We start from the raw sequence: 71,508 nt of genomic DNA on the forward strand, positions 1-71,508 counted from the left end.
TACTGTGACATACTGAAGCAGAGCATGATCCTCTCCCTTTGAGAGGGCCACAGGGCAGTATTCCAACATGATATCGACCCCAATCACACCTCCATGATGACCACTGCCTTGCTAAAGAAGCTGAGGGTAAAGGTGATGGACAGGTCAAGCATGTCTCCAGACCTAAATCCTATTGAGGATCTTTTTTGGCATTCTCAAATGGAAGGTGGGGGAGCGCAAGGTCTTTAACATCCACCAGCTCTGTGATGTCGTCATGGAGCAGTGGAAGAGGACTCCAGTGGCAACCTGTGAAGCTCTGGTGAACTCCATGCCCAAAAGGGTTAAGGCAGGGCTGGAAAATAATGGTGGCCACACAAAATATTGACACTTTGAGCCTAATTTGGACATTTCCACTTAGGAAATTAAGACATTAATGGCTCTGTGTTGAGTTATTTTGAGGGGACAGCAAATTTACACTGTTATACAGACTGTACACTCACTACTTTACAGTGTTATTTCTTCAGTGTTGTCACATGAAAACATATAATGAAATATTTACAAAAATGTGAGGGGTGTACTCACTTTTGTGAGATACTGTATATATATATACAGATACATATAGGAAGGAATATATATTTAAAAATACTAAGAACATTTTCTACTTTGTGCTTAAATGAAAGATTTTTCTATTGGTTGATTTGAATGATTTAAATTGGAATTCCAAAATCAGCCAACATATATGCAAGAGCACCAAGGAACCTAGCATTCAAGCTTCAGTGTGCTACGGTGACAGCATGAAGACAGAGGAAGATGGAAGAAGACATCGGATGTAAGATAAGAAGATGCATCAGATGGAAGAAAAGAACAGTCCCAGAGCAGCGCCACCATGGAACTACTGCTGCCCCCGTAAGGAGCCAGATTCAAGTTGGTGAGTACCGACTTTTGGGGTTTAGCTGTAGGTTTGTTTGTATTTTTTGTTTTTTGTTTTTTTTAGTTTTAGTATAGGTTTTTTAGATGGTTCATTAGCAAAAGAGCTATATCGCTGATGCCCTTTTTAGGTCATTTTTTTAGAATAGTTTTTCTTGTAACAGGTTTTTTTTAGTGTAGGTTTATTTTCTAAACCTTGCAAAAGAGCTATATCACTGATGCCCTTTACATGGCATTTTTTTTAGGATAGGATTTTTAGTAACAGTTTTTTTTAGTATAGGGTGTTTTTTAAAAGAATAAAATAAAAAAGCAAAAGAGCTTAATCAATGACACTTTTCAGGATAGTTTTTTTTAAATGATTTTATTTTAGGATAGGATTTTTAGATTAAGATTTTTGAAAGATAGACTTTTTTAATGTTTGAGAAAAAGTGCTGTGATTACTTCAGGGCAATGCATGACAAACGCCCTTCTTAGAGCAATTTTTAGAGTTTTTTTTTAAATAGTTTTTTTTTGGGGGGGTGGCTGGGGGATTACTTTGGTTTTAGTATAGGTTTTTTATGCAAAAGAGCTGATAATTTAACCTAGGGCATTGCCCAACAAATGCCCTTTCAAGGCAATATTTTGAGTAGGTTTTTAGTTTAAGTTTAGTGTTTTTGTAGGGGGGGCATGTTTTTAAGGAGACTTTAGTTTTAGGATTGGGTTTGTACTGGTTGGGTTTTTTATTTTTGGTAATTTTTTTGGTAATGCTAGTGTTAGAAGGTTAGGGGGTATTTTCCAATAGGGGTTGTGGTGGTAAGGGGGTTAATAGGTTAGGGGGTAGATTGTAATGAGGGTAATGGTGGTTTAAGTGTTATGTAGTGTAGGGGTAATTGTGGTGGGGTAATAGTGGTTTAATGGTTAAGTAGTGTATGGGTTATTGTAGTTTAGAAGTTAATAATGTAGCAGGATAGTTTGCAATATGGGGTGTGGTGGATTAGGGATTAATAGTGTGGTGAATTGAAATGGGAGTTATGGTGGATTGGGGTTATTATTGTAGGCTGCAGTACATTTATTTGGTTGTGTGATATATTTAAAAGGCATTATTCACTTTTCATTGTCATTGTATGTGGCGATGCTGCTTGGAATATATCACCAGCATTGCCACCCATTACTATGTATAGTAAAACGCCTCTCAGAGATGCTGTCTTTAAACACTGAAATCAGGCACTTGGAATATTTTCCTGGCTAGTCTCTTTCTGTGCCCCAATCTGTAGAGTGTGCTGTCTCCCTACCTTTGGATTCACTTAGAATATTTTGCCAGCATTTTCAATATGGCCACGGATGCCTTTTGAATATCTTGCTGCCTTCTGGAACTCGTTGGGCTAGTTGTTGGCCTAGGAAGGGCTAAAAGGTGTATCCTAAATATTAAAATATGTGTGTCCATGTGTTTGTATTTGTATGTGTATGTAATACACATATATACACAAATATACATCAGTGATGTGCTGTGAGATCAGAGGCTGGTGAGGCACTGGCTTTGATACGCCCGAGAAACACATATATGAACCCGCGCCTTATACTGAGCAGCAAGGACTATAGTTGGCACTAATATTTGTGCACCTCAGAACAGCTCAGCCTCTCACATTATAATACACACTTACTGTGTCTGTGTGTATGTACGTATGTCTGTCTATCTGTGCAAGTGTGTGTGCATGCATGTGTGAGTGTGTGTAAAAGCGTGTGTGTGTGAGTGTATGTGTGTGAGTAGTGTATGTATGTTTGTAGTGAGTGTGCGAATGTGCATGTGTGTGTGTGTGTAAGTGTATGTATCTGTTTGTGCATGTTTGTGTCTGTCTATCTGTACATTATACATGTATGTGACTTTAAATGTGTGTGCTCTGAGTCATGCAAGTTTAAATTTGACTTTAATGTTTATAATAATTTGCAAACAGATAACTATTTTATGCATTTTTATGCATTTTTTTAGCTGTTCTTTAAATGTCTTGGTATAAAATATGTAGCTTTATTGATATTTTAATTCCCTCAAAAAGTTTATACATCAAATTCTTAATGATTCAGACGGCGCATAGCCTTTTTTAAAAAAAAAAGTTTCCAATTTGCTTCACTCCTATGATATTCTTTGTTGAAGAGATACCTAGGTAGAGGCATCTGGAGCACTACATAGTAGGAAATAGTACTGCCATATAGTGCTCTTACAAATGAATAACTCTTGCAAAACTGCTGCAATATAGTGCTCCAGAAATAGTCTGGCTCCAAAGCATATGTCCCTGCTTTTCAATAAAATATACCAAGAGAACAAATGAATTAGATAATGGAAGTAAATTGGAAAGATGTTTAAAATCACATACTCTATATCATGAAATAAATGTTTGGGTTTCTTATCACTTAACTATCTTTTTTTGGACGTTTCAAATTTCTAAGAAATTAGGCTCCTCTATATACTGGATTTTACATTTAAAATAAAGTTGTTAACCGAAAAGTTAGTTGTATTGGGTAAATTTTCATCCTGGATATAAAAGTTTGACTACTTGGATAACCACTCAAGATCCATTTCTGTCCCTTTCTCCTATCAAACACTTTCTGTACACACTCATCTGTGACCATCTCTCACTCAAATTTGTTCTCATTACACACATGAAAGGTTATGTCTGTATTCCGTCACAGAAAAGCAAAGCTAATTTACCCAATAATTGGATAGTCTTTTAGCTTTTCTAGCATATGTATGTTTGAAACAGTTACCTTAACCCATCTAAATTGCATACAATTTTAATGTATATGTATTTTAAAATGAACTCTTTTTTTTCTGATACCTCCTTAAATAACTTCTATCCTTTTATTTTGTGACAGGTCATCTCATTTTAAGGGCGGTCAACGCAAAATCATTACTTGCCCTTATGCTTAATCTCTTCAAAAACCCATGTATGCTTTAGTTTAGTCAATGAAAAGAGGAGAAATACAACTTTTCAGCAACAGATTTTTGAATGCAAAAATACTCTTTAGCAACATGAATTTACATTTAGTTTCATTTCCCACAGGATAATGCAGCTTTAACAGCTGTACTTGTCACATTGCTATATATTATTACCTAGGTGCAATGTACTACATTTATAAATAGATAGGTGGGGGTGGGGGGGGTCAGCAAGCTTGCTTTCCTGAACCAAATTCTGAGTGCTGAATTCGCCGACACCAATACGCTCGCCTGACATTGTCTAACTTCGCTGCCGCAGACATGAATACGCTCTCCATATTTAACAAAAAAGCTGACAAAAAGCTGCGCACCAAGTACGGGGCGATGAGCAGCGGACTGTTGTTAACTAACAGTTATCGATCTCGCTGCTCTTCGGCTTTTTCCCAGTTTTATTTGTATACTGTCACTAAACACCCAAACTATACTAAAATGTTTAACCCCTATACCACCGCTCCCGGACCCCGCCGCAACTAAGTAAAGTTATTAACCCCTAAACCCCTGCTCCCGGAGCCCACCGCCACTCTAATAAACTTATTAACCCCTATTCCTCTGCTCCTGGAGCCCACCGCCACCTACGTACATTATACTTATTAACCCCTAATCTGCCACACCTACACCGCCGCCACCTACATAAAGTTAATAACCCCTATCTTGCCGCTCCTGGAGCCAACCACAACTAAATAAATGTATTAACTCCTAAACCGCCAGCCCCCCACATCGCCATAAACTAAATTAACCTATTAACCCCTAAACCTAAGAACCCGCTAACTTTATATTAAATATTAACTCATCCCTATCCTATAATAAATTTAAACTTACCTTTAGATTTAAATTAAACTATATTAAACTATTAATTAACCTATTCTAACTATTATAATAAAATTACATTAAACTATATTAAAAGAAAAATTAATCTAACCTAACTTTTATACTAAAATTACAATAAACTACAAATTAAATTAACTATATTATATATTTAAACACCTAATCCTACTCAAATAATTTAAATCTACTCTAAAAAATTACAAAGTTACAAAAAACTAACAACTAAGTTACAAAAAATAACAAACACTGGCCTAGATTATGAGTTTTGCGTTAGAGGCTGTGCAGTGCTAACGAGCAGTTTTCCCTCACTGCTCACTTACCTGCAGCGCTGGTATTACAGGTTTTCAGAAACCAAATTTTGCTCCTTACCGCACTCCAATACCAGCGCTGCTTAAGTCAGCGGTGGGCTGGTCGTACGTGCTCGTGCACGATTTCCCCATAGGAATCAATGGGTAGAGCCGGCAGAAAAAAAGTCTAACACCTGCAAAAAATCAGCATAAAGCTCCCTAACGCAGCCCCATTGATTCCTATGGGGAAATAACATTTATGTTTACACCTAACACCCTAACATGAACCCCGAGTCTAAACACCCCTAATATTACACTTATTAACCCCTAATCTGCCGCCCCCGACATCGCCGACACCTACATTATATTATTAACCCCTAGTCTGCCGCTCCGGACACCGCCGCCACCTACATTATAGTTATGAACCCCTAATCTGCTGCCCCCAACATCGCCGACACCTACATTATATTTATTAACCCCTAATCTGCTGCCCCCAATGTCGCTGCAACCTACCTACACTTATTAACCCCTAATCTGCCGCCCCCAACGTCGCCGCCACTATATTAAAGTTATTAATCCCTAAACCTAAGTCTAACCCTAACCCTAACACCCCCTAACTTAAATATAATTACAATAAATCTAAATAAATATTACTATCATTAACTAAATTATTACTATTGAACACTAAATACTTACCTATAAAATAAACCCTAAGCTAGCAACAATATAACTAATAGTTACATTGTAGCTAGCTTATGATTTATTTTTATTTTACAGGCAAGTTTGCATTTATTTTAACAAGGTAGAATAGTTATTAAATAGTTATTAACTATTTAATAACTACCTAGCTAAAATAAAGACAAATTTACCTGTAAAATAAAACCTAACCTAAGTTACACTAACACCTAATACTACATTATACTAAATTAAATACAATTCTACCTAGTTAAAATAAATACAAACTTGCCTGTAAAATAAAAATAAACCCTAAGCTAGCTACAATGTAACTATTAGTTATATTGCAGCTAGCTTAGGGTTTATTTTATAGGTAAGTATTTAGTTTTAAATTGGAATAATTTAGTTAATGATAGTAATATGTATTTAGATTTATTTAAATTATATTTAAGTTAGTAGGTGTTTTAGTTTTAGGGTTAGACTTAGGTTTAGGGGTTAATAACTTTAATATAGTGGCGGCGACGTTGGGTGCGGCAGATTAGGGGTTAATAAATGTAGGTAGGTGGCGGCGATGTTAGGGACGGCAGATTAGGGGTTAATAATATTTAACTAATGTTTGCGAGGCAGGAGTGCGACGGTTTAGGGGTTAATATGTTTATTATAGTGGCGGCAACCTTGGGGGCGGCAGATTAGGGGTTAAAAAGTGTAGGTAGGTTGCGGCGACATTGGAGGTGGCAGATTAGGGGTTAATATATATAATGTAGGTGTCGGCGATGTTGGGGGCAGCAGATTAGGGGTTCGTAAATATAATGTAGGTGGCAGCGGTGTCCAGAGCGGCAGATTAGGGGTTAAAATTTGTATTATAGTGTTTGCGATGCGTGAGGGCCTCAGTTTAGGGGTTAATAGGTAGTTTATGGGTGTTAGTGTACTTTTTAGCACTTTAGTTATGAGTTTTATGTTACGGCGTGGTACCATAAAACTCTTAACTATTGACTTTTAAATGCGTTAGGGGTCTTGACAGGGTAGGCTGTACCGCTCACTTTTTGGCCTCCCAGAACAGACTCGTAATACCGGTCCCATAGAAAAAAGACTTTACGAAGTTTACGTAAGTCGTTTTTCGGTAAGGCCAAAGAAGTGTGCAGTAAACCTAAACCTTCAAGACTCGTAATACCAGCGGGCATAAAAAAGCAGCATTAGGACCTCTTAACACTGCTTTTTACCCTAATGTACAACTCGTAATCTAGCCGACTAAGTTACACAAAAAAATAAACACTAAGTTACAAAAAAAAAAGAAACTATCAAAGATTTATACTAATTACACCTAATCCAAGGGCCCTATGAAAATAAAATAGCCCCCCCAAAATAAAAAAACCCTAGCCTACAATAAACTGCAAATAGCCCTTAAAAGGGCCTTTTGTGTGGCATTGCCCCAAAGTAATCAGCTCTTTTACCTGTAAAAAAAATACAAATAACCCCCCAACAGTAAAACCCACCACCCACACAACCAACCCCACAAATAAAAAGCTAATAAAAAAAAAACGAAGCTCCCCATTAGCCTGAAAGGGGCATTTGGATGAGCATTGCCCTTAAAAGGGCATTTAGCTCTATTGCAGCCCAAGACCTAATCTAAAACTAAAACCCACTGTTAGGGGTAATATGAACCTGATGGCAGCCATCTTGTTCTTCGCAGCCATCTTGTTCCTCGCAGCCATTTTAGAATGAATAGACTTTATTATACTGGGTTATTATGCAGTGAGAATGTTATGCATGTTATGAGTTTCTTTAGCTATTCGGCCTTGCCAATGTACCCTGGCCTAACGCCTAGAAGTAAGATAGCATAAGATAATGTAAACAAGAGGCTTTAGACACTTGGTTGTCTCTGCAGATGGTAGTTTGTTATGACTCTGTAAATATTGTTATGAGAAACTCATGTTCTAGCTTTTCCATGTATTTCTGCTCTGTATAACTGTGTAATATGACGCGGTCCAAACGTGTCATCCCCTTAACCCTATGTGCTGTCTCTGTACGCTATAAGACATGATTACAATGTTCAATAAACATGAATAGCTTTGGATCATAATGCTGCGTGGTCTGAATCTGTTCAGGGAGCTCCTTATCAGATAACTCTGCATCTGCCTCTCGTGGTACCGTAGGCCCCAGGCTTTGGTCTGCGCTGACACCCCCCCGTTGGATTATACACCTTACACCCACCCAATAAACTCTTAAAAAATCCTAACACTAACCCCAGAAGATTTACTTACAGTTTTGAAGATCCAACATCCATCCACCAAGAAGCTGGGAGAAGTCATCAACAAAGCGACTGAAGTCTTCATCCAAGCCCGCAGAAGTCTTCACCCAGACGGCATCTTCTATCTTCATCCATCCGGCGCGGAGCATCCTCTTCTGGCGACGACTACTGACGAATGAAGGTTCCTTTAAATGATGTCTCCAAAATGGCGTCCCTTAGATTCCAATTGGCTGATAGAATTCTATCAGCTAATCGGAATTAAGGTTGAAAAAATCCTATTGGCTGTTGAAATCAGCCAATAGGATTGAGCTTTCATCCTATTGGCTGATCGAATCAGCCAATAGGATTGAGCTCGCATTCTATTGGCTGATTGGATTAGCCAATAGGATGAAAGCTCAATCCTATTGGCTGATTTCAACAGCCAAAAGGATTTTTTCAACCTTAATTCCGATTGGCTGATAGAATTCTATCAGCCAATCGGAATCTAAGGGACGCCATCTTGGATGACATCATTTAAAGGAACCTTCATTCGTTGGTAGTCGTCGTCAGAAGAGGATGTTCTGCTTCGGATGTCTTGAAGATGGACCCGCTCCGCACCGGATGGATGAAGATAGAAGATGCCGTCTGTGTGAAGAATTCTGCGTGCTTGGATGAAGACTTCGTCCTCTTCGTTGAGGACTTCTCTCGGCTTCTTGGAGGATGGATGTCGGATCTTTAAAACTGTACGCAAATCTTTTGGGGTTAGTGGGTTTTTTTTTCAATTTTTATTGAGAACATAAGAAAGTACATACAGATAAGTAATGAGGGTACATGTTACACTTCACAACAATATGTTAGTTCTGATGCAAACCCTCAAAAATAATAAAGTTCTCATTTTCCCCCCCTAAAATATGACAGTATTGGTCGCTCTTGGACCAGATATAAATTCAGTACACAAACATGGGGTATTTTAGAGCACTGGTGTAAACAAACAAAAGAAAAAATTGCATTGTTCTAAATATATGTAGAGTAATAAACTAAAGAATAACAATGCTAGAGCTACAGTTAGACACATCTATAATATTTCTTACATTTCTACACGTGACAGACTTTCTATTAAAAATTATACTCTATAAGTGTTAGATAATGGGTACTTGACATCTATAGTCCCTAGCCTACTGAGATATAATGGTATGGAGTATAAGGTTGGCTAGAATACAAGAGTTGAGTTCTGAAACCAGGACTTCTAACTATTTTGCCACCATTTTGAGAAATAGACCATTTCATATGAAATGTATTATAGGTCTTATTATCTTATAAGGCGCTTAATATATTGTGAGGGTTTGGCCCAACATAAATAGTTAACTAAATGCATCCAGGCATAGGGCGGTTTCCCTTATGTGGTATCATGTTTGTCTTTTTTACAGCAGTTCCGGCCGCAAACTGCAAGATCCAAAGACAAAGTTCTATGGACCCTAAAATATGTCAGTTAAACCCTGTTAACATATATTTATAAGATATGGGACACATCAACCTGAGCGTGTAACAACGCATTAGTATAGTACTATAAAGGCAGGCTTCACTATGGTGCTGAGTGTATGTACACATCTCTATAAACTATAGGCTTCAACAAACAAGAATATGATAAAATACATTATAAAGTTACAAAAATATGAACATCAACCATTCCGTGCAATTAAGTTTGATTCTAATCCAGCAATGTTCAAACATACTACCGTATTTGGGTCTTTTACAACTTTCTGTTGGTATACATGCTAAACAGCTTGTACTGCGGAATGTCCTTATCCCTTAACCCCAAGATTTTATGAGCATAACAATGTATGCTATAGTAAAGTCCCGGAGATCTGGTGTCGCATCAGCAATAAAGGCAGTCCAGTATGATACAAGGAGTGAATGACATGGATATTTAGGCCTAATGAAGTTGTCTGTTATGAGTAAGTCTCTGTTTTTAACATAGGCAGTTTCCAGCGAGTGACTTTTAGAATCAAGGTAGTCTAGGGAGGCTGCAAGCTCTGAAGACACACTTTTAACAGTCCCGGTTTTCCAGGGGCCACCCCCAAAACCCCACCAAATCAAGACCAGTGGTATGTACGTCGTTGTCTGCCAGAGCCTCCTCGCTATGCTGTGTGATGTTGGTTTCACTAGTATCGCTGGGTCTCTCCCCTTTGAGATTTTTTTGGACTGTTCGGCCTCTCCCGGGTTGTTCTATTGTACTGCAGGTTGCTTGATGGGGTAACAACAGTGTCGATGCTCACCTTCCGCAGCTCCGGCCTCTCTGGTTGTGTTTTCAGGTCTCTGTATTTAGTTGTCAAGGACCCGTGCATAAGTAATGGGTCCTGCCGGGCTTTTACAATTAGGCGTAAGCAAAGCTCTTCAAATTTGCACCAATGTATATTGTTAAAGATATCTTGAATGTCAGTTTCCTCCGTAGTAGCCATTTTCGGATACAAGGTGACGCAGGAAATTATACTATTTGTTCGAATGATGCTTTAGACTTAAATCCTTTTCTTAGGTCTGTCAAAGTTTAATGATATTAATGCAAAGACTCGGTTTGGTAATTTGATGTGTCCAACTGCAGCTAAATACCTTGGACTTCCGAGGGGGGTGGCGCTGCCTATTAAGTGCCGCCGCACTAGGCCTCTGTAGTCTGATTTCGTGCTGCAGCTTCAAAAATACAGCTTAAATTTGGTGATATAGCATGCTACTAAACAGTAGTTCAATGCCGGATGCTAATTTGGGTAAATAGCTGTAATAGGGTTCTCTGAATCGGCGGATTAGGAGAAATTTAGCTGGAGCTCCAAAAAGTGTGACCGATCCGATCACTGTTCAGACACGCCCCCCAGTGTTAGGATTTTTTAAGGGTTTCTTGGGTGGGTTTTAGTTTTAGATTAGGTCTTGGGCTGCAATAGAGCTAAATGCCCTTTTAAGGGCAATGCCTATCCAAATGCCCTTTTCAGGGCAATGGGGAGCTTAGGTTTTTTTAGATTAGCTTTTTATTTGGGGGGTTGGTTGTGTGGGTGGTGGGTTTTACTGTTAGGGGGTATATGTAAATTTTTTTACAGGTAAAAGAGCCGATTACTTTGGGGCAATACCCCACAAAAGGCCCTTTTAAGGGCTATTTGTAGATTATTGTAGGCTAGGGTTTTTTTTATTTTGGGGGACATTATTTTCATAGGGCCCTTAGATTAGGTGTAATTAGTTTAAAGCTTTGATAAAAAAAAAATATTTTTTGTAACTTAGTGTTTATTTTTTGTGTAACTTAGTGTTTGTTATTTTTTGTAACTTAGTTTTTTGTAACTTTGTAATTTTTTAGTGTAGATTTAAATTATTTGAGTAGGGTTAGGTGTTTAAATATATAATATATTTAATTTAATTTGTAGTTTAATGTAATTTTCGTATAACGGTTAGGGTAGATTAACTTAATTAGTTTAATATAGTTTAATATAACAGTTAGGGTAGATTAATTATTAGTTTAATATAGTTTAATGTAATTTAGTATAACAGTTAGGGTAGATTAATTATTAGTTTAATAAAGTTTAATTTAAATCTAAAGTTAAGTTTAAATTTATTATAAGATAGGGATGAGTTAATTTTTAATGTAAGGTTAGCGGGTTGTTAGGTTTAGGGGTTAATAGGTTTAGTAAGTGGTAGTGATGTGGGAGGCCAGGGGTTTAGGGGTTAATAACTTTATTTAGTTGTGGTGGGCTCCGGGAGCGGCGGGATAGGGGTTAATAACTTTATGTATGTGGCGGCGGTGTCGGGAGCAGCAGATTAGGGGATAATAACTTTTTTTTAAGTGGCGGCGGTGACGGGGCGGCAGATTAGGGGTTAATAAGTATAATGTCGGTGGCGGCAGTGTAGGGGGCAGCAGATTAGGGGTGTTTAGACTCGTGGTACATGTTAGGGTGTTAGGTGTAAACATAACTTTTATTATACCATAGGAATCAATGAGATATCGGCAGCAGCGAACATAAGCTTTTGCTACTTTCAGACTCCCATTGATTCCTTTGGCATCCGCCGCCTCCAGGGCGGCGGATTGAAAACCAGGTACGCTGGGCCGGAATAGTGGCGAGCGTACCTGGTAGTTATTTGCTAAGTAGCAAAAGTAGTCAGATAGTGCCGAATTTGCATTCGGAACATTTATAGTGACGTAAGCATCGATCTGTGTCGGACTGAGACCGGCGGATCGTATGTTACGCCACAAAATTCTACTTTTGCCGGACTGTAGCCTTTGATAAATAAGGCGATTCAAGCTCTCCACAATTATGCGGCGGAATTCCAGCGTATTTGCGGTTGACGGCTTGATAAATAGGAGCCATTATGTGAATATATCTCTGAACTGTATAGAACAATTGTAGACATTCATTATATCTAAACATCTAAAACCTGCATAAGCTTTCATATGTCACGATTACCAAAGCATTCACTGTAACCACTGCAGGCAGATAGTTTAGCTTAGGAGCTGCCAGTTGTAGTGTTGTACTAGTAATTTAGAAGCCCAGAAAAATGACATGGAGGCCCATTTATCAAGCTCCGTACTGAGCTTGTGGGCCTGTGGTTCTGGCGAGTCTTCAGACTTGCCAGAAACACAAGTTATAGAGCAGCGGTCTAAAGACCGCTGCTCCAAAACCCTGTCCGCCTGCTCTGATAAGGCGGACAGGAATCGCCACAATTCAACCTGATCGAGTACGATCGCGTTGATTGACACCACGAGTCTGCAGGGGGCGGCGTTGCACCAGTAGCTCTTGTGAGTTGCTGGTGCAATGCTGAATATGGAGAGCATATTGCTCTCCGCATTCAGCGATGTCTGTCGGACCTGTCAGATCAGGTCCGACAGATATTTGATAATTCGGCCTCATGGTCTTGAATAATCTTATATCTCAGATGTTTCAATAACTTCTGGTTATGTATTAAACTATACAAACAAATATTTAGCGATAGTGATATCTGTTGCTTTCACACAGACATAAGGTGCTTCCTGGTCAATTTCCCACCTTATTACTAACTAGTAAATTGTAGCGTGAAACTTGCAGGGGAATACCTGCTCCTTACTTCATCCAAGCAGCAATGGGATATTTATAAAACAATCACACTGACATACACACAGACATACACATACACACACACTAACACATACACACAGACAGACAGACTCACTAACACATACACTAACATACACACAGACATACACATACACACACAGACATACACATACACACAGACAGACACACACACACTAACAAATACACTAACATACACACAGACATACTCACACACACACCAACACATACACTAGCATACACATACACATTAGCACACAAACTAACACATACACTAACATACACACACACACACTAACACATACACTAACATACACACAGACATACACACACTAACATACACACACACACTAACATACACACACACTAACACACACACTAAAATACACACAGACACACACTCTAACATATACACACACACTAACACACACACTAACACATACACTAACATACACATACACACACACACTAACACGCACACTAACACATACACTAACATACACACAGACACACACACACACTAACACATACACACTAACATACACACACACTAACACACACACACTAACATACACACACACTAACACATACACTAACATACACACACTCACTGACATACACAGTCACACATCTTGATTAAAAGTTTTAGAACATGCAATAAGCAAGCATACAACCAAATTAAAACATGCAAACTTAGATAACACACACTTCAAACTTAGACATACTTTCACATTAACTACTCAGCTGGTCCCTGCAGCTCTGATGTTCCTCACGGCTAACTCCCCGCCCACTCAGTAGCTCAGACTCACAACTGGGCAGTTTCTGGATCAGTGGTGCTATACATTGGTGTCACTCACAGCCTAATGATTCAGTGGCACATTGCTGCATTCTTCTGAAGATAGACAACATTAAAGACTACGGTCTGAAACTCCTTCCTGTCAGGCAGTAACCTATGTTCGCCCCCTGCTGGCTAGGAAGAAATTGAAGGACAAACCTGAAAACTTTCAGGATCCAAAGAAAGTCACGGCTATTGTACAAAGGCCATGGTGGAACATATAGCTAAACTTTCACAGGTATGTTATACACAAAAATAATGTACACCCCTCAAGTTATTGTGCAACATGTCAGGTTCAGAAGGGGAGTGAGAGTGCTGCCGCTGCACTAACCTCTGAGAGAGACGGCTGAGTGGTTCCTGTCCTGCCGGTGTCATATAATTAGGCACTCTGATCCACCCCATGCACACTGATCAGCGGCGCGCTGTCTACAAGACCAATAAACAGATGTCAGTGCAGCATTTGTGGCCACATTAAATAATATAAAAAGCTGTGGCTGCATGGGTAATGATTCATTTATGCCATTGCCAATAATCATTTTGCACTGCAGTTCGTTCTTCCGCTGCCCTTAGTGCTCCCCCTGGCCTGGACTGAGAGGTAATGGTTAATAAGTTTATTGAATATGCAGCATGCAACATAAAAAAATGTATGTTGCATGCTGCATATTCAATAAACTTCCATAGATCTGGACTCTCCCTGCCTAAACTAGATTTTAGTTTGTAATTTCCTGTTTAGGGTTGTGACTGTGTGTGTTGTATTTTGTACCTACCGGTACAGTAGGGCTGCAGGGTCCAGGCAGCAGCTGATCTAAGAGTCTTCTTCAATCGATGCAGTGCAACAAGTCAAGACGACTTCGCCCAGGCTCAAAAATGACAGGTCACTAACAGGAGGCAGCAGTCTCTTCTTCCCGCCAGTACCATGCTGTCAATGCTGCTCCCTTCCGCATTCGCAGGGAGCCAATCAATGCTGATCATGTTCTCCTGGTGCTGTCAATCACCAGGAGAACATGACCATCTCTGATTGGCTCCATTGCTAGGAGGCATCAAGAGGGATGCCTCCTATTGGTCTTAATTTTGTGTGTTAATATTTTGACAGCACACAAGTGGCACTACAGCATGGCTTTTCCTATGACCCATGTACTGCTACGGAGAGAAGCGGTCCTGTACCTGCCTCTCCATAGCGTTACATGGGGGGAAAAAAGGTGGGGGGGGTTTTGTTATGTTTTTTGGCAATTTTTTTTTCTATTTATTAAAATTTAACTAAACTTTGCCCTGATATGGCTGCACGTCCCTGATATACATTTATATATATATATATATATATATATATATATATATATATATATATATAGTATATGTCATGGGGCAAGTAAGAGAGAAAGCCAGGAATGAAATCATGGTTTAAAAAGACAGGGAAACCAGCACTCTTTTAGAAAAAAAGCTCAAAAATACAGTTATTTCAGAAACAATGCTTTAATCGTGAATTGAAGGCCTCTCGCACCGGGCTGACATTATGACTCAAGTAACGATATGTAACAACAATATTCACTTATGCAATAAATACCAGCATACTGGAACATAGAAGTTAAAACCATATGTAAACAGGTAATGATATATGCAGGGTGCACAAAAAAATAAGTAGAAAGATGTTTATAGACACCATGCATAAATAAACCTGACCGGTCAGGGGTGCACACAAACGCCGTAGATAGGAACAACATGAGGCTGCAAAGTATGCAGCAAGGAATTAGGAAGTCTTGATTAGCCTACTACACCCTACTGCACACAGAACCCCCAAACACAGTGGCACAGAGGTATATCCTGGGCAGAAAAGAAAATGGGATCTAAGAGGCTAATTTCAGAGCTTGGGTATAGATGCAAGCATGATTAGCATACAAAGAAGTAATTTTACAAAGTACACATACATACACAGCGGTATATTAAGGCGGACTACTATCCAGACTAACTACACCCAGCTGCACACAGCACCCCTGTGTCAGAGGTTAAATGCTGGGCAGAGAAATAGAGGGATCTAAGTAGTCTTAGTAGATAGACCACCTAAATATGTACATGATAGCATATAGGACGGAGAATGCAGAAAATAGCAATAATAAGCATCACTGTAGCAAGTATTCAGCATGTCAACGTTGTATCCTTATCAAAGCGTACATGCATACGTGCAGGAGCAAAGCACAATTTAAGTCTGTTATATACAGCAAGGTGAAGACGGCATGCAGACGGTAACAGTTAGTAAGCGTAAACGTAACAGGTATAGAGCATGTCAAAGTGATATCCTTGCAGACACATACATGCATTCATGCAGCGGCAAAGCTCATTAAGGCCTATTACATATAGCAAAGTGTGAGCAACATGCAGCAGTATGGGAAAAAGGTTCCAATTTCACAGGCAAATATCCCTCGACAGGGAAAGTCATCCACAGAACTGCCCAGTAGATTTTCTAGCAGCAAAGTTTCCTGCTGTACAGAGAGCAAAGTTCATACGACCATATTTTCATGTAGCCTGATGCTGATATCCGTACATATCCATGCTTATCCCATAGATGAAAAACTCTGTCTCCATTTGTTCCGTGCTCCTTGTATGGCATGCTCCGAGACACACCTCCGTGTACAGGACCAAAGAACTACGACGCAAGCGTGAATCACATGATCCGGTCGGCTTAGCCAATGCTGACGCGCGTTTCACCCGCATGTCTGTTTGTCAGACCGGGCTTTGTCAGGGCGTTATATATAAATATATAAGAAAAAACACTCACAGCACCAAATGTTAGTAATGCAGCAATCAACCCTAATCTGCAATTGTTAAGTATATAGCAGACTGGGGGTGCCAGGCAAAAGTTAATATAACATTAAGGAGAGGAGAAGGAATGGTTCAACTGAACCACAAAGACTATATTAGTCAGCACTGATTGTCATGCAAAATTTAATTACCCCAGCAGAAAAATTAGATATCTTTTGAGGTCTGCATTTTAATTTGTAATTTATGATTTTAGATTATAACAATAGGATTTCTAGATATGTTATCTGTGCATTCATTTTGTAAATAACTTTTGATATTAGTCGGATCATTTTTAAACTTAAAATGTTATAGAGTCCACCTTTCCCTTAGTGTTAAGTGGCATTTTTCCAAAGATTGGTCTTGTGTCCTTTGGCATCCATAGCAACCAGTAACTCAGCACGGATCGTAGACACTCGCTAGCCATGTTACCCACGTCACATTTCCGGATCTGACATGACCACGCCCCAACCAAACTTGTATCTGTGCCTCCAGCATTGTATATTTAAATGGCTGTTGTACAATGCTGTAAGTATAGCTCTGAGGCAGAAGGGACTTTATGCATTAATACCCTTCGAAAAGCATAAGGTGTAGAGGCTGTGCTCCTCTTCTTATTTTAGAATTATTGTACTTGGATTTTTAAATAAATAAATCTTGACATCTCTTTCTATAAGGTAGGTTATTAGGTTAGTTTATTTTTTTCTATTCCTTTTTTCAGGTACTGAGAACTATATATTTTATGTGTATGTATATGTAATTGGAACAAATAACCACTAGGGGTCACTAGGTGACGAGTGAAAGAAAAAAAGATTTTTGTGTAAAGGGTTTACTTTGAATGGAACACCTGTTTGAAGGATATTTAAATAATGGTTGCATCAAATGTATGTACATGACTAAAGGCAGATGTGACCGAAATGTTGTTGTTCTTTTGATGCTTCTACAATAAACCCTTTATAAATTTTATTGTAGTGGTGCTGCTGCATTGGTGTTTTTAGTTATACAAGTCTTGGCAGTGACTTGAGCAGCTTGCATGGCAGATGATTTGCAGATGCTGGTCTTACACTTTGAATTTGTCCCATTAGTTAAGGATTTGAATAGAATCCCTGAAGGGACGTATCCAAATATCCTATTTCTTTCATGTAATTAACAAGAGTCCATGAGCTAGTGACGTATGGGATATACATTCCTACCAGGAGGGGCAAAGTTTCCCAAACCTTAAAATGCCTATAAATACACCCCTCACCACACCCACAAATCAGTTTTACAAACTTTGCCTCCAAGGGAGGTGGTGAAGTAAGTTTGTGCTAGATTCTATGTTGATATGCGCTCCGCAGCAAGTTGGAGCCCGGTTTTCCTCTCAGCGTGCAGTGAATGTCAGAGGGATGTGAAGAGAGTATTGCCTATTGAATGCAGTGATCTCCTTCTACGGGGTCTATTTCATAAGGTTCTCTGTTATCGGTCGTAGAGATTCATCTCTTACCTCCCTTTTCAGATCGACGATATACTCTTATATTTACCATTACCTCTACTGATTCTCGTTTCAGTACTGGTTTGGCTTTCTACAAACATGTAGATGAGTGTCCTGGGGTAAGTAAGTCTTATTTTCTGTGACACTCTAAGCTATGGTTGGGCACTTTATTTATAAAGTTCTAAATATATGTATTCAAACATTTATTTGCCTTGACTCAGAATGTTCAACTTTCCTTATTTTCAGACAGTCAGTTTCATATTTGGGATTATGCATTGAATTATCATATTTTTCTTACCTCAAAAATTTGACTTTTTTCCCTGTGGGCTGTTAGGCTCGCGGGGGCTGAAAATGCTTCATTTTATTGCGTCATTCTTGGCGCGGACTTTTTTGGCGCAAAAATTCTTTTCCGTTTCCAGCGTCATACGTGTCGCTGGAAGTTACGTCATTTTTTGACGTTATTTTGCGCCAAAAATGTCGGCGTTCCGGATGTGGCGTCATTTTTGGCGCCAAAAGCATTTAGGCGCCAAATAATGTGGGCGTCTTATTTGGCGCTAAAAAATATGGGCGTCGCTTTTGTCTCCACATTATTTCAGTCTCATTTTTCATTTGCTTCTGGTTGCTAGAAGCTTGATATTTGGCATTCTTTCCCATTCCTGAAACTGTCTTATAAGGAATTTGATCTATTTTGCTTTATATGTTGTTTTTTCTCTTACATATTGCAAGATGTCTCACGTTGCATCTGAGCCAGAAGATACTACAGGAAAATCACTGCCTGCTGGATCTACCAAAGCTAAGTGTATCTGCTGTAAATTTTTGGTAGCTATTCCTCCAGCTGTTGTTTGTAATAATTGTCATGACAAACTTGTTAAAGCAGATAATATTTCCTTTAGTAATGTACCATTGCCTGTTGCAGTTCCCTCAACATCTAAGGTGCAGAATGTTCCTGATAACATAAGAGATTTTGTTTCTGAATCCATAAAGAAGGCTTTGTCTGTTATTTCTCCTTCTAGTAAACGTAAAAAGTCTTTTAAATCTTCTCTCTCTACAGATGAATTTTTAAATGAACACCATCATTCTGTTTCTTTGGACTCTTCTGGTTCAGAGGATTCTGTCTCAGAGATTGATGCTGATAAATCTTCATATTTATTTAAGATGGAATTTATTCGCTCTTTACTTAAAGAAGTACTAATTGCTTTAGAAATAGAGGATTCTAGTCCTCTTGATACTAATTCTATACGTTTGGATAAGGTTTTTAAAGCTCCTGCGGTTATTCCAGAAGTTTTTCCTGTTCCTAATGCTATTTCTGCAGTGATTTCCAAAGAATGGGATAAATTGGGTAATTCATTTACTCCTTCTAAACGTTTTAAGCAATTATATCCTGTTCCGCCTGACAGGTTAGAATTTTGGGACAAAATCCCTAAAGTTGATGGGGCTATTTCTACCCTTGCTAAACGTACTACCATTCCTACGTCAGATGGTACCTCGTTTAAGGATCCTTTAGATAGAAAAATTGAATCCTTTCTAAGAAAAGCTTATCTGTGTCCAGGTAATCTTCTTAGACCTGCTATATCATTGGCTGATGTTGCTGCAGCTTCAACTTTTTGGTTGGAAACCCTAGCGCAACAAGTAGCAAATCGTGATTCTCATGATATTATTATTCTTCTTCAGCATGCTAATAATTTTATCTGTGATGCCATTTTTGATATTATTAGAGTTGATGTTAGGTTTATGTCTCTAGCTATCTTAGCCAGAAGAGCTTTATGGCTTAAGACCTGGAATGCTGATATGGCTTCTAAATCAACTCTACTTTCCATTTCTTTCCAGGGAAACAAATTATTTGGTTCTCAGTTGGATTCTATTATTTCAACTGTTACTGGTGGGAAAGGAACTTTTTTACCACAGGATAAAAAATCTAAAGGTAAAAACAGGGCTAACAATCGTTTTCGTTCCTTTCGTTTCAACAAAGAACAAAAGCCTGATCCTTCGTCCTCAGGAGCAGTTTCAGTTTGGAAACCATCTCCAGTCTGGAATAAATCCAAGCCTGCTAGAAAGGCAAAGCCTGCTTCTAAGTTCACATGAAGGTACGGCCCTCATTCCAGTTCAGCTGGTAGGGGGCAGGTTACGTTTTTTCAAAGAAATTTGGATCAATTCTGTTCACAATCTTTGGATTCAGAGCATTGTTTCAGAAGGGTACAGAATTGGTTTCAAGATGAGACCTCCTGCAAAGAGATTTTTTCTTTCCCGTGTCCCAGTAAATCCAGTGAAAGCTCAAGCATTTCTGAATTGTGTTTCAGATCTAGAGTTGGCTGGAGTAATTATGCCAGTTCCAGTTCCGGAACAGGGGATGGGGTTTTATTCAAATCTCTTCATTGTACCAAAGAAGGAGAATTCCTTCAGACCAGTTCTGGATCTAAAATTATTGAATCGTTATGTAAGGATACCAACGTTCAAGATGGTAACTGTAAGGACTATATTGCCTTTTGTTCAGCAAGGGATTTATATGTCCACAATAGATTTACAGGATGCATATCTGCATATTCCGATTCATCCAGATCATTTTCAGTTCCTGAGATTCTCTTTTCTAGACAAGCATTACCAATTTGTGGCTCTACCGTTTGGCCTTGCTACAGCTCCAAGAATTTTCACAAAGATTCTCGGTGCCCTTCTGTCTGTAATCAGAGAACAGGGTATTGTGGTATTTCCTTATTTGGACGATATCTTGGTACTTGCTCAGTCTTTACATTTAGCAGAGTCTCATACGAATCGACTTGTGTTGTTTCTTCAAGATCATGGTTGGAGGATCAATTTACCAAAAAGTTCTTTGATTCCTCAAACAAGGGTAACCTTTCTGGGTTTCCAGATAGATTCAGTGTCCATGACTCTGTCTTTAACAGACAAGAGACGTCTAAAATTGATTACAGCTTGTCGAAACCTTCAGTCACAATCATTCCCTTCGGTAGCCTTATGCATGGAAATTCTAGGTCTTATGACTGCTGCATCGGACGCGATCCCCTTTGCTCGTTTTCACATGCGACCTCTTCAGCTCTGTATGCTGAACCAATGGTGCAGGGATTACACGAAGATATCTCAATTAATATCTTTAAAACCGATTGTTCGACACTCTCTAACGTGGTGGACAGATCACCATCGTTTAATTCAGGGGGCTTCTTTTGTTCTTCCGACCTGGACTGTAATTTCAACAGATGCAAGTCTCACAGGTTGGGGAGCTGTGTGGGGATCTCTGACGGCACAGGGAGTTTGGGAATCTCAGGAGGTGAGATTACCGATCAATATTTTGGAACTCCGTGCAATTTTCAGAGCTCTTCAGTTTTGGCCTCTTCTGAAGAGAGAATCGTTCATTTGTTTTCAGACAGACAATGTCACAACTGTGGCATACATCAATCATCAAGGAGGGACTCACAGTCCTCTGGCTATGAAAGAAGTATCTCGAATTTTGGTTTGGGTGGAATCCAGCTCCTGTCTAATCTCTGCGGTTCATATCCCAGGTGTAGACAATTGGGAAGCGGATTATCTCAGTCGCCAAACGTTGCATCCGGGCGAATGGTCTCTTCACCCAGAGGTATTTCTTCAGATTGTTCAAATGTGGGGGCTTCCAGAGATAGATCTGATGGCCTCTCATCTAAACAAGAAACTTCCCAGGTATCTGTCCAGATCCCGGGATCCTCAGGCGGAGGCAGTGGATGCATTATCACTTCCTTGGAAATATCATCCTGCCTATATCTTTCCGCCTCTAGTTCTTCTTCCAAGAGTAATCTCCAAGATTCTGAGGGAATGCTCGTTTGTTCTGCTAATAGCTCCGGCATGGCCTCACGGGTTTTGGTATGCGGATCTTGTCCGGATGGCATCTTGCCAACCATGGACTCTTCCGTTAAGACCAGACCTTCTGTCGCAAGGTCCTTTTTTCCATCCGGATCTGAAATCCTTAAATTTAAAGGTATGGAGATTGAACGCTTGATTCTTAGTCAAAGAGGTTTCTCTGACTCTGTGATTGATACTATGTTACAGGCTCGTAAATCCGTATCTAGAGAGATATATTATAGAGTCTGGAAGACTTATATTTCTTGGTGTCTTACTCATCATTTTTCTTGGTATTCTTTTAGAATTCCGAGAATATTACAATTTCTTCAGGATGGTTTAGATAAGGGTTTGTCCGCAAGTTCCTTGAAAGGACAAATCTCTGCTCTTTCTGTTCTTTTTCACAGAAAGATTGCTATTCTTCCTGATATTCATTGTTTTGTACAAGCTTTGGTTCGTATAAAACCTGTCATTAAGTCAATTTCTCCTCCATGGAGTTTGAATTTGGTTCTGGGAGCTCTTCAAGCTCCTCCGTTTGAACCTATGCATTCATTGGACATTAAATTGCTTTCTTGGAAAGTTTTGTTCCTTTTGGCCATCTCTTCTGCCAGAAGAGTTTCTGAATTATCTGCTCTTTCTTGTGAGTCTCCTTTTCTGATTTTTCATCAGGATAAGGCGGTGTTGCGAACTTCTTTTGAATTTTTACCTAAGGTTGTGAATTCCAACAACATTAGTAGAGAAATCGTGGTTCCTTCATTATGTCCTAATCCTAAGAATTCTAAGGAGAAATCGTTACATTCTTTGGATGTTGTTAGAGCTTTGAAATATTATGTTGAAGCTACTAAATCTTTTCGAAAGACTTCTAGTCTATTTGTCATCTTTTCTGGTTCTAGAAAAGGCCAGAAAGCTTCTGCCATTTCTTTGGCATCCTGGTTGAAATCTTTAATTCATCTTGCCTATGTTAAATCGGGTAAGACTCCGCCTCAGAGGATTACAGCTCATTCTACTAGGTCAGTTTCTACTTCCTGGGCGTTTAGGAATGAAGCTTCAGTTGATCAGATTTGCAAAGCAGCGACTTGGTCCTCTTTGCATACTTTTTCTAAATTCTACCATTTTGATGTATTCTCTTCTTCTGAAGCAGTTTTTGGTAGAAAGGTACTTCAGGCAGTGGTTTCGGTTTGAATCTTCTGCTTATGTTTTTCATTAAACTTTATTTTGGGTGTGGATTATTTTCAGCAGGAATTGGCTGTCTTTATTTTATCCCTCCCTCTCTAGTGACTCTTGTGTGGAAAGATCCACATCTTGGGTATTCATTATCCCATACGTCACTAGCTCATGGACTCTTGTTAATTACATGAAAGAAAACATAATTTATGTAAGAACTTACCTGATAAATTCATTTCTTTCATATTAACAAGAGTCCATGAGGCCCACCCTTTTTTGTGGTGGTTATGATTTTTTTGTATAAAGCACAATTATTCCAATTCCTTATTTTATATGCTTCGCACTTTTTTCTTATAACCCCACTTCTTGGCTATTCGTTAAACTGATTTGTGGGTGTGGTGAGGGGTGTATTTATAGGCATTTTAAGGTTTGGGAAACTTTGCCCCTCCTGGTAGGAATGTATATCCCATACGTCACTAGCTCATGGACTCTTGTTAATATGAAAGAAATGAATTTATCAGGTAAGTTCTTACATAAATTATGTTATTTCAACCCTCAGGAGTGTTAATCCTTGAAAAGGATCTAGTTGCAGGACAGACTATGCTATATGCTGTAAAATGTTTTTGTTGTAATGATCTGGTTCATAAAGCAAAGGACTGTCCTTAAATAGATGAATCTATGCAATGCAACATGGGTTATACTGGTGGAAAAAATGTATGCATGTTAAATTACATAGAATCTGCTATTACAAATTGTTGTCAAAATCCTCAGATATGTTATGTGATTGTGAAAAAGAAAACGGTAAAAGCATTACTAGATTTATTTAGTATGGCTACACTGGTAGCAACATTTATTCTACCTGAATCAGAAAACTGGTATTATTTGTTTTCATGGGGAAAAATGCGAATGTCTCACAGCAATGGTTGACATTAAAAGTCACTATGGTTCTATAAATTACAGAGTTGGTGTGGTAGATAATCTAGCCCATGAAATAGTATTGGGAAGATACTTTCCCCTGTTTATATGGGGAACCTCTGAGAAAGTAAGTCATGGTCTACGCGCGTTTCACCGATCATACTTTGAAGCCTACATATTAACATTTGCTGTGTGGGCTATAAGCTTATTACTGGTGCTTAATGCATGAACTTCTAACACTCTTGACATGCTATATTGTGCATATGCGCTTGGGAAGCTACATCTTGGACATATTAACCCTTTGTTATTAAGGACTGTATGAACTGAGTTGAATATTGACTGAATGAACTGAATTGCATACTGATAAGCTACCTAGTGTTGTGATCTAGATTTTTTAGATAATAGTGTGATAAATGTTTATAATTTTAGTTTGTGGGCAATAATGGCCTTTGCAATATAACCAAGTTTTGGTTTTAAAACAAAAAAGTGTGCTGAATTACCTTTCTCTTCTGGGTGAAATCTTAACAAGGTTTGATTTCACTCTTCCTTTCTTTACACTTGTATACATCTTTACTTGGATTGTAGGCCATAGCTGTCCAGTATCTGCCATCATGGCACAAAACAACTGATCCCTCTGGAAACCAGAACCTGTTTTGCTGTTCTTCATTCAGGTCCTGTCATATGCATCCTCATTTAATGTCATTCCACCTTAATTCTTCTTAGTTGCCAGGTGGGATGGTTTACCTACACTGAGGCTGTGAGGTCATCAGCCGATATAACCAATCCAAATGCTTATCACTTTGCTTGGATATAATCAAGCTGTTGTTTGTATTAGCTGAAGTTACACTCCAAACTGTTTCAAAGCTGATATCCTCTTACCTTCCTGAACTAGAGTTTATCTCTGCACCTTAATTGTGCTACTTTCACAGTGACCTGTATTCCTGTGGCACAGTCTTAAATGCCAGCATCTCAACGTAATCATATCAAGCTGCAGCCTGACCCTGTCACTAAGGCTGCAAATGCGAAGCAACCAGCACTAATACAACACCACAGGCCAGCTTTGCCTATGCTGTCTGTTTCTGTTATAAACCACAAGACCCTTACCTGTTTCTACAGTGTCACGCCATCTACCACAGGTGGAAACCAACACTTACCCTCCAGCTACACAGATGCTAGTACTTACTACATAGAAGTATCACTCCTCTGCAGCAGACACAAGCTGCATTGGCTAAGGAAGGTTCTTATCTACAATTTCTCCTTAAAGGAAAGTACACATATACAGATTCCTCCTAATAGGGACATAATTTTCTCCTGCCACCAGAAGTTGTGCTTTCTGGATTGAATTTAAGTAATTTCAGTTACAAATATAGGGATGTACACCCAAATCCTGACTACTGCACTTGTGGGTCAAGAGTCACTGCAGATGTTTTTGGGCTTTCTTGGGCCTTGACTTTCAAAGCTGCCTAGTCCAGCCATCTGTTGAGATGCTTGCTTTAAATTTAAAGCTGTCACTCCTCCTCTCTCCTACAAGTACCATTTTTATACTTCAGGAGGGTTAATTGTTGAGTTACTGCTGTGTGAGCTGTCAGTCCATAGTCTCTTACCCAGCCTCCAAAAGGTAGATCCTCTCTTCACACATCAGCAATGACTAATACGGCTTCCTCCAATCACGGCTTTCCCCCCAGGTGAATCATTGTCTGAGGCCATGCCGTGATTGGAAGAAGCCAGATTAGTTATTGCTGACGTGTGAAGTCCAGTGTAAGCATCCAATTTTTTCAGTACTACCCCACTGCTGGTACAAAATCATATGTCCTGGCTCTTGTCAGTGCAACTGAGGGCACTCAATAGTACAGAGAAAGAGAATTAGACTTGGATGTAGTATAATAATAATAGCAGTGTTTATTATGAACTTATTGCAATAACATAAATCAGTAATCAGCGTATCAAGCAAGGCTGTAATGCATTACTTGTCTTCGGGTTTCAAATAAGGTATTAATATCAGAGTACAAGGGTAGAAATTATCATTACAGCCATATACTGCATCATCACAGTGGAAAGGAGGCAGCATATGTGACAGGTGCTTCTCAATCTTTAGGATGTTGACCCAAAGACTCTCCTTCAGTCTAATATCCCCCTTAGAAAATCTAATGATTAAAACTTTTATTATAACAGACAAGACCTGTCTACATTTTATGTCTACCATATTTCATGTAGCAATTATGTTAGTTTCAATTGAGTGTTCTGAAGCAAGAAAAGATTTTCAGGCAGTGCCTGTCATTGAAATGGGGCCCCTCTATTCTCTAGATAAGAAAACGTCTATGAGAACAGACAGGCATAGTTAAACAGAGTAACTTATTCTTAAAAATAAATAGTGTTATATATGTATGCATACTGTGTGTATTTATATATATATATATATATATATATATATATATATATATATATATATATATATATATCTTCTCTAATAAGCAACGTTGCAATACAAACTGCTAACATTCTAAAATTAACTATTTGATTATTTTTTTCTGTATGGAATCATGAAGTGTTTCCAATTCCTTACACCATCAGAAACAGGAAGTTGGGGATTTTATTTGTAGGAGTAGGGATGTGTTTTCTATAATACCAGGTAGGACCAATATTCTTAAACATGACATTGTAACTGAACTTGGTGTAAAGAATAAACCTTAAACCTTATAGAATCCCCAAAGCCAGAAAAGAAGCTATTAGTGCTGAAATTAATAAAATGATGGAACTTGATCTCATTGAGGAGTCACAAAGTGAGTGGAATAGTCCTATTGTTTTGGTACCAAAACCTGATGGGCCTTTTAAATGTTTTAATGACTACTGTATATTAAACAGTGTATTAAAATGTGATGCTTATCTCCAGGGTTGATGAACTCATAGAGATATTGGTAAAAGCTTGCTATTTGACTACTTTAGTCCTCACAAAAAGGATATTGGCAGATACCCCTGACAGAGCAAAGTAAAAAACAGCTTTTTCTAAATCAGATGGTTTGTTTCAATATAAAGTGTTACAATTTGGGTTATGTTGGGCCCCTGCTACTTTTCAGAGATTTTCAGGGATTGGACAGAATTCTGAAATCCCTTAGCTGTATGCCACAGCTTATTTGGATGATTTAGTCATTCACCGTCCTGATTGGCACTGACATCTTCCCAAAGTGTAGACAGTTTTGGATTCTATTCACTTGGCTGGACTAACAGCTAATCCTTCAAATTGTACAATAGGTTTGGAAGAGGCAAAATACCTGGGATATTCAATTGGTAGAAGTTTGGTAAAGCTCCAAAAAGCAAAAGTGAAAGCCATACAAAATGGTCCTTGCCCACTCACTAAGGGGACTATTTATCAAAGCGTCAACTATGTTGCATTCGCAGGCGTCAATACGCTCGCCAGACATCACCAGACATCGCTGCTGCAGACCTGAATACGATCTCTTTATTTATCGAAAAAGCTGTCAAAAACATGCTCGTCAAGTACGGTGCGAAGAGAATCGGACTGGTGTTCACTAACAGTCAATGATGTGGCGGTTATTTGGGTTTTTCCCAACTTTATTTATACAATTTCATTACTGCCCATGAACAAGCACATTTATTTAAAGCTAATCTTTTTTATTTTTCATCTGTTAATGTCCAAGAAATAGATTGATTTATACCTCAACAAACAATATATCATAGAAAGTTATTTTTATATTTATTTCTAATATGATACTTTCACAGAAATTAATGTGAATTTGTATTTCTAGGAGTCATATTTTTTATTTATTTTTTAAATTATTATTAATGCTAGAATTTGTACATATGTCATTGCACATACTTGTATATACATGTATATATATATATATATATATATATATATATATATATATATATATATATATGTGTGTGTGTTATGTCAGAAATCTTTTGCAAACATATTAATTAACATGTCCCTAAGTTCCTTTTTTTTGTTCTAAACAATGTTGTCTGTCATATTGTAAATGTATTATTATTCTGAGCAGGAATAATTGCAAATATAACGAAATCAGAATATCATATGTATTTATTTGCAATCAATTGATATTTTAAAGGGATAGGAAAGTAAAAATTGAAGTTGCATGATTCAGATAGAGCATGTAATTTTAAAACACTTTCAAATTCTATTTTCAAATGTGCTTTGTTCTCTTGGTATCCCTTGTTGGAAAATAATACGCACATATTCTACACTAGTGGGAGCTAGCTGCTAATTGGTGCCTGCACCCATTTGTCTCTTGTGATTGGCTAAATAGATGTGTTCAGCTAGCTGCCAGTAGTGCAATGCTGTTCCTTCAGCAAAGGATAACAAGAGAATGAAGCAAATTTGATAATAGAAGTAAATTGGAAAGTTGTTTAAAATGGTATGTTCTATCCAAATCATGAAATAATGTTTTGGGGTTTCCTGCCCCTTTAAGAGCTAGAGCAGGATTCTCTCTGCACCTGACTAACCCCTCCTGATTGCAATCTATTTTTGAAAAACCACCCCTTCACATGTGTTATAAAATGGGCTCGCATATAAGATGACATTTCTTACTGAAAAAGAAATTCAAGAGAAGGAAGAAATACATTGAAAATAGCATGCCAGTAAAGAGGTGATTTTAATTTCTGCTGTATCTGAATCATGACAGTTTAAAGTTAGGTGGGCTATCCCTTCTATTGAATCAAACATCAATTCAAATTTTAAAATCCTTGTCTAAAATATTACACTTTGTGGCCGAATTATCAAATGTCTGTCGGACCTGATCCGACAGTTTGGATCTGGTCCGACAGACATCGCTAAACGCCGCCCCCTGCAGACTCGCGGCCAATCAGCCGCCAGCAGGGAGGTGTCAATCAACCCGATCGTACTCTATCGGGTTGAATTGTGGCGATTCCTGTCCGCCTCATCAGAGCAGGCGGAAAGGGTTATGGAGCAGCGGTCTTTAGACTGCTGCTTCATAACTGCTGTTTCTGGCGAGTCTGAAGACTCGCCAGAAACACGGGCCCTCAAGCTCCATCTGGAGCTTGATAAATGGGCCTCTGTGTGTCCTAATGTCAGCAGCAATGTTTAACTTTAATACTAATTTCACATATACATACATTCAAAGTATAATGCACAATGTAACAAATGGCACTTACAAGTTCTGATGAGTGATCAATGACACAAGTATAGAGCAATTTGATTAGTTAGTGATAGTTTATAATGTGTATTTGAATCAGATTGGCTGATGTTATAAATCATGTGATTATGCATATTCCAATCAAAAGTGGTGGAAAAATTCACTAGTGTGTGGGTTATTTAGGAGTTTGCATCATAATTGGTGTGAAACGTGTTGCGTCAAATATGGCGCGAAGTGGAGAGTGTGACCTTTATTACATGGCTTAAACATGATGCACATAGATTTTTCCAACAAATTAAAAGGAAGTTAGCTATATTATGTTGTGTATTTATTTCATTTTTATCTCTATATCTATTAGTGTAACAGGTTTGGGGCAAAACTTTGCACCAAATATGTAAAAATATTGTCCCCTTGCTTTGTAATGAGAGACAAAGTTGTAGCATAATCCATAAGTAGTAATGTATTTTTAATTTTTATCCATATATCTACTAGTGCACCAAATGTGGAGCAATAATATTGCTTGATTTAGAAAGGGCATACAATTTTAATAAAGTTTATAATTTACTTTTATTATGTAATATACTACATTCTCTTGCAGCATTGAACATAAGCTTTCTGTGTTTTCCGACTACCATTGAGTTCTATGGCATCCGCGACCTAGGTACGCTGAGTCGGAAAATACGCGAGCGTAACTGTAGAATTTTTTTGATAGCTTTGTGAGAGCTTCAAATAGTGTCGATTAGGAGGGCGAATGAACACGATTCCGCTCGAATACCATGGTTTTCAACTCGCATCGATCTGTGTTGGATCGTATTTTACATCACTAATTTCAACATTTGCTGATCTTGACGCTTTGATAACTACGGCGGATCAATCTTGCGACAATTATGATGAGGAATTCCAGAGTATTTTCAGTTGACGCTTTGATGTATAGGCCTCTAAGAAGCAAGTCAGGACCTTTTTGGGGTTAATTGAATATTATAGGATGTTTATTCCAGACTTTGCTACAAACTCTGTCCCTCTTACTGTCCATGCAAAGGCAAAAGCTCAATTGATGTTAAAGTGGTCTTCAGAGTTGAGAAAAGGCTTTTTGTACGCAACCTGTTCTAGTAACCACTAATTTTTCTAAAAAAGTTGTTGTACGGGCAGATGCTTCTGAGATTTGTTTGGGAGCAGTATTAACTCAGGAAATTAATGGTGGAGAACATCTTGTGTTTTATCAAGTAGAAAACTGTAAATTGGGCATTGGGATCTTTAAAGTATTATCTCTTGTGCCATAAATTCAAGTTGGTCACTGAGTATGCACCCTTAACGTAGATGAGTCAAAATAAAGAAAAGAATCCTAGGATACCCAGGTCGTTCCTTAGCTTGCAATCTTATAATATTACTGTTAAACATAGGGGTAAGTCTAAACATGAAAATGATGTTAGCATGTCTTAAATTCATTAATTTATTTCCATAGTCACTTACCCAAAAGGTCTGAGCTCAAGGATGATATGTGACAACTTGCTAGGCAGAGTTGTGGGTGGGGGTGTATTTAGGACCTAGTGTTTTAAGAAGTCACTACCCTGATATGTGAGATGATACAGGCAGTCCCAGGGATAGACTATGTTTCAAGTTATCTATTTAGTTGTGTATTATGGGTTCCCTATTATTGGTGTATTATGGGTATCAGGGTGATTAAATGTACAGGATCTAGTCCAGATTTTACTGTGTTATTTCTTACTGAGTAAATTAGTATAATTAAGCTCACCTGGAGTTAAAGGACCACTAAACACAACAGAAAAGCATAATCAATAAATGCATAGTAAAAAGACAATGCAAAAGCACTTGGTTTGAATTTCAAATGAGTAGTAGATTTTTTCTGACAAATGTCAGTTAGTTACATTTTTCTTCCTAATGCATCATGTGACAGCCATCATCCAATTGCAAAATGCATATACGTATATCCCGTGAATCTTGCACATGCATAAAGTGTGCAAATAAAAAGATTGGGCACATTTAAATAATGTAAGTGAATTGGAAAGATGTTTAAAATTGTGTACTCTATCTTAATCAAGAAGGTTTAATTTTGACTTGAATGTCCGTTTTAGTTAGTAATGAGGGGTGGTGTGTCATTGTGGAAAAGAAAATGCTGGAGTGCAATATACTGCAATGAGCCAGTGTCAAATAAATTGTTGCTATTTTCTTAGAATAATATGCTGAAAATTCACTGTTTCTTTGATTTGATGGATTTCTGCTGTAGACTGCAAATAAGCTGGCCGCAGGCTTTTAAACTTCAAATCATTTTTGGACGTGTTTTCCTTTAAAACCCTAAAGGCAGGCAAAGTCCCAGACAGACAGGCAGTATGCTGCAGTACACACACACACACACACACACACACATATATATATATATATATATATATATATATATATATATATATATATATATATATATATATATATAAATAATGGCCTGTTTCTTATATATGTAGAAGGCTATGGAATTTGTAACATTATTGTACTTGTATGAGCTGCATGTGAGACCAAGTGCATCTTTCCCATAATGGTCATCTCAGCAACAATCATTTTCTATCTGAAATCCCATGGATAATGGTATCCCCGCTACCAAAACAGAAATCCCTATGAAATACCACAGCGATGAGACACCACAGAAACAATGTAAACAACTTTTTATCATGGAGGTTAGGGTTAGCGATTCCTGAAAGACATGCGCTCACTTTAATAAATCATCTATTAAATCCTGTAACATATGTAATCTACTCCCAATAACATATAAGTTTGAGGTCAATATATTTTGATTTTGGTGGAGGATTTCATTTCTACTGACTCCTACTGTTCGCTGCCAGGACCTGTTGTTCTGTCTATCAAATGTACAGTACATCTGTACGGGATTAAAAATAAGCAGTACCATATCAATTGGGTCTAGTTTATGTTCAAAATATGAAGAGAATTCTATAGACTTATGCATACAGAAAAGGAAGTGCTCTATCAGGAATAAACAAAAGCTCAGCAGCTTGTTTATTGGTGAGTTACCACCTGTGATCAGCTTCTTCTACCCAAATCTGCTTTTCACAGAGGAGAATCTTCCTGAAGCATATCAGTCTGATCCTGCCATTTAAAGTCAGTCCACCCCCGAAACACCAGGCAATCCTTCTCTGAATAAGGGACATGGCAACCCCAGATAATTGTTTTGTTATTCTTTCATTTAATAAAAAATCATATTTACAATCAAAGAAATCATAAAATAACATTTCCATTAAGCACAAACAATAACATAACTGCAACTATAATAACTTTTCTTTAGTGAAAACAAATTCAAAAGCAAAATGACTTTCCCAATAGTTTTCTATCCCTAAAACTAAACTGTCCCTAAAAATTGTCCCAAAATAATGTCCCTCAAAAACTTACCTAACAGTAAACTTCACCTAAAACTTTGCTAACAATGTCCCTTTGGTACTGGCCCTGATATTCAACACATCAACAGACCAACAAGAAATTGTCTTTTTGGGCTCGCCAGGCTCACTGTCTGTCAGTCTGTCTATATATTCTAAAAACGTAGGATGAACCTCATAGTGCTGATGAGGATATAATAGGCATAGTAACTTCAGTAAAAGTTTGCCGACATTGCCACTGATATGCAATGTAGGGGGCGGGGTGGGAGCTTTCTTTAATGCATGTTTACGCTAAATAGAATGTGCGTTCATGAAAATAAAGAATGCTTCTGTGTAGTAACACTTCAAATTATGCATATGTATATTCAGCTTCACTGTACATTCACTAGATTTGTCACACTGGGAAATATCACCACTAAAAAGCAGACAAGACTGATAAGGCTGAAAAGGTATAGCTAAGATTGAGGATAGTACTTGGAAAATTAGAAACCCACGGTGATGTTTCCCCATTAAAATACAGGTTACTCCCATAGAACGCCTATATATTCATCATGTCTGTGATTAGCTTTGTTAATAAAGACAAAAAAACAACTTCCTGTTAAATTAATAGGAGCTGGGATTGGTATTGTATAATGTTAGAATATAATTTAAACCTTAGGGGTTTATTTTTACTTATTTTAAGATAGCGATTGCACGTTCTCAATATTCCGATTTACATTATATTGAGAATGCTCATTCGCAATTACAATATTTATATTTCACAATATTGCGATTGTGATTAGGTGATTGTGTTTTGCTTATAATATTATGATCACACTGTAGCAAACGTGTTCTGCATATCAATATTAATATAGAACACTACAGTGCGATCGTAATGTGATAAGTAAATCACGATCGCAATATTGTGAAATATGAATATTGCAATCGCAAATCTGCATTCTCAATATAATGTAAATATGAAAACTTAGAACAAGCAATTGCAATTTTAAAATAAGTAAAAATACACAATATAAGATTTGTACACTCCTGTTTACAGTTTACATACTATACAATACATGTACACTAAACAATGGATAAAAATACTTCATATACCCACAATCCCCCAGCTCCTATAGGTGTATTATTGATACAGGTATACCCCGTTCATACAGCGGGTTAGGGACTGGAGCCCCGCTGTAAAGCGAAAACCGCCTTAAAGTGAAACAAGGCAGTTTTAGCTTTCTTTTCACTTGCCAGTGTGTTTAAAGACTTAAAAACATGTTTGAACTAACATATATTAGGGGTGCAATAGAGCTACGTTTATATTAACACTCGCACAGCACTGTATTCAATTAGTATTCAATAAATACTGTACCTGTAAAATAGTGACAATTACTGTAATACAATTTGCCAGACTATAGCAATGAGGCACAGATTGCACTGTAATGCTGTAAACAGAGTGAACTAAGCATAACAAAATGGTGCCAGTCACATTTCTCGCAATCTCACGATGATTACAGCACTGTTTCAAAATCCTTGGAGGTTGAACTTCAGCTCCACAAAGCACTGTATTAGCGAAGCGCTATAAAGTGAGGTATACCTGTATGTTTAATTCACTATTTATTATATGAACAGAGGTTGAGTTTCTGTTGACACATGTAAATTGTATTGTCATACAGTACTGTGTAAAACGGATCATTTAGTATCAGAGAAGCATCACCGCCTACTGAAATGTATGGTAAATGCCTCTCAGCGATGTTGCCTTTAAACAGTATTGTCAGCCCTCTTGAATATTTTGATGGATTTCTCGACATTGAGATGGATCCCTTTTGAATATCGTACTGCCTTGTGGCACTTTCGATCATCAGGGCCTCTGTACCACAATCTCTTCCTGAAGTCCTTCCAGCTGATCCTAAAGAGATAAAATAAATAAAAATAAGATAAAGCTGCAATAAAATATTTAATTCAATAGAAAAAAAGATATACAGCAGAAATACAATAATAAATTCAATATACAATATATATATACTATATACAAACTATGTACGCCAGTGCTTCCATTTTTTTGGTTTTCCAGATGCCTTCAGAGTTTTTTTCTCCCATAGACGTTTTGTCAGCACAAAAATACAAAAATAATCTTCCACAGATGATTCGTACACATGCTGTCATAAACTCCTCTGGACATTTGAGTTATTCCTTCTTTAATTAGTGGAGGTCTTTTACTTAACTCTTTCTCATAAATAGCTTGTCTCTATTCTACTCAGTGCTTAGTAATCTGTTATGGTGTGTCATTGCACACCTCTCGCAAAAACTTTGCTTCTCTTGAAGATTCCTGAACTTGAACTACAGTCTACATATATGCTTAAATTGGATTATCTGCTCCTACCTTCATCATTGTCTCGTGATCATAGCTGGAACTGTTGTACTGACTAGAATTCATCTAAGAACTTTAACCCTTGCTGACACTTAAACTATTCCTTACCTGTAAGAAACTCTGGCCAGAGGCAATTTCAGGAAACAACCATCTATGGCGACCGCCAAACTCAGTCGAGTCAGCATCACACCCACAGTGACATCAGCATCTCTCACAAACAACCTAGGGGTGACAAGACCTCTACAAAGAGAATCACTGAGGTTCAGACTTCAGCTCTGGATTGCAACTCCATTAACCGCTACATGGTAGCTACAGCAATAGCAATTGGATCATCAAAATAAACTACAAGTTCCCTTACCGCCAATGACATTACAAGTCTGTTACGCCCACAATGACGTCAGCATCTAACTCAAACAGCCCACATGCAACAAGACCACTACGAAGAGAATAACTGTGGTTCAGTCCTCATATCTGGATTGCAACTCCATTAACCGCTACATAGTAGCTACAACAACTATATACTGCTACACAGTAGTTATATATTCATTCTGCAATCAGTTAACTGCTACATAGTAGCTACAGAATTCTAAATAGTATCTGTTGGAAAAACGTACCTAACCTATGTTGGGCCTGCCTATTTACTACTGTTAAGTATTTATAAATAAACCTTTAAAGAAGTGCACAGCTTAAACTAAGGAATCTTAGACACAATCTCTGCAGTTATGATCTACTATCTAGTATTGAGCCAAGTAGCCATTAGAAAGTGTTAAACATGCACTCACATCTACCACTTCTTTCTTAAAAAGTAAAACATTTCATACATCCCACAAAGACTCTTTTACACAATATGCCAATAACCACATCACTCTGATTTTACTCTTTTTACTCTATACAAATCAAACATAATAATTACTTACAATTCCATCATATAACATATAACCTATCCAAACATCTTCCTAGGTATAGACATTCAGCAATCATTCTATCAGGCACAGCAAACACATTTTCCTCACCCACAATCTTACCAACCACCACATTTTTTATTCGGTCAGCCACTACCTTTGCAATCACTTTATAGTGTACATTTAACAAAGAAATTGGTCTCAAGTTACATAAATCCTTTTCTCATATTTCTTATACAATAGATTATAGGGACACTAAACCCAACATTTTTCTTTCATGATTCAAGTAGAGAATGCAATTTTAAACAACATTCCAATTTACTTCTATTATCTAATTTGCTTCATTATTTAGCTATCCTTTGTTGAAGAAATAGCAATGCACATTTGTGAGCCAATCACACGAGGCATCTATGTGCAGCAACCAATCATAAGCTACTGAGCCTATCTATATATGCCTTTCAGCTAAGTATATAAAGAGAATGAAGCAAATTAGATAATAGAAGTAAATTAGAAAGTTGTTTAAAATTGGATGCTCTTTCTAAATCATGAAAGAAAAAAATTTGTGTTTCATGTCTGTAAGGAAAATGGTTGAGGTGATTGCTCATATGACACTTGCTTCAACTTGTGTGACTTTGCCTTTAAGAGAGTGAAAGTACAAGACACTTGCTTCAACTTGTGTGACTTTGCCTTTAAGAGAGTGTGCCTTTAACAGAGTGAGGTACATTATTAATTTCATGTAGATGACACTGTATTTCACTAAGTCATGCTACAGTGGTAAACAACCGATGGATACTAATGATAAGAAGTCAAAACCCAGACAGAATGAGGGTGTAACTTTGGCAGGGGCCACTCACTGACACTTAAAGAACATCTTGATAACACATTAGTAGAGGGGTTAATGTTAGCTATATGTTAAAGGATTAATTATTATTATTAATTGCAGTAGGCTAAGTAATAAAGCCATTATGGTGTTTAGCTATTATTAATTATATCTATGTAAAGATTGTTTAAACTATTATTGTTGTATTTGACAGAAGTAACTGCATAAGAACACATAATCAGATGTATAACGATAAGCAGAAAATATGAAAGATGACAGCATTGCGCTTAGGAACATGTGAGGGAAAGTACCCTGGTATGCCCCTGATAAGCTTGGGTGAGGCTAAAGCAGACTGGCCAGATGCTTTGGGTCTTAGCCAACCTTGCAGGGAGTGGCCCGGGGTCCGTGGATTTGCGCCAGAACTGTTACGTAAGTGAACAGTATAAAGAGAGGTACCTGTGGGCAATCTGATCAGGAGACTTGTGACCTGTCGATGGACGCATCGTTCAGTGTTGTTTCCCGTTGATCATCTTTTTCTCCTGTTCCAAGATTGCCCAGATGTCTTCTCCAATTGTGCCCCAGGATAGGCTGATGCAACACATGATCACGGTGATGTATTATTTGTTTGTTTAAAACTAGCTAGAATTGTCTGAGTAGTAGTATAACATAAGATTGTTATCGGTGGTTGCGCAGGCAACTTAGTTGTAATTTTCATTGCTAACCTGTAACTGAAAACTGCTTAGAGATAGGATAGGAATAAGATAATTGTGTAAGTATTATAATTGCATAAAGTGTTATAAGCATGAACAGTGGTTTGTGGTATTTCGTTGTTATAATTATATTGCAGAATAAAACCATTATTGTTATCATAAGCATTGCAAAAAACCTGCATGATGTGTCAGTTGTTTCCTTGTTGCAAAGTGATATATGATAAGTACATATCCTGAAAAAGAACCTCATAACATTATTGGCGTAGTCGGCAGGATACATAATTGTTTATCACTTGAGCAAAGAAACTGACAATTTCTGACCGAATGTGTTGTGTGTATGAGCGGAGCTGATAGACGCACCTATGCCCTTTGCTAGCTGAAAGGCCGTGACCGAAGGGTGGCAGAAAGCCAGTGTCAGCTCCGGAGCGAAAATGCCTCAAATGAGCCATAAAAGCTGTGTAAATAAATAGATATTTTGTGGACGTAGCCAAAATTGTCACCTTGGGATGAAATTAATTGATATACAGGTATATTGTGGTATTTCGTTGTTATAATTATATTGCAGAATAAAACCATTATTGTTATCATAAGCATTGCAAAAAACCTGTGTGACGTGTCAGTTGTTTCCTTGTTGCAAAGTGATATATGATAAGTACATATCCTGAAAATGAACCTCATAACATTATTGGCAAAGTCGGCTACATATTATTGTATATTGTTATTGTTACTGTGAATTTATTGATTAATGTCAGCAATAACTGAATGTATTATGAAAATGTTTAAAAAGAAAACACAAACGGTTTCCCCCTCCAGACCACAAAACCTTATGGTTTGGGGTGGGATGCCGTATCAAGAATTAGCAGGGGAAGTCTTGTCTGGGACTGACCTCCCAGATAATATTGAAATCTTTGACAAAATAGAACCTTGTGAAGTGTTGAATAAATTGCAGAATTTAAAGGTTAAAACAAATTCAGACACAGAAAGGTTGCATAAGAAATTATGGGTGTTATTACAGGCATACAGAAAGACACACGAGCAGTTAGAGGAAGCTGTAGAACAGACTGTGTGCTTGCAGAGTCAGAATAAATTGCTATTAAAAAAGAGTCAGTGTTATGAAGATGCAGCTCAACGGGCTGTGGTTAAGGTAGCTAGGGCCAAAGTAAAGCAGAAGGGTGGTAGGTTGAGCAAAAGTAAATTGCAATCAGTATTACAAAGCGGGACTAATTGGAAGGTGGGACGGTAATATTTGGGATAGTAGCGATCCTGGAGAGGAGTGGGATGATAGGGACCCTCACGGGGTGACAGCTCACCCTGTTACACGGCATAAGGTTTATCATGCACCGGACAGTGCAGAAAGAATAGACACGGTAGAAGATTACATGCAGCAAGAGGTATCAGATATAATACGGCAGTATCAACAGAAACAGGGGGAAGACCTCATAACTTGTCTCGTACGGATGTACGATCAAGGAGGTCATAACGTGATACTAGATAGCCAGGATGCTGGGAAATTCATACAGATCACCAGCGATCATTGCATACAACAAGTCCTGCGAATTGGACCTGGCTTGGCCGCTGATGGTATGTTACAGCAGGCATCATTGCTGGTTCAGTGTGCATATGGTGCCAGGGACAAATTTCCCACAGAAGGAGATTGGCCCACTGAGGATAGAACATGGCATTCCATTAAGGAGGCCATCCAATTATTCAAGGAATTGGCTATGAAGCATGCGATATATAGTGGACATCTAAATGCCCCATATCGCGAGCTACTAACCAATGCCATGAGAAACTATTTGATACGTGGGGCTCACTGAGCATATAAGTCAGTAATCATGACTTTACTGATAAATCAGACAGGGAATCCCATTCATGAGGTAATGGATGCAATAAGACAAATAGGGGAGTTGGGGGAATGGGATGCCCCAGCAAAGCCTGATAAAGGCAGCGGGCCCCCTCCTAGAGCCAATGCTCCTCCCCGACTGTCAAGAAAAGAGATGTTCACAGAACTCCTCAAAGCAGGGGTAAAGAAGGAACAAATAGATGGGATAGAAACAAAGGAAATGTGGAAGTTATATCAACAGTATGTGGGCAAAAGGATAAATGTACAAAAGGGAAAGTCCCATGACCTCATAACAGGTACCGCAGTAGCCCCTTCTGCCCCCATGCTAGATGATATACAAAGGGCTACCACAGGTGAAAGGAAAGAGACCAAGAAGATACTGCAGCTGATCTGTGATCAGTTGGAAAGTATAAAAAAGGATAGCAAAGAAGCAGCAAATAAGACCCGGTTATATCCTAGATTGCCTCTGCCTCTGGGATATGGTTACCAGGGAGGGATAAAAGAGAATCAGGTCCCCATGGCCCCGGCTAACACCCCAGAGGCCCAAGGACCTGAGTTGGATGTGCTGTCTGTGGGCGACCTGAAAGAATTCTTCCAGGCCCCATAGGAATCAGGGAATGACAGGAAATATAGCGCTGATTACTAAAGGAAAACTAAGCCACTCTAAGACAGTCACCCCAGGACTGTCACAAATACAACAATACAGAAAGATAAAAGAGGGCGCTAGAAAGCTAAGTTTACCACCACACCTAGTCAAATAATAAGGATAAAATGAAGGCACAAAAGGATAATACAGTTAAAAAACTTTACTTTGAGTAAAAATACAATGCAATAATAAAAAGACAAATGAAGGGACGTCTCCCTTAAATAATAAAAGAAAGTATGGTAATTAGAAATATGACTGGAATACCACCCTAAAAAATTAAAATATACTCAAAAAATGTTAAGCATATACATAAATTAAAATCCAGCAGAGAAATTGTTGTGGATACAAAGTTAAAATAAAGTCTCCAATCAGGATAAAATGTCCCAATCACTGATTTGGCTGTTACAAAGTTCCTGTTAGTAACAGATCAGATAGGCGCTGCAGTTGTAACAGATAGATTTCAGCGTAATATAATTGGTGAGATTATGGTATAACGCTGGTAAAGCCACCTAAAAAATAGGTATTAACCACCTTAATGCTGGAAAATATAATCCTATTCTTACTCACACCTTATTTGAAGCAGCTGAATGACGATCTTTTGGCTCTCACTGCTGAAGGTTTCACACAGGTAGGCAAAGTCTCCCAGTACTTCACGCTTCTTGTAGTGTCGGCTGAACCCGGTCAGAATAAATGGAGACTGCTCGTTCCTCCGGCGTCCGTGGTAAGCCAATTAAATCCCAGTTCAGGAGGGAGAAAGTAATTCAAAGACCCGCACTTAGCGTGGAACACGCGCGGGCAACAAAAGGTTGAAAGCTAGGTACCTAGATTCAAAGAAAGTGTCCTTGACAGGAAACAACTCAGACTCAATCTACGCGTTTCACCCGTTTGATAGGGCTTTTTCAAGAAGAACATCCAAATCAGTGATTGGGACATTTTATCCCAATTGGAGACTTTATTTTAACTTTGTATCCACAACAATTTCTCTGCTGGATTTTATTTATGTATATGCTTAACATTTTTTGAGTATATTTTTATTTTTTAGGGTGGTATTCCAGTCATATTTCTAATTACCATACTTTCTTTTCATTATTTAAGGGAGACGTCCCTTCATTTGTCTTTTTATTATTGCATTGTATTTTTACTCAAAGCAAAGTTTTTTAACTGTATTATCCTTTTGTGCCTTCATTTTATCCTTATTATTTGAATAGGTGTGGTGGTAAACTTAGCTTTCTAGCGCCCTCTTTTATCTTTCTTTATTGTCCCATAGGAATCAGGTCAAACTCCCAGTATCAGGGCCGCCTATTTTGATCATCGCCCCCATGTGAAACTAGAAATCCACTGGAGCAAGAATAATGTACAATGTGAGCGGGCTTTGATTGATATGGGAGCGGAGGCCACACTGATACAGGGAAATCCACGGGCTTTCAAGGGGGAAAAGATAATAATTACCGGGCTGGGAGGGAAAACTATAGAGGCAACAAAAGCATGGGTAGATTTAAAAATAGGGCATCTTCCTAAACGGCGATGCTCTGTTTTAATCATGCCCATCCCAGAGTACATAATTGGCATTGATTTACTAAAGGGAGAAACATTGCGGTTAGAGGATGGAATGTACAGCTTTGGAGTAAGGCCTTACGTGTCCATCAAAACCGTTACTGTGGGGAAATTGTTGATGCCCCCCATACAGGTCCCAGTGGCCTTGAAGAGGGTACATATTCAACAATACCGAATACCAGGAGGGCATAAAGAAATAGGTAACACCATCAAAGATCTAATAGCTGCAGGGGTGGTGAGACCTATCACCACATCTTGGAATAATCCCGTTTGGCCGGTCAAGAAAAGTGATGGGACCTGGCGTATGACTGTGGATTATAGGGAGTTAAATAGTAATACTCCCCCATTAACTGCAGCAGTGCCAGATATGGTTATGCTGATAGAAAATATACAGCGTCACCCTGGAAATATGTATGCGGTCATTGACCTGGCAAATGCCTTCTATACCATACCTATAGAGGAGCAGTGTCAAGAGCAATTCGCATACACCTGGCAGGGACGGAAGTTCACGTTCACGCGCCTCCCAATGGGATATGTACATAGCCCCACAATCTGCCACAGGATTGTGGCAGAACACCTGGAAGAGGTGTCACACATTATATAGATGATATAATGGTACATGGACCTGATGAGCAAGTAGTGCAACAAGTGTTAGAGCAGGTGATAACCCACTTAAAGAAGAAAGGGTGAGAAATCAACCCTGCCAAAATACAGGGGCCAGGAACGTCAGTACGATTCCTGGGTATACAGTGGACAAACGGCCGTAGGGAAATAACCCCTAAAGCAAAGCAGAAAATAGTGGAATTTACATCCCCTAAAACCAAAAAGGAAGCCCAGCGCTTCATTGGGTTATTTGGCTTTTGGCGGCAGCATATACCCCACCTGAGCCAAATACTAGCCTCCATCTACAAGGTTACAAGGAAAAAGCATAGCTTTGAGTGGGGGTCTAAGGAGGAGTTGGCTTTTGAGACTGCAAAACAGGCCATCCACATGAAGGGCCAATAGATTTAAATGTGTCTGTCCACAAGGAACATGCTAATTGGAGCCTTTGGCAGAAACAAGGGAGAGGGAAAGTCCCCCTTGGTTTCTGGACTAGGAAATTGCCTGAGGCAGGTGACCAATACATGCCCTTTGAGCGCCAGTTATGTGCTTGCTACTGGGCTTTAGTAGAAACAGAGGAGCTAACGTTAGGGCATGATGTATTCCTGATGCCTGAGATTCCCATAATGAACTGGGTAATGGGCAGTCCTAAGACCCATAAGATTGGACATGCTCAGGAATCAAGCATCATAAAATGGAAATGGTATATACAGAACAGGGCACAGACAGGTCCCAAAGGGGTTGCCGCACTGCAGGAAAAGGTCGCTGAGCAACCCCTCCAGGGGACAGCCCCCATTCAGGAGACAGAGGAATCTCTAGTAAAATGGGGCGTTCCATATGACCAACTGTCAGAAGAACAGCGAGCCCATGCTTAGTTTACTGACGGATCAACAAAATATGTGGGTTCACAGAGGAGTTGGAAAGCGGTAGCTTACAATCCTGTGACCAAACAGCTGCTGGTGTCTACGGGGAAAAATGAAAGTAGCCAATACGCTGAGTTAGTTGCTGTCCATCAGGCCATAGCCTGTGAAGGGGCGAATGCCACGTATACACCGACTCATGGTCAGTGGCCAATGGGTTAGCCACCTGGCTCCCCACCTGGGAACGAAAGGACTACTAGATATACTCAAAGGAGGTGTTCGGGAAACAGATATGGCAGGAACTCAGCAAATTGGTCAGGGAAAAGACAGTGACCATTTACCATGTAGATGCTCACACAAATCAGGATTCACTAGAACGACTGTTCAATTCTATTGCAGATGAAGCAGCCAAAGTCTCCACTGTGGAAAGTAAGGATGTGGAGGAGGAGGCTGGCAATAAGGGTGTTGCCCAGTGGGCCCACCAAAAAAGTGGACACCTTGGAGAAAGAGCGACTCATAGGTGGGCATTGCAAAGGGGTATTAAGCTATCTATGGAAGTAATAAAAACAGAGATAGCGAATTGTCCTGTATGTCAGCATGTCAGGAAACGACAGATTCCTGGCATGGTGCAAGGGCATATCAAAAGAGGCAACCTGCCAGACCAGATCTGGCAGATAGATTTCATAGGACCTCTCCCCTCCAGCAAAGGCTGCCAGTACGTGTGCACGGCTGTGGACACGTACTCAGGCTACCTCATAGCCCACCCATGTAAGCAAGCAACTCAGATAAACACCATTAAGACCCTAGAATTAATCACTAAATTCTATGGCACTCCATTGCAGATACAGAGTGATAATGGTACTCACTTTACAGGACACATGGTACAGGGATATAGTGCAGAAAGGTACATACAATGGATATACCACATACCCTATTCTCCCCAAGCAGCAGGATTAATTGAGCGAATGAATGGTTTGCTAAAGCAGCAGTTAAAGAAGCTAGAGGATGGTACTTTGCAGAAGTGGAGGGACCATCTTGAGGAAGCAATTAATGTGTTAAATAACCGTCCTATTACAGATAGTGAGACCCCACTGTCTAGGATGATAAGCAGACAGGAGTACACTGAGTGTCGGGATCAACATGCTGTGTTAACATGCTGGGAAACTAGCCCTGGGGGTTTAATTGCTCCCTCCTAGTGGCGGGATATGCTTGACCATCCAGGACCAGGTAACAATACCCCCTGATAGCTCCCAAACCATATCAACAGGGATAGGGGTCCAGATACCTGACCAACATGTGTGTTTTATAGTTCCAATGCCCTCTCTCATAGCCAGAGGTATTAGCATAGTGGAGAAAACGCTAGACTCTGGGAGAACTGAGGAAGTGAAGCTTACCCTCCTCAATAGAGGAAAGGAACAGGGAGACATGTCCACCTTAGAAGTAGTAGCAAAGCTTATAGTTACTCCCACCTGCAACAGTAAAATAGCGGAACAGGAAACTGCAGAAACTAAGGGAAGGGTGGGCATAGGGGCCAAGCTCTGGTTGAAACAAGAAAAGGGCCCCCCCGTGCCTGCAGAGGTGATAGCTAAGGGAGATGACAATGTCGTAATTGTGGTAAAGCAAGGGAGCAATGATTGGCTGCATGTGCCTGATGGCAAGTGCTATTTACGGAATTAATTTGAAGTATGTTTCCTTCCTAGATTCTTGTTGACATGGCTGTTATTGTAACCAGTGCTCTGTTGGGACTCCTTTTGGTCGCATGCGTAAGCAAAGCACTGATGAGCCAGAGGATGAAACGTGAGGTGTCCGGTGCCAGCTACCACACCTTCTATGAGGGAAGCATGACCGTTCTGTATTGCACAACATGGGCATCCTGCTCCATCCCATTTACCTTTGATGATGACGTAACCTGTTTGACCAAAAAGGAATATGGAAGTTGGATGTTCCTTACCAAGCGGGAAAGGGTGGTATTTGAACTATCAGAAGAAGAGACAATTACCTGTGACATCCCTTCCTCCACTATACAATGTTTAACTAAAGATTTTTGTTCTGCCGCAATGACCAGGAAAGACTGTAAGGACTCCAAGGAGGATGAGAGCTGGACAATTGTTTTACAGGATGAGAACTTAATATTTGAATTGCACGAAGGGGTTGAGTTAATTTGTGAAAATCCCAGTACGCCTTCCACTTCCCCAAAACTAACAGTGGGGATTCAGGAACGCATTTTAGGTTGTAAAACATCCACTGATACACAGGTTCGTGCTGTAATGTTAAACATATCATACACTGATGGGGAACCAGAGGGTCTGACATATGTGTGTAAATTTACAGGAAAAGAGTAATCCGAACCTCTTTTAATGTATATCAGGAGACCTGTAATGGATGGGAAATTATTAAACAACCGACACAAGGGAAAAAGGGACCATGCACGGCGCCACTTAGGCTCCCTGCATGCCTCCTCATGGGAACTTGATAATACCTTTGTAAAAACTGCCAAAGATGAGTTTAATGTGACAAATTCTCAGGGACCGTGTTGGGTATGTGGGTTTGTGCCTCACGGGCAGACTAGGGGTTACCATTATGTAGGTGTCCCTTTAACCATGAGTGTGCTTGCCGACATGATTGGGAATAAGACTGTGTGGAATTTTACAGGTGTTAACACACCAGGTAGGGATGACTTGCTGGATAAGTTGTATCTAGCTAATAATGTGACTACGGGTACTATTATGTTTCAAAATCTAGATGGAGATATATATAGTACTAACAACCTAACCCAGCTACCTGACATGATAATGTTAATGTACAACATAGGACGACTAGTTAAAAATAGGACAGGTGTATTCAAAATTAAACTGAAATTTTATGACTTCTCATATCTGACATATGCTCATGAGAAATGGAAGACTAAGTTTGGTGAGCCCAGAGACCTTATTAAAGACTGGTACCAACTTAATAGGTAAACACTAGCAGGTAACACACGGACTAAGGATGGGAGGAAGCGACTGAATAGGATATGTCCTCCTTTTGTTAAACTAGCAGTGGGATATTATTGGTTGTGTGGGAGGTGGGCAGTAAAGGTATTACCTTGTACCCATTATGGCCCATGCTTTTTAGGATATATATTCCCTGCTTTTAACATAACCACCACGCTTCCACCACCTATATTGCATAGACCACGAAGATACCTTGACCTGGACAAGATACATGAGGGAGTTAAAATTAGTGAAGGTATGCGCCTGTTTGCAACATTTGTCCCTCATTATGGAGCTGCTACAGCCCTCACTAGATTAAACACGCTAGCTGATTTAGTAGATGAAGCTTTTAATGTAACTAGAGATGCAATAGAGCTTTTAGCATTAAAACAGGAACAAATTAGGATGGTGGCATTGCAGAATAGAATGGCTCTAGACTATCTCCTAGCTGCAGAAGGAGGGGTCTGCCAGAGAATCCACCAGCAATGCTGTGTGTACATAGAAGACAATGCAGGTAAAATCAAACATGGCCTACACAGACTAGAAGAAGTGCAAAAGCACATACGTGAGGTACATGATGATTCATTTAGCAAATGGCTTAAAGACTTTGACTGGACTTTTGGACTGGGTGGATGGCTTGGAAGCTTAGGAAAAACTATAGTTAAATGGCTATTAATAAGTCTTGCTTGCTTGTGTGGGATATTCATTATAGTAAAAATGTTTGGATGTTTCTGTAATACATTAGGTAGGATATGTTTTAAACCAAAAGACAATATTACTTGAGTGAATAAGCTTTCATTATTAAGGTATGTGTTTAGAAACAAGCAAGGTGTCACATGACCAAGGGGTGGAATGTAAGGAAAATGGTTGAGGTGATTGCTCATATGACACTTGCTTCAACTTGTGTGACTTTGCCTTTAAGAGAGTGAAAGTACAAGACACTTGCATTAACTTGTGTGACTTTGCCTTTAAGAGAGTGTGCCTTTAACAGAGTGAGGTACATTATTAATTTCATGTAGATGACACTGTATTTCACTAAGTCATGCTACAGTGGTAAACAACCGATGGATACTAATGATAAGAAGTCAAAACCCAGACAGAACGAGGGTGTAACTTTGGCAGGGGCCACTCACTGACACTTAAAGAACATCTTGATAACACATTAGTAGAGGGGTTAATGTTAGCTATATGTTAAAGGACTAATTATTATTATTAATTGCAGTATGCTAAGTAATAAAGCCATTATGGTGTTTAGCTATTATTAATTATATCTATGTAAAGATTGTTAAAACTATTATTGATGTATTTGACAGAAGTAACTGCATAAGAACACATAATCAGATGTATAATGATAAGCAGAAAATATGAAAGATGACAGCATTGCGCTTAGGAACATGTGAGGGAAAGTACCCTGGTATGCCCTTGATAAGCTTGGGTGAGGCTAAAGCAGACTGGCCAGATGCTTTGGGTCTTAGCCAACCTTGCAGGGAGTGGCCCGGGGTCTGTGGATTTGAGCCAGAACTGTTATGTAAGTGAACAGTATAAAGAGAGGTACCTGTGGGCAATCTGATCAGGAGACTTGTGACCTGTCGATGGACGCATCGTTCAGTGTTGTTTCCTGTTGATCATCTTTTTCTCCTGTTCCAAGATTGCCCAGATGTCTTCTCCAATTGTGCCCCAGGATAGTATGATGCAACACATGATCATGGTGATGTATTATTTGTTTGTTTAAAACTAGCTAGAATTGTCTGAGTAGTAGTATAACATAAGATTGTTATCGGTGGTTGCGCAGGCAACTTAGTTATAATTTTCATTTCTAACCTGTAACTGAAAACTGCATAGAGATAGGATAGGAATAAGATAATTGTGTAAGTATTATAATTGCATAAAGTGTTATAAGCATGAACAGTGGTTTGTGGTATTTCGTTGTTATAATTATATTGCGGAATAAAACCATTATTGTTATCATAAGCATTGCAAAAAACCTGTGTGATGTGTCAGTTGTTTCCTTGTTGCAAAGTGATATATGATAAGTACATATCCTGAAAAAGAACCTCATAACAATGTCCCTTTAATGACACTCTCATTTCAGACATTCAAAAATCTATTTGCAAACCTCCAAAAAATCTTTACCAATCACATCCCAAAATTAACTATAAAAATCTACAGACAAGCCATCTCTTCCTGAGGTTTTTAATTTTTTTGTCTTATTAATAATTTCTTCCAGTTGTTTCAAACATACTTCCCTTTCCATACACAAAATCCTCTTTCTCCACGTTCCCTTCTATATCAATCAATACATCATGAATTACAGATTTATCCACATATTTTTTCTATACAGATAAGCATAACATTTACAAATCGCATTCAAAATCTCAGATTTACCACTAACTTCCTTACTAGACCCATGCAAAACATTAATAATGCCTTCTATTCCAGCAAACACTTTTATAAAGAACAATCTAGAACAATTATCATCTTTCTCACATGCATCTATCCTTGCCTGCATAACAATCTTCTTATCTTTCTCATACAAATAACTTATTCTAATAACTTATTATGCTTCATCCGAATTATCACATACATCCTCACCCAAATCTCTCTTTCATACTCCAACCTTTCTCTCTTAGCTTTCTTATAACCAATACTGATAAAAAAAACAACAACCCATTTCCACCATTCAGGGCTGGCGCTTGTGCAAGGCAGCTGCCTTAGAGCGACATCTGCAGGGGGCACCGAGAGCAGGAGCTTTAGCTGCCTTGTGTGACTTACTGCACAGTACTACTGGAGCAGAGCTGCAGACACTGATAGGAAGAGACTGAGCAGCTGCTCAGACTGATCAGCCTACTGTTGCTAACTTTATTACTCCCCTCCTGATCCTCAGTCTCCTGTGCCTAGAGGGTTGTGTGTGACAGGTATGGTTTTTTTGTATATACTTTTTTATTTTTACATGCCAGTGGTCCTATTGTTCTAAATGCGCTAGATATTTAGCGTGGCACTGGCAAGTACAAACTTCACCTGTAGATCAGTCTGAAGCTGGTGAGTGACTGACCTTCAGGCTGCTAAGGACAGCACTGGAGTTTCTCAGGTTCAGCAATGAGTTGAATCATAGCAGCAGAGCACTTAGCACACACGCAGCTGCTCACTTCCTGTTTCTGCTAGCACTGAGTAGCAGTGCTCCTGTACTGAGATTAAGTTATTTGGGTGCTCCGAGTCCAGCTAGCAGGATAACCAGACATTAGGCAGTAAGGCAGCTATTCAGAGCAAGGCTGAAGCAGTAGTTTTTTCTCTCCCTTCAGCTTGTTCTGAACTCCTCCCCTCCCCCTCAGTGATCGTTTTATCTGCCAGTGTTCTGTAATATTTTCCTACTGCGTTACGTATCCCTACCTACAGCCACACCTACAAAAATCTTGCAAAAACTGTTGTGCACGCATGCACTCACTGCCGCAGTCAGAAAAGATTACAGAACCCGCCTACAAAAAACTTGCAAATTAAACTACCGAGCACGCTTGCGCTCATTGCCACAGTCGGCAAATATTACAGAACTGGTACGTCCATAATTTTAGCACTAGCTGGGGACATGTAAATAACAGTGGCAAAAAAAGGTTTATTGTATGGATTTGTTTGATTAATTTCGCACTAGCTGGGGACATCTAAATAATAGTGGCAAACTACGGATTTGTTTCATTAAACGAGAGAACAGTTTTCATTAAAACAGGCAATAATATATATTTTTACACTCATTTATTGAAAGAAATCCATATTTTGCCACTATTATTTAGATGTCCCCAGCTAGTGCCAAAATTATGGACGTATCAGTTCTGTTATATTTGCAGACTGCAGCATTGAGCGCATGCATGCTCTGTAGTGCAATTTGCAAGTTTTTTGCAGGCGGCTCTGTAATATTTTCCAACTGTGGCATTGAGCGCATGCGTGCACAACAGTCTTGGCAAATTTTTTGTAGGCGTGGCCATAGGTAGGGAAACGTAGTAGGAAATGCAGTAGGAGAATATTACAGAACACCGGTCCTGACCTCATCACTACAGGAGGACACTTAGGCCTAGATTTGGAGTTTGGCGGTAGAAGGGCTGTTAACGCTCCGCTGGCTTTTTTCTGGCCGCACCATAAATTTAACTCTGGTATCGAGAGTTCAAACAAATGCTGCGTTAGGCTCCAAAAAAGGAGCGTAGAGCATTTTTACCGCAAATGCAACTCTCGATACCAGAGTTGCTTACGGACGCGGCCAGCCTCAAAAACGTGCTCGTGCACGATTCTCCCATAGGAAACAATGGGGCTGTTTGAGCTGAAAAAAAACCTAACACCTGCAAAAAAGCCGCGTTCAGCTCCTAACGCAGCCCCATTGTTTCCTATGTGAAAACACTTCCTACGTCTGCACCTAACACCCTAACATGTACCCCGAGTCCAAACACCCCTACCCTTACACGTATTAACCCCTAATCTGCCGCCCCCGCTATCGCTGACCCCTGCATATTTTTTTTAACCCCTAATCTGCCGCTCCGTAAACCGCCGCAACCTACGTTATCCCTATGTACCCCTAATCTGCTGCCCCTAACACCGCCGACCCCTAGATTATATTTATTAACCCCTAATCTGCCCCCCACAACGTCGCCGACACCTGCCTACACTTATTAACCCCTAATCTGCCGAGCGGACCTGAGCGCTACTATAATAAAGTTATTAACCCCTAATCCGCCTCACTAAACCTATCATAAATAGTATTAACCCCTAATCTGCCCTCCCTAACATCGCCGACACCTAACTTCAATTATTAACCCCTAATCTGACGACCGGAGCTCACCGCTACTATAATAAATGGATTAACCCCTAAAGCTAAGTCTAACCCTAACACTAACACCCCCCTAAGTTAAATATAATTTAAATCTAACGAAATAAATTAACTCTTATTAAATAAATTATTCCTATTTAAAGCTAAATACTTACCTGTAAAATACATCCTAATATAGCTACAATATAAATTATAATTATATTATAGCTATTTTAGGATTAATATTTATTTTACAGGCAACTTGGTAATTATTTTAACCAGGTACAATAGCTATTTAATAGTTACCTAGTTAAAATAATAACAAATTTACCTGTAAAATAAATCCTAACCTAAGATATAATTAAACCTAACACTACCCTATCAATAAATTAATTAAATAAACTACCTACAATTACCTACAATTAACCTAACACTACACTATCAATAAATTAATTAAACACAATTCCTACAAATAAATACAATTAAATAAACTAGCTAAAGTACAAAAAATAAAAAAGAACTAAGTTACAAAAAAATAAAAAAATATTTACAAACATAAGAAAAATATTACAACAATTTTAAACTAATTACACCTACTCTAAGCCCCCTAATAAAATAACAAAGCCCCCCAAAATAAAAAATTCCCTACCCTATTCTAAATTAAAAAAGTTAAAAGCTCTTTTACCTTACCAGCCCTGAACAGGGCCCTTTGCGGGGCATGCCCCAAGAATTTCAGCTCTTTTGCCTGTAAAAAAAAACATACAATACCCCCCCCCAACATTACAACCCACCACCCACATACCCCTAATCTAACCCAAACCCCCCTTAAATAAACCTAACACTAAGCCCCTGAAGATCTTCCTACCTTGTCTTCACCATCCAGGTTCACCGATCCGTCCTGAAGAGCTCCTCCGATGTCCTGATCCAAGCCCAAGCGGGGGGCTGAAGAGGTCCATGATCCGGTCAAAGTCTTCATCCAAGCGGGGCAGAAGAGGATCTTCCATCCGATTGAAGTCTTCATCCAGGCGGCATCTTCTATGGTCTTCCATCCGGAGCGAAGCGGCAGGATCCTGAAGACCTCCAGCGCGGAACATCCATCCGGCCCGACGACTGAACGACGAATGACTGTTCCTTTAAGGGACGTCATCCAAGATGGCGTCCCTCGAATTCCGATTGGCTGATAGGATTCTATCAGCCAATCGGAATTAAGGTAGGAATTTTCTGATTGGCTGATGGAATCAGCCAATCAGAATCAAGTTCAATCCGATTGGCTGATCCAATCAGCCTATCAGATTGAGCTCGCATTCTATTGGCTGATCGGAACAGCCAATAGAATGCGAGCTCAATCTGATTGGCTGATTGGATCAGCCAATCGGATTGAACTTGATTCTGATTGGCTGATTCCATCAGCCAATCAGAAAAATCCTACCTTAATTCCGATTGGCTGATAGAATCCTATCAGCCAATCGGAATTCGAGGGACGCCATCTTGGATGACGTCCCTTAAAGGAACAGTCATTCGTCGTTCAGTCGTCGGGCCGGATGGATGTTCCGCGCTGGAGGTCTTCAGGATCCTGCCGCTTCGCTCCGGATGGAAGACCATAGAAGATGCCGCCTGGATGAAGACTTCAATCGGATGGAAGATCCTCTTCTGCCCCGCTTGGATGAAGACTTTGACCGGATCATGGACCTCTTCAGCCCCCCGCTTGGGCTTGGATCAGGACATCGGAGGAGCTCTTCAGGACGGATCGGTGAACCTGGATGGTGAAGACAAGGTAGGAAGATCTTCAGGGGCTTAGTGTTAGGTTTATTTAAGGGGGGTTTGGGTTAGATTAGGGGTTTGTGGGTGGTGGGTTGTAATGTTGGGGGGGGGTATTGTATGTTTTTTTTTACAGGCAAAAGAGCTGAAATTCTTGGGGCATGCCCCGCAAAGGGCCCTGTTCAGGGCTGGTAAGGTAAAAGAGCTTTTAACTTTTTTAATTTAGAATAGGGTAGGGAATTTTTTATTTTGGGGGGCTTTGTTATTTTATTAGGGGGCTTAGAGTAGGTGTAATTAGTTTAAAATTGTTGTAATATTTTTCTTATGTTTGTAGATATTTTTTTATTTTTTGTAACTTAGTTCTTTTTAATTTTTTGTACTTTAGCTAGTTTATTTAATTGTATTTATTTGTAGGAATTGTGTTTAATTAATTTATTGATAGTGTAGTGTTAGGTTAATTGTAGGTAATTGTAGGTAGTTTATTTAATTAATTTATTGATAGGGTAGTGTTAGGTTTAATTATATCTTAGGTTAGGATTTATTTTACAGGTAAATTTGTTATTATTTTAACTAGGTAACTATTAAATAGCTATTGTACCTGGTTAAAATAATTACCAAGTTGCCTGTAAAATAAATATTAATCCTAAAATAGCTATAATATAATTATAATTTATATTGTAGCTATATTAGGATGTATTTTACAGGTAAGTATTTAGCTTTAAATAGGAATAATTTATTTAATAAGAGTTAATTTATTTCGTTAGATTTAAATTATATTTAACTTAGGGGGGTGTTAGTGTTAGGGTTAGACTTAGCTTTAGGGGTTAATCCATTTATTATAGTAGCGGTGAGCTCCGGTCGTCAGATTAGGGGTTAATAATTGAAGTTAGGTGTCGACGATGTTAGGGAGGGCAGATTAGGGGTTAATACTATTTATTATAGGGTTAGTGAGGCGGATTAGGGGTTAATACATTTATTATAGTAGCGCTCAGGTCCGCTCGGCAGATTAGGGGTTAATAAGTGTAGGCAGGTGTCGGCGACGTTGAGGGGGGCAGATTAGGGGTTAATAAATATAATATAGGGGTCGGCGGTGTTAGGGGCAGCAGATTAGGGGTACATAAGGATAACGTAGGTGGCGGCGCTTTGAGGTCGGAAGATTAGGGGTTAATTATTGTAAGTAGCTGGCGGCGACGTTGTGGGGGGCAGGTTAGGGGTTAATAAATGTAATACAGGGGTCGGCGGGGTTAGGGGCAGCAGATTAGGGGTACTTAAGTATAACGTAGGTGGCGGTCGGCAGATTAGGGGTTAAAAAATTTTAATCGAGTGGCGGCGATGTGGGGGGAGCTCGGTTTAGGGGTACATAGGTAGTTTATGGGTGTTAGTGTACTTTAGAGCACAGTAGTTAAGAGCTTTATAAACCGGCGTTAGCCCAGAAAGCTCTTAACTACTGCTATTTTCCGGCGGCTGGAGTTTTGTCGTTAGAGCTCTAACGCTCACTTCAGAAACGACTCTAAATACCGTCGTTAGAAAGATCCCATTGAAAAGATAGGATACGCAATTGACGTAAGGGGATCTGCGGTATGGAAAAGTCGCGGCTGAAAAGTGAGCGTTAGACCCTTTAGTCACTGACTCCAAATACCAGCGGGCGGCCAAAACCAGCGTTAGGAGCCTCTAACGCTGGTTTTCACGGCTACCGCCGAACTCTAAATCTAGGCCTTAATTACTTCACTGCAGGAATAAGGTAGGATTAAATCATAAAGTTTTGCCCATCTACATGTGCCTTCATCTTTATGCTGTGCTAATAGTAAAATAAAATAAAAGGGAACATTATTGTTCTTTATGCCATAATATGATAACAATACCAATAGTACATAAATCTATTAGAGTTTACTAGTCTGCACCTTCCACATCTGCTGTGTCTAATAAAGAGAAATTAGTTTGTCAAGGGGTCATAAAGTTTGATGTTATATAAGTCAGAAGCAGTAAAAGGTAAATCTCTCTTTTAGCATAATGGGTAACTGGGCTGCATATGATTTTAAAAAACAAACAAAAATTGTATAAAAATGTAAAAATTTGGGGTTTGACTTTAGAGCACTGGGCTGAATTTTCACTTGGGTACAATTTGTACAGTAAGGATGGATTGCACCTGAATAACATTGGTGCAGGACCCAGGTATGTTAGGGGAAAGGATGGTAGCACGTTTAGAGAATCTTTTAAATTAGGCAAAGGAGGGAAGGTCAGTAGAACACAATAGAACAGAGAGATCAGTCTGTGAATATGTCACACCTATAATATCTCAAGGAAGGGATGACTTAAGAAATGTCACATTAGAAAGTATGGAGGAAAGCGCATCAAGCAGTAGCAGAGAGCACATGAAAATTAAATGTATGACAACAAATGCAAGAAGCATGACAGGTAAAATGGGGGAACTGGAGCTCTTAGTTGCAGAAAAGGACTATGATATTATCAGTATAACTGAAACTTGGTGGGATGATTCACATGACTGGGCAGTTAACTTAGAGGGTTATACTTTATTTAGAAAAGACAGGAATAATAAAAGGGGTGAAGGAATCTGCATGTAAACTAAACCTACAAAAAGGGAAGAAATTTATAATGATACAGGTGACAATGTAGAGACCCTCGCCGGAAACAGAAGTTATGAAGCAGCGCTCTAAAGACCACTGCTCCATAACTTGTCCACCTGCTCTGAGGCAGCGGACAGAAATCAACCCGAACAAATACGATCGGGTTGATTGACACCAGCTGCTAGCAGCCGATTGGCCGCAAATCTGCAGGGGGCCGCATTGCCCCAGCATATGCTGTCGGCATTTATCGATGTGCAGTGGACATGATAGGCTACATCGTATCATGTCCGCTCACACTATGATAAATCTACCCCATAATATCAAACATAGAAGTTAAAGAACATTTGGGTAACCGTGATCATAACATGGTCACATTTGAAATCTCTTTTCATAAGCAATATCTTAAAGTTTTAACTATGACTTTTAATTTTAAGAAAGCAAAATTAAACGATTTGAGGAAATCATTAAATAACATAAACTGGGACAAAGTATTCTCTAATAAAAATACAAAGGATAAATGGAAAACATTTAAAACTTTGTTAAATAAATATAGATATCAACAAATACCATATGGTTATAAAAATAAAAAAAACAAGCCAATGTGGCTAAATAAAAATTTGTTAAGAGAAATTAGGAAAAAAACGTAGGGCATTTAAATTATTCAAAGAAAATAATACAGACTCAACATACCATATTTATAAGGAATGTAACAAAGCATGCAAAAAAGCTATCAAATTAGCCAAAATTGAAAATTAAATATTAATTGCAAAGTTAACCAAGTCTAACCATAAAAGGTTATTTTTATATAAATAGCAAAACATCTAAGAAAATCAATATAGGTACATTAAAATGTGTGGATGGTAGCATGATTAACAGTGACAGGGAGAAGGCTGAGGTACTAAACCAGTTCTTTTCTTCAGTATACACAAGAGATGAACCAATGGAGGATACTTTGGAACAGACTAGAACATGCCAGCCCATACCATTAACTGGGATATCAGGAACAAACTGGATAATATTAAGGTAAATAAAATTCCAGGCCCAGAAGGAATACACTCAAGGGTGTTATGGGAACTTAGCAGTTATAGATAAACCTCTACTCTTAATTTTTCAAGACTCATTATCCTCAGGCATAGCACCCCAGGATTGGTGTAAAGATGATGTGGTGCCACTCTTCAAAAAGGGAAGCAGGGATGATCCAGAAAGCGGTAAACCAGTTAGTCTGACATCAATAGTGGGGAAGATATTTGAGCATATTCGTGTAAACAAGATTATGAGTTCAAATCAGCATGGTTTTTTGAGAAATAGATCATGTCAAACTAATCTAATTAGATTCTACGAGGAAGTAAATAAAAATATACATAAAGGGGAATCACTTGATGTGATATACTTAGATTTTGCAAAGGCGTTTGATACAGTGCCACATGAGAGATTAATGCACAAAATTAAGGGACTGGGAATAGCTGAAAATGTTAGTTTATGGATAAATAACTGGATAAAAGATAGGGAGCAATGAGTAGTAGTGAATGAATCATACTCAGATTGGACAAAGGTAATCAGTGGAGTCCTCCAGGGATCAGTACTTGGACCTGTTCTTTTTAATATTTTTATTAATGATTTGGAGCAAGGATTAAATAGTGACATCTCTATTTTTGCAGATGATACTAAGTTAAGTAAGGTCATTAGGTCAGAGCAGGATGAACTTTCGTTACAAAGGGATCTGCAAAAATTATGTGCAGGTAATGGGCAGGTAAATGGAAAATGATGTATGGGCAGGTAAATGGAAAATGAGATTTAATATGGGAAAATGCAAGGTTCTACATTTTGGAAGTAAAAATAAGCAGGCAACTTATTTTTTTAAATGGGACAAGACTAAGCCAAACAGAGGAGGAAAGGGATTATGTATGGGAGTAGTAATAGATAACAAGCTAAAGATGGGTGCACAATGCAGGACAGCATCTTTAAAGGCTAATAAGATACTAGCATGTATTAAAAGAGGCATTGATTCAAGGGAGGAAGGCATAATTCTGTCACTATATAAATCCCTGTGAAGACCTCACCTTGAATATGGAGTTCAATTCTGGGGACCGATCGCAAAAAAAGATATTGCAGAACTAGAAAAAGTTCAGAGAAGGGCCACAAAGCTAATAAGGGGAATGGAGAATTTAAACTATGAGGAGAGGTTAGCCAAACTGGGCCTGTTTTCTCTCAAAAAAAGGCGCTTGAGAGGTGACATGATTACTTTATATAAATATATTCAAGGCCCATATACAAAGATGGCAGAAGCTCTGTTTATTCCAAGAAAATTGTTTGTGACAAGAGGTCAAAACAGAGGAGGAAAGGGATTATGTATGGGAGTAGTAATAGATAACAAGCTAAAGATGGGTGCACAATGCAGGACAGCATCTTTAAAGGCTAATAAGATACTAGCATGTATTAAAAGAGGCATTGATTCAAGGGAGGAAGGCATAATTCTGTCACTATATAAATCCCTGTGAAGACCTCACCTTGAATATGGAGTTCAATTCTGGGGACCGATCGCAAAAAAAGATATTGCAGAACTAGAAAAAGTTCAGAGAAGGGCCACAAAGCTAATAAGGGGAATGGAGAATTTAAACTATGAGGAGAGGTTAGCCAAACTGGGCCTGTTTTCTCTCGAAAAAAGGCGCTTGAGAGGTGACATGATTACTTTATATAAATATATTCAAGGCCCATATACAGAGATGGCAGAAGCTCTGTTTATTCCAAGAAAATTGTTTGTGACAAGAGGTCACAATTTAGGGTTGGAGGAATGGAGATTGAGGGGGGTAGTTATCAACGCGTCTACTTTACCTGCCTTCGCCGGTCCAATACGCCCGCCTGATCTCGCCTACCATCGCCGCCGCGGACCTGCAAAATTTCTCCTAAGTTATAAAAAAAGCTGTCAAAAAGCCGCGCACCAAGTACAGGGCGATGAGCAGCGGACTGTGAGAGTTATCACTCATCCGATCTCGCTGCTCTTCGGCTTTTTTACAGCTTTATTGCTAGCCTGTCACTAAGCACCCACACTAACTACACTGTTCTACCCCCTATACGGGCACCCCCGGAGCCCCCCACAACTAAATAAAGTTAGTAACCCCTAAACCGCCGCTCCTAGACCCTGCCGCAACTCTTATAAATGTATTAACCCCTAAACCGCCGCTCCCGGACACCGCCGCCACCTACATTATACCTAGTAACCCCTATCCTGCCCCCCCCATACCGCCGCCACTTATAATAAATTTATTAACCCCTATCCTGCGGATCCCGGACCCCTCCGCAACTAAATAAATAGTTTAACCCCTAAACCGCCGCTCCCGGACCCCTCCGCAACCTATATTAAATTTATTAACACCTAATCTGCCCTCCCCTACACCGTCGCCACCTATAATAAGTTTATTAACCCCTATCCTGCCCCCCCTACACCGCCGCCACTGTAATAAAATTATTAACCCCTAAACCTAAGTCTAACACTAACCCTAACACCCCCCTAACTTAAATATTAATTAAATACATCTAAATAATATTTATCTTATTAACTAAATTAATCCTATTTAAAACTAAATACTTACCTTTAAAATAAACCCTAATATAGCTACGATATAACTAATAATTATATTGTAGCTATCTTAGGATTTATTTTTATTTTACAGTCAAATTTCAATTTATTTTAACTAGGTACAATAGCTATTAAATAGTTATTAACTATTTAATAGCTACCTAGCTAAAAGAAATACAAAATTACCTGTAAAATAAATCCTAACCTAAGTTACAATTAAACCTAACACTACACTATCATTAAATTAATTAAATAAATTAGTTACAAATAACTACAATTAAATTAAATTAAATAAACTAACTAAAGTACAAAAAATAAAAAAAGCTAAGTTACAAAAAATAAAAAAAATAAGTTACAAACATTTAAAAAATATTACAACAATTTTAAGCTACTTACACCTAATCTAAGCCCCCTAATAAAATAACAAAGCCCCCCAAAATAAAAAAATGCCCTACCCTATTCTAAATTAAAAAGTTACCAGCTCTTTTACCTTACCAGCCCTTAAAAGGGCCTTTTTCAAGGCATGCCCCAAATAATTCTGCTCTTTTGCCTGTAAAAGAAAAATACAACCGCCCCCCAACATTAAAACCCACCACCCACATACCCCTAATCTAACCCAAACCCCCTTAAATAAACCTAATACTACCCCCCTGAAGATCATCCTACCTTGAGTCGTCTTCCTCCTGCAGACCACCGATGGAACCGAAGAGGAGATCCGGAGCGGCAGAAGTCATCATCCAGGCGGCGCTGAAGAAGTCTTCCATCCGATAGAAGTCTTCATCCAGGCGGCATCTTCAATCTTCATCCATCCGGAGCGGAGCGGAGCCATCTTCAGACGAGCCGACGCGGAGCCATCCTCTTCTTCCCGACGACTAACGACAAATGGATATTCCTTTAAGGGACGTCATCCAAGATGGCGTCCCTTCAATTCCGATTGGCTGATAGGATTCTATCAGCCAATCGGAATTAAGGTAGGAAAAATCTGATTGGCTGATTGAATCAGCCAATCAGATTGAAGTTCAATCCAATTGGCTGATCCAATCAGCCAATCAGATTGAGCTTGCATTCTATTGGCTGTTCCAATCGCATTCTATTGGATCAGCCAATCAGATTGAACTTCAATCTGATTGGCTGATTCAATCAGCCAATCAGATTTTTCCTACCTTAATTCCGATTGGCTGATAGAATCCTATTAGCTAATCGGAATTGAAGGGACGCCATCTTGGATGACGTCCCTTAAAGGAATATCCATTCGTCGTTAGTCATCGGGAAGAAGAGGATGGCTCTGCGTCGGCTCGTCTGAAGATGGCTCCGCTCCGCTCCGGATGGATGAAGATTGAAGATGCCGCCTGGATGAAAACTTCTATCGGATGGAAGACTTCTTCAGCACCGCCTGGATGATGACTTCTGCTGCTCCGGATCTCCTCTTCGGTTCCATCGGTGGTCGGCTGGCTGAAGATGACTCAAGGTAGGATGATCTTCAGGGGGGTAGTGTTAGGTTTATTTAAGGGGGGTTTGGGTTAGATTAGGGGTATGTGGGTGGTGGGTTTTAATGTTGGGGGGGTTGTATTTTTCTTTTACAGGCAAAAGAGCAGAATTCTTTGGGGCATGCCCCGCAAAAGGCCTTTTTAAGGGCTGGTAAGGTAAAAGAGCTGGTAACTTTTAAATTTAGAATAGGGTAGGGCATTTTTTTATTTTGGGGGGCTTTGTTATTTTATTAGGGGGCTTAGATTAGGTGTAAGTAGCTTAAAATTGTTGTAATATTTTTTAAATGTTTGTAACTTATTTTTTTTTATTTTTTGTAACAGCTTTTTTTATTTTTTGTACTTTAGTTAGTTTATTTAATTTAATTTAATTGTAGTTATTTGTAACTAATTTATTTAATTAATTTAATGATAGTGTAGTGTTAGGTTTAATTGTAACTTAGGTTAGGATTTATTTTACAGGTAATTTTGTATTTCTTTTAGCTAGGTAGTTATTAAATAGTTAATAACTATTTAATAACTATTCTAACTAGCTAAAATAAATACAAAGTTACCTGTAAAATAAATATAAATCCTAAAATAGCTACAATGTAATTATTAATTATATTGTAGCTATCTTAGGGTTTATTTTACAGGTAAGTATTTAGTTTTAAATAGGATTAATTTATTTAAGTATAGTGTAGTGTTAGGTGTAATTGTAACTTAGGTTAGTTTTTATTTTACAGGTAAATTTCTCTTTATTTTAGCTAGGTAGCTATTAAATAGTTAATAACTATTTAATAGCTATTGTACCTAGTTAAAATAAATTGAAATTTGCCTGTAAAATAAAAATAAATCCTAAAATAGCTACAATATAATTATTAGTTATATTGTAGCTATATTAGGGTTTATTTTAAAGGTAAGTATTTAGTTTTAAATAGGATTAATTTATTTAATAAGATAAATATTATTTAGATTTTTTTAATTAATATTTAAGTTAGGGGGGTGTTAGGGTTAGTGTTAGACTTAGGTTTAGGGGTTAATAATTTTATTACAGTGGCGGCGGTGTAGGGGGGGCAGGATAGGGGTTAATAAACTTATTATAGGTGGCGACGGTGTAGGGGGGGGCAGGATAGGGGTTAATAAACTTATTATAGGTGGCGACGGTGTAGGGGGGCAGGATAGGGGTTAATAAGTTTAATATAGGTTGCGGTGGGGTCCGGGAGCGGCGGTTTAGGGGTTAAACTATTTAGTTGTGGCGAGGTCCGGGATTGGCAGGATAGGGGTTAATAACTTTATTATAGGTGGGGACGGTGTAGGGGGGGCAGGATAGGGGTTAATAGGTATAATGTAGGTGGCGGCGGGGTCTGGAAGCGGCGGTTTAGGGGTTAATACATATATTATATTTGTGGCGGGGACCGGGAGCGGCGGTTTAGGGGTTAATAAGTTTATTAGAGTGGCGGTGGGGTCCGGGAGCGGCGGTTTAGGGGGTAATACATTTATTTAGTTGCGGCGGTGTAGGGGGGGCAGATTAGGGGTGTTTAGACTCGGGATACATGTTAGGGTGTTAGGTGTAGACAGCTCCCATAGGAATCAATGGGATGTCGGGCAGCAGCGAACATGAACTTTCGCTATGGTCAGACTCCCATTGATTCCTATGGGATCCCCCGCCTCTAGGGCGGCGGTTTGAAAACCAGGTACACTGGGCCGGAAAAGTGCCGAGCATACCTGCTAGTTTTTTGATAACTAGCAAAAGTAGTCAGATAGTGCCGCACTTGTATGCGGAACATCTGGAGTGACGTAAGAATCGATCTGTGTCGGACTGAATCCGGCGGATCGAAGCTTACGTCACAAAATTCTACTTTTGCCGGTATCTAGGGCTTGATAACTAAGTTGAATCAGCCTCGCCACAAATACGCTGCGGAATTCCAGCGTATTTGAGGTTGACGGCTTGATAACTAGGGGCCTTAATTTCCTGCAACGGAAACGTTTTTTCACTGTGAGAGCAATAAAATTGTGGAACTCATTACTAAAGGAGGTAGTGAATGCCAATACCCTAGATACATTTAAAAATTGTTTGGATAAGTTTCTGGCTAGAAACAAAATTCATAGATATGATTGCTTGTATTAAATGGGTCACCTTTTAGTGGGATTAATTTAAGATCAACTGAAGCTTTTTTGTAAGTATATTAGATTAGTATAGGTTGAACTTGATGGACTTCTGGCCTTTTTTCAACCTCATCTACTATGTGTGTAAGTGGTCACTAACATTTGTATGGTGTGACTGAGTTATAAATGTGCCTGTATATATGTGCAAATGTGGGTGTCTGTGTGCATGGGGTGCCTGTATATATGTGCAAATGTGGATGTCTGTGTGCATGTGGTAACTGTATATACAGTGGGGCAAAAAAGTATTTAGTCAGCCACCAATTGTGCAAGTTCTTCCTCTTAAGAAGATGAGAGAGTCCTGTAATTTTCATCATAGGTATACCTCAACTATGAGAGACAAAATGTGGAAACAAATCCAGGCAATCACATTGTCTGATTTGGAAAGAATTTATTTGCATATTATGGTGGAAAATAAGTATTTGGTCACCTACAAACAAGCAATATTTCTGGCTGTCACAGACCTGTATCTTCTTCTTTAAGAGGCTCTTCTGTCCTCCACTCATTACCTGTATTAATGGCACCTGTTTGAACTTGTTATCAGTATAAAAGACACCTGTCCACAACCTCAAACAGTCACACTCCAAACTCCATTATGGTGAAGACCAAAGAGCTGTCGAAGGACACCAGAAACAAAATTGTAGACCTGCACCAGGCTGGGAAGACTGAATCTGCAATAGGCAAGCAGCTTGGTGTGAAGAAATCAACTGTGGCAGCAATAATTAGAAAATGGAAGACATACAAGACCACTGATAATCTCCCTCAATCTGGGGCTCCACGCAAGATCTCACCCTGTGGGGTCAAAATGATCACAAGAACGGTGAGCAAACATCCCAGAACCACATGGGGGACCTAGTGAATGACCTGCAGAGAGCTGGGACCAACGTAACAAAGGCTACCATCAGTAACACACTACGCCGCCAGGGACTCAGATCCTGCAGTGTCAGACGTGTCCCCCTGCTTAAGCCAGTACATGTCCGGGCCCGTCTGAAGTATGCTAGAGAGCATTTGGATGATCCAGAAGCGGATTGGGAGAATGTCATATGGTCAGATGAAACCAAAGTAGAACTGTTTTGTAGAAACACAACTCGTCGTGTTTGGAGGAGAGAGAATGCTGAGTTGCAACCAAAGAACACCATACCTACTGTGAAGCATGGGGGTGGCAACATCATGCTTTGGGGCTGTTTCTCTGCAAAGGGAACAGGACAACTGATCCATGTACATGAAAGAATGAATGGGGCCATGTATCATGAGATTTTGAGTGCAAACCTCCTTCCATCAGCAAGGGCATTGAAGATGAAACGTGGCTGGGTCTTTCAGCAATGATCCCAATGATCCCAAACACATCGCCCGGGAAACGAAGGAGTGGCTTCGTAAGAAGCATTTCAAGGTCCTGGAGTGGCCTAGCCAGTCTCCAGATCTCAACCCCATAGAAAACTTTTGGAGGTAGTTGAAAAGTCCATGTTGCCCAGCTACAGCCCCAAAACATCACTGCTCTAGAGGAGATCTGCATGCAGGAATGGGCCAACATACCAGCAGCAGTGTGTGACAACCTTGTGAAGACTTACAGAAAACGTTTGACCTCTGTCATTGCCAACAAAGTATATATAACAAAGTATTGAGATGAACTTTTGATATTGACCAAATACTTATTTTCCACCATAATTTGCAAATAAATTATTTCCAAATCAGACAATGTGATTGTCTGGATTTGTTTCCACATTTTGTCTCTCATAGTTGAGGTATACCTATGATGAAAATTACAGGCTTCTCTTATCTTCTTAAGTGCGAGAACTTGCACAATCGGTGGCTGACTAAATACTATTTTGCCCCACTGTATGTGCAAATGTGGGTGTCTGTGACTCTGGGGACATGTGGTGCCTGTATATATGTGCAAATGTGGGTGTCTGTGTCTGGGTGCATGTGGTGCCTGTATATATGTGCAAATGTGAGTGTCTGTACACATGTTATTTATATGTTAGTGTGTGTATATGTGTTTGTACTCTGTATGTATCTGCATTAGTATATATTCACTTTAAAATGCACTTTACAATACCACAAATATTTTGTTTTTCTGTAAAAGAAAAATAGGTTATCTTAATGGAGCACAATTAAAAATGTACTTGGTATGGGTGTGGAGGAGGACAGGGAGGTGGGTGGTATTGTCGGGGGTCGTTGCACCGGTCCTGCCACCAATCAACCATATTCTAAAAAAATTATTTTCTCTTCCTCATCCATGAATAGTTCTTAACAAACTGCTTAGTAACCCTTTCACTTTCTAGCAAACTCAAATTTAACTTCCATACTCCCTTGCCATACTACACTTTCACTTTCAAATCCAATGCACATTCAATACATACGTTAAAAAAAGGAATCCTAGTGGTCTTATACGACCTTGTTTGAATGTTCCCGGAGTAAAAAATAATGTTAGAGTTTGTTGACTAATCCCAGCTAAAGAAAATAAAACCTTGATTAGGGCTTTTACTGACTCTGAAACCATTTTTAAGGGACATTGAATCCAACATTTTTCTTTCATGATTCAGATTTTTTTAAAGTTTCCAAATTATTTCTATGATCAAATGTATTTAATTCTGATGTTATTCTTGTTGAAGAGATACCTAGGTAGGTGGCGTGCACAAGCCTGAAGCACTACAACATGACAGGAAATAGTGCTGCCATCTAGTGCTCATGCTAATATATAACATTGTTGCAAAATTGCTTCCACATACTGCTGCAGACACGTGCACACTCTTGAGCTTCCATTTCTGCCTTTCAACAAAGGCTAAAAAGAAAACGAAGAAAATATGATAATAGAAGTAAATTAGAAAGTTTTTTAAAATGTTATGTTCTATCTAAATCATGAAAGAATAAATTTGGGTTTTATGTCCCTTTAAGACCATAAACATCAAGTATTTCAATCAAGTCTTTACTACTAAATGATACCCTAGAAAACAGGAGAATGCAGGGAGCATATGGCCATATCCACTGAAAAAAATGTGTAAATCAATTGATTACATTACATTTACAAATGTGTGTTTACTTTTTGTAAAATATAACACAAAAACTGACTTGGGTACTAAAAGTATAGTTAAAGATAAAAATGATAAAACAAGAAAATATTAAAAGTCATGGAAGTTTTGTTTGTTTTTAAATATTGATCTGTTGCTCTTTTATATACTTGTTAGAAAATGTTTTGAGTAATATGTCTCTTTAACCACCTTTACTGCATGTAGCCTGGTTAATTTAATAATGATACCACCTGTTTAATATCAACAGGATAAATATATGGCACGTTGAAACATTGCCAAATATTATGATCTTCTTAGTACAGTCTGCCACAAACTATTACTGTAAAATTAGAGCAGAAAAGATAATACTACTTTCTAATATATTGACCATGAAAGGAGTTCAACAGGCAATTAGTCTTTGTCAGTTTCATTATTCATCATTATAAATTGTATCAAATTATTAATTAGGTAGTATGTCACATGTGTTTCTTTAGATGGACACTGGAAATTATGTTCCAAAACATCTTTGGATGCATACTGTAGTGCAAATATTTCTAAGAAGTTACTACTGTTATCAATATAAGGGAAATCTATAAAGCCGCAAGATGCAGCTTTATGCAGCTTTGGTGCAGGCTCACATAAGCAAGGCTGCAGCTGATAGTTAAGAAGCAGCGATCATCATATATGCTGCCTCCTAGTTTGCAATTTATAATCACCCAGACAAGTCCGACTGGGGTGATTGACTGCCACTGCTAGTGTCCGATTGCCAGGGGGCGGCATTGCACAAGCAGCTGGCTGCAATACTGGGCATACAGGTTTGCCAGAGCAAGCCGTGTCCGCGCAGTGCATGTTAAATGCTGTATTATTTTTAAATTAAATATTATAAAATAGTAAATAATTATAAACTTACAACAAAGGGCTAGATTACAAATGCAGTGCAAATATATTAGGGTGATTAAGCTTGAGTTCAATCAATAACACTTCACGTTTTGTGCTCATATTACTGGTCCAAAGTTATGTTTTATCTCTCGAGTCATAGAGACATACATGCAGCTTTGGAGGTCCTTTGATGCAGGCTCCCACAAGCGAGCCTACAGCCGATAGTTAAGAAGCTGGTGCATTAAAGGGACATTCCAGCCAAAACTGGAATTCCCATGGGTTTATTTAAGTTTTGGATTAAAGCATTTTTGTAATATAAATCTATTAGCAAATATGTTTCTAAAAAAAAGCTATAGCTGTTCCAAAAGTGTATTTAAGTGTGCACCGTGCACCAGCACTTGATCAGAGAGACTAAGGTGCTTGTGCCATCTGGTAATTACTTAGGCCTAGATTTAGAGTTCGGCGGTAGCCGTCAAAACCAGCGTTAGAGGCTCCTAACGCTGGTTTTGGGCGCCCGCTGGTATTTGGAGTCAGTGATTAAAGGGTCTAACGCTCACTTTTCAGCCGCGACTTTTCCATACCGCAGATCCCCCTACGCCATTTGCGTAGCCTATCTTTTCAATGGGATCTTTCTAACGCTGGTATTTAGAGTCGTTTCTGCAGTGAGCGTTAGAGCTCTAACGACAAGATTCCAGCCGCCTGAAAAAAGCAGGAGTTAAGAGCTTTCTGGCTAACGCCGGTTTATAAAGCTCTTAACTACTGTACCCTAAAGTACACTAACACCCATAAACTACCTATGTACCCCTAAACCGAGGTCCCCCCACATCGCCGCCACTCGATTAAAATTTTTAACCCCTAATCTGCCGACCGCCACCTACGTTATACTTATGTACCCCTAATCTGCTGCCCCTAACCCCGCCGACCCCTATATTATATTTATTAACCCCTAACTTGCCCCCCACAACGTCGCCGCAAGCTACTTAAAATAATTAACCCCTAATCTTCCGACCGCAAATCGCCGCCACCTACGTTATCCCTATGTACCCCTAATCTGCTGCCCCTAACATCGCCGACCCCTATGTTATATTTATTAACCCCTAATCTGCCCCCCACAACGTCGCCGACACCTACCTACACTTATTAACCCCTAATCTGCCGAGCGGACCTGAGCGCTACTATAATAAAGTTATTAACCCCTAATCCGCCTCACTAACCCTATCATAAATAGTATTAACCCCTAATCTGCCCTCCCTAACATCGCCGACACCTACCTTCAATTATTAACCCCTAATCTGCCGACCGGAGCTCACCGCTATTCTAATAAATGTATTAACCCCTAAAGCTAAGTCTAACCCTAACACTAACACCCCCCTAAGTTAAATATAATTTTTATCTAACGAAATAAATTAACTCTTATTAAATAAATGATTCCTATTTAAAGCTAAATACTTACCTGTAAAATAAATCCTAATATAGCTACAATATAAATTATAATTATATTATAGCTATTTTAGGATTAATATTTATTTTACAGGCAACTTTGTAATTATTTTAACCAGGTACAATAGCTATTAAATTGTTAAGAACTATTTAATAGTTACCTAGTTAAAATAATTACAAATTTACCTGTAAAATAAATCCTAACCTAAGATATAATTAAACCTAACACTACCCTATCAATAAAATAATTAAATAAACTACCTACAATTACCTACAATTAACCTAACACTACACTATCAATAAATTAATTAAACACAATTGCTACAAATAAATACAATTAAATAAACTATCTAAAGTACAAAAAATAAAAAAGAACTAAGTTACAGAAAATAAAAAAATATTTACAAACATAAGAAAAATATTACAACAATTTTAAACTAATTACACCTACTCTAAGCCCCCTAATAAAATAACAAAGACCCCCAAAATAAAAAATTCCCTACCCTATTCTAAAATACAAAAATTACAAGCTCTTTTACCTTACCAGCCCTGAACAGGGCCCTTTGCGGGGCATGCCCCAAGAATTGCAGCTCTTTTGCCTGTAAAAAAAAACATACAATACCCCCCCCCCCAACATTACAACCCACCACCCACATACCCCTAATCTAACCCAAACCCCCTTAAATAAACCTAACACTAATCCCCTGAAGATCTTCCTACCTTGTCTTCACCATCCAGGTATCACCGATCCGTCCTGGCTCCAAGATCTTCATCCAACCCAAGCGGGGGTTGGCGATCCATAATCCGGTGCTCCAAAGTCTTCCTCCTATCCGGCAAGAAGAGGACATCCGGACCGGCAAACATCTTCTCCAAGCGGCATCTTCTATGTTCTTCCATCCGATGACGACCGGCTCCATCTTGAAGACCTCCAGCGCGGATCCATCCTCTTCTTCCGACGACTAGACGACGAATGACGGTTCCTTTAAGGGACGTCATCCAAGATGGCGTCCCTCGAATTCCGATTGGCTGATAGGATTCTATCAGCCAATCGGAATTAAGGTAGGAATATTCTGATTGGCTGATTCCATCAGCCAATCAGAATCAAGTTCAATCCGATTGGCTGATCCAATCAGCCAATCAGATTGAGCTCGCATTCTATTGGCTGATCGGAACAGCCAATAGAATGCGAGCTCAATCTGATTGGCTGATTGGATCAGCCAATCGGATTGAACTTGATTCTGATTGGCTGATTCCATCAGCCAATCAGAAAATTCCTACCTTAATTCCGATTGGCTGATAGAATCCTATCAGCCAATCGGAATTCGAGGGACGCCATCTTGGATGACGTCCCTTAAAGGAACCGTCATTCGTCGTCTAGTCGTCGGAAGAAGAGGATGGATCCGCGCTGGAGGTCTTCAAGATGGAGCCGGTCGTCATCGGATGGAAGAACATAGAAGATGCCGCTTGGAGAAGATGTTTGCCGGTCCGGATGTCCTCTTCTTGCCGGATAGGAGGAAGACTTTGGAGCACCGGATTATGGATCGCCAACCCCCGCTTGGGTTGGATGAAGATCTTGGAGCCAGGACGGATCGGTGATACCTGGATGGTGAAGACAAGGTAGGAAGATCTTCAGGGGATTAGTGTTAGGTTTATTTAAGGGGGTTTGGGTTAGATTAGGGGTATGTGGGTGGTGGGTTGTAATGTTGGGGGGGGGGGTATTGTATGTTTTTTTTTACAGGCAAAAGAGCTGCAATTCTTGGGGCATGCCCCGCAAAGGGCCCTGTTCAGGGCTGGTAAGGTAAAAGAGCTTGTAATTTTTGTATTTTAGAATAGGGTAGGGAATTTTTTATTTTGGGGGTCTTTGTTATTTTATTAGGGGGCTTAGAGTAGGTGTAATTAGTTTAAAATTGTTGTAATATTTTTCTTATGTTTGTAAATATTTTTTTATTTTCTGTAACTTAGTTCTTTTTTATTTTTTGTACTTTAGATAGTTTATTTAATTGTATTTATTTGTAGCAATTGTGTTTAATTAATTTATTGATAGTGTAGTGTTAGGTTAATTGTAGGTAATTGTAGGTAGTTTATTTAATTATTTTATTGATAGGGTAGTGTTAGGTTTAATTATATCTTAGGTTAGGATTTATTTTACAGGTAAATTTGTAATTATTTTAACTAGGTAACTATTAAATAGTTCTTAACTATTTAATAGCTATTGTATCTGGTTAAAATAATTACAAAGTTGCCTGTAAAATAAATATTAATCCTAAAATAGCTATAATATAAATGTAATTTATATTGTAGCTATATTAGGATTTATTTTACAGGTAAGTATTTAGCTTTAAATAGGAATCATTTATTTAATAAGAGTTAATTTATTTCGTTAGATAAAAATTATATTTAACTTAGGGGGGTGTTAGTGTTAGGGTTAGACTTAGCTTTAGGGGTTAATACATTTATTAGAATAGCGGTGAGCTCCGGTCGGCAGATTAGGGGTTAATAATTGAAGGTAGGTGTCGGCGATGTTAGGGAGGGCAGATTAGGGGTTAATACTATTTATGATAGGGTTAGTGAGGCGGATTAGGGGTTAATAACTTTATTATAGTAGCGCTCAGGTCCGCTCGGCAGATTAGGGGTTAATAAGTGTAGGTAGGTGTCGGCGACGTTGTGGGGGGCAGATTAGGGGTTAATAAATATAACATAGGGGTCGGCGATGTTAGGGCAGCAGATTAGGGGTACATAGGGATAACGTAGGTGGCGGCGGTTTACGGAGCGGCAGATTAGGGGTTAAAAGTGTAATGCAGGGGTCAGCGATAGCGGGGGCGGCAGATTAGGGGTTAATAAGTGTAAGGTTAGGGGTGTTTAGACTCGGGGTACATGTTAGAGTGTTAGGTGCAGACGTAGGAAGTGTTTCCCCATAGGAAACAATGGGGCTGCGTTAGGAGCTGAACGCTGCTTTTTTGCAGGTGTTAGGTTTTTTTTCAGCTCAAACAGCCCCATTGTTTCCTATGGGAGAATCGTGCACGAGCACGTTTTTGAGGCCGGCCGCGTCCGTAAGAAACTCTGGTATCGAGAGTTGCATTTGCGGTAAATATGCTCTACGCTCCTTTTTTGGAGCCTAACGCAGCATTTGTTTGAACTCTCGATACCAGAGTTAAATTTATGGTGCGGCCAGAAAAAAACCCGCGGAGCGTTAACAGCCCTTTTACCGCCGAACTCTAAATCTAGGCCATAATTTGTTATCTTGAAGTTCCAGTAGTGTTTGCCAAACTGAAGACGCTTGAGTTTGTTTTTGGATGAGAGTAGAGGATTTTTTCTTGAAAATTTTCCAAACAACTTGTGGAGATGTAGATGATGTCAGATTGTAGTTTTTGAGGCTTTCTGACCACAAGACACAACTAACTTCTGCAATTCTCCAGCTGTGATCCTTGGAGATATTTTTGCCACTTGAACCATCCTCTTCACAGTGCAATGAGACAATATAGACACGCGTCCTCTTCCAGGTTGATTCATGACATTTCCAGTTGACTGGGACTTCTTAATTATTGCCCTGATGGTGGAAATGAGCATTTTAAATGCTTTTGCTATTTTCTTATAGCCACTCCCCCTTTTGTGAAGCTCAACAACCTTTTGCCACACATCACAGATATATTCCTTGGTCTTACCGATTTCAATGAATGACTAAAGGAATTTGGCCTATATGTTACCTGATTTTTATACCCCCGTGAAACAGGAACTTATGGTTGAACAATTTCCTTTTCCTAGTTACCCAGGTATACTACAACATGTAAAATATCAATGGAAATATACTTAAAATATATGTTTCTCATATGAACTCATAGGGGTGCCAGTAATTGAGCCACACATATTTAAGAAAGATTTATTTTTTTGGGAAAAACTTTTGTTGTGTTTGCAATTGTTTGATATCCATGAGAACAGAGTATTTTTGTGCATTTTCTTAACAAAAGATCAAAAGGTTAAACAATAAAGGCAATTTTTTCACATCCTTCTTTGATCATATTTACCAAGTGTGCCAATATTAGTGGAGGGCACAATATATAGTGCTTCAGAAATGGGCCAGCTCCTAAGCATACTCCCT

The 71,508-nt window shown here is 39.0% G+C and overlaps 1 pseudogene; it reads left to right on the forward strand.

The window, feature by feature from the left end:
- Positions 1-41,304: 41,304 nt before the first annotated feature.
- On the forward strand, positions 41,305-43,974 carry LOC128646858 (uncharacterized; annotated as a pseudogene).
- Positions 43,975-71,508: the final 27,534 nt, after the last annotated feature.

Source organism: Bombina bombina, chromosome 2, assembly GCF_027579735.1.
Source record: "Bombina bombina isolate aBomBom1 chromosome 2, aBomBom1.pri, whole genome shotgun sequence".
Lineage (NCBI taxonomy): Eukaryota > Metazoa > Chordata > Amphibia > Anura > Bombinatoridae > Bombina > Bombina bombina.